Genomic DNA, 70,951 nt, shown 5'->3' on the forward strand with positions numbered 1-70,951 from the left:
GGTTTTTGTGCCGTTTGAGGGCTGTTGCAGGGTCCGTCACCCCCCCCCCCACACCCCATCCAGCTCTCCTGCGGACCCAGGTGCTGGTTTTCTTCTTCGGTTTGGGAGCTTTGCAACGTCTTCCCCCCTTGCGCCTTCCTCCTCTTCCTCTTCCTCGTCCTGGGTCCCCGAGGGCTGGCCTTGGTGGGGCTGCGGAGAAGAGAGGCGAGGGACAGGAGACCCTCGCCGTCGAGGAGGGCTCCTCGAAGTTTCCAGCCAGGGAAAGCCTCCTGGGGAACTTTCTCCCCGCTCCCAGGCTCCATGGACGGAGGGATGGAGGGATGGAGGGATGGATGGCTCTCCCCACGGCGGCCTCAGCCACCTGGAAAGGCTGAAGGGGGCAGAGGAGGAGGAAGAGGAGGAGGAGGAGGAGGAGGCGGCGAGGGCGCGCCTGTCTGGGCAAACTTTGCAGCGGCCCTTTTGGCCCTCTCCCAGCGCGATCCACAAAGCGGTTCGGTCGAAATCCTATCCCTTTGTCCCGCCGACTGCCGGTGTGACGTGAAACCCGATTCCTTCTCCCTCATCCTTTAGGAAGGGAGACCTAAGTTAGTCCTTTTCCAAATAAAAGGGACGTGGGGCTCTTTCCCTCCTAAAACTGCGCCCCTTTCTCGGCCCCACAAGAAAGCCCCAGGACCGCCTAGAGAACCACCCGGTCCATGTCCGGCATTTGGGCTTCAACACCCCCCTGACAGTTTGCGACTGGCATCTTCTTCCTTTATGAACGGCAGAAAACAGCCTCGGCGTCTTAGAACTCAAAGTAGAGGAGGCGGGATTTGAACTCGAGGCTGCCCCAATCCTCGGTTGCCGTCCGGTGTGGCGCCTCCGAAAGTTTCTGGCCTTTGGTAGGCGTTTCAAGGAGCTCAACATTTAGGTTTGGGAGCAGGGCGGGGGGCGGTATTTTCCGTTTCTTGTCTCAAAGGTAACTAGAAGGTAGCAGGGGAAATAGGGGAAATGGTGCGGAGAAAATCCAGTGGAAACCAGTAGTTTCCTACTCTGTTGGGTTTTTGGATTTTGTTTTGTTTGTTTTGCTTTGTGGCGGAGGAGAAAGGCAACGAGCAGGAAAAGAAGGAGAAATGGCCGAAAGCGCATCTGGCTGGAAACTGAACTCTATGCCTCTGTTTTAAGGCTGGTTCCCCAAAAGAGCTTCTTTTCCAAGCAATGGCTCTTCCTCCTGGGAGTAAACACAGAAAGGAGCCCAGGCTGGGCAGGTAGGAGGCCTTTCAAAGTTGCCGGACCTCAGTTGCGTTTTCAATCTTGTGCTTTTACTACTCAGAGTAAACCCAAACTGGATTGACCTCTTACATTTCAACTGCAACTCAAGGCAGGCGATTTGTGCTTGAGGATCTAGATATGTATTTTCAAAGAATTGGGTTGAAAAGAATTGCTGCCCAAGGCAGGTACCTTGTGCTTCAGAATCCCGATTTATTTTCCCCCTCTCTTAAAATGTACTTAATTAGGCGGGGAAAGGATTAGTAGGATAATGGCTTTTCTTCCCCCACCACCCCCTTCTTCCATTCACTCTTTGGGATCAAGCGGTAAGACTTTGCCCTGCCCAGCCCCACAAGCCCTGCTCCAAATCCCTTAAGGTGCTTTGGCACCAAAAAAAGAAAAAAGAAGAAAAATGTAAAGGAGGGGAAAAGTCCACTTTAATCTCCACCGGCAAATGGACATTCTGGGGGGAGTAATAAATCAAACCCGCAGCCTCTCCGGCCCTCCTCCCTCATTAGAGATGTTTATTGGAGATTGTGTTTATCCAGCTGTCACGACGCGAAAAAGCTGTGACATAATTACCTCTGACCACATAGTCTTTTATAGGCAGATCTCGCTGACATCTACCACCATCGGGTCGCATTAAAGATGACATGATCAAAATGTTGATTTATATTTATCTTTTTCCCGGCAGACGGGAGAATATTTTTCTCCACCTTTACCTTAATTGAAAGGCAACCCGCGGAGAGGGCCAGACTGAAGCTGGGGTGGGTGGGGAACGTGAACTATTGGAAAGAAAACCTCACCCCACCAAACTTTTTGTTTGCATGGTTGCTTGTTTGTTAGGGGAAATTTCATATTATATATATTTGGTATATTTTTTTAAAATACCATATATATATAGAGAGAGAGAGAGAGTCACAGCTTTTTCGCGTCGTGTATAATATATATATATATTATCCATAAAATACCAAATGCATTTGGAGGAAGTAAACTGAAGTCTAGGAAAGCTCATGCTGCCAACTTCTTTCTTTCAGTTAGACTCAATGGTGCTAAAAGAGCTCTCTACATATATATATGTTTGTATATGTATATGTATTTATAGATGGTGGAGCAGAATCAATACGCAGTGGCCTATGATCTTCATAGAAAGATTTTCATTTCCAAATGGAAACTGAGAACAAGAGAGAGGGATAAAAATACGAAGGATATTAACGGGATGGTTCTTGGTTTTTCTGGCTGTTGATTTGCTTTTCAAAAATTCCAAAGGGTGATACACAAAAGGAGGGGAATAACATTTCAGCGGTGGGGTGATTTTTAATTTAATTTAATTTAATTGTTTAAAAATAATGTCCACAGGCAAGTCGCTGTTTTGGGGCGGCAGGGTTGTCGTGGGTGTGCCTTCTTGCTCGGCTTTTCCTCGGGGCTGTTCTGGCAACCTTTGGGAAACCATCTGCGTCTTCTGTTAGGCGGCGATGATAAGCTCCGAATTGCTCTGTAATTGAAAAAATATTTTTGGGGGGGAGGCTGGCTTGACAAATATCAAGGGGGCGAGTCTTTTGATCCTTTCTGCCGCTGTGTTCTCCAGCCGCTAATAAAACTCGCATTGAGCTCCTTAGCGCCGTTGATTAACAGGCAGATTAAGTGTTTCTGGGGGGCTGGAACAGCTTGTCTCCATCAATAGCGTTTAAAAAACCCTCAGGATGTGCTGGGCTGGCCATTGCCCCTCACTTTTAGGAAGGATCCTCTCCGGCAAAGGCCATCAGGAAAGCTTCCTCCACCTGAATATAAAAAAATATCAAAGGGGAAGGGGCTGGGAAAACAAAACATCCCCCTCTCTTTCCAAAGAGTCTTCCCTTTCAAGCCCTTCCTCATGTTGCCAACTTCTTTCTTTCAGTTGGTCTCAAAGGTGCTCCAAGATCTCTCTAACATTTACTTCCTCCCCTTCTGTTGTTTTTCCTTTCTCTTCTTTTCCTTAAAAATATTTTTAAAAATAATAATCCAAAGGTTGTGCCTTCTTGCAAAAGGGAGAAAGGGAGAGGAGGAGTTGGGGGAGAGAAAGAAAAAGAAAGGAGGAGGTTAAATCGATTCCAAACTTTTTGCAGCTTCTTTCTCAACTCGCCCCAGCTCTCCGTTTAACTCAATGTCCGGCGCATTAAGAGGTTTCAAGCCAGATCCAAATCGGCAGTCCCTGTCCGCCAGGCAAAAGCATTTTCGTCTGACACGTCAGGGCTGGTGCATCTCTTCCGACGGAGAATGGAGTGGACAAGGGGACTTTAAGCATTTTTCTGGGTATTTAAAAAGAAAAAAAGGGAAGAAAAGGTGGCCGGCGAGGCAAAGAGATGGATGGATACAGCGAGACGATCCGGGAGCCCCTCTCTCAGCCATTTTTCATTCCTGGAGAAGGAATAGGTTTAGGGTCTCCCCCTCTCCCTACCTCTGTGGGAAATGAGATCAAATGACAGCCTCGAAACAAGGGGCAGGATTTAGATACATTCCTTTATTACCGTTAAAAAAACCCCACATCTTGCTGGTAGGTAACTAGAGAGGCTCTTGCTGATCTAGGCTGGTTTTGAAGAAGGGGGCCAGGGGAGAGTTTGGAAAGCTACAGGCCAGTCTCGTTTTGCAAGAGTAATTTTCTCTCAGAGCAATCTTCTCTTTATCGGGGTGTTTGTGTGTGTGTGTGAGAGAGAGAGAGAGAGAGAGAAGTTAAACGGCCTGAAAGCCAGAAACTGGACCTGTGTTTCCTGGACACACAAACACACACTCTCCCAAGGCAGAGGAAAGCTGATACCCAAGGGGAAGGGATTAACGCACCTGCCACTAACCCTGCCTTCCTCTGCAAGGCCAAGGAGGGTTTCTCTTTCCATCCCTTTCAAAAAGTATTTTCAAACACACACACACACACACACACACACACACACACACACACACACACACACACACACCTTTTCTGATCGCTCACCTTTCAAACCATCAGGAGCCCCAGACAAATCACCCTGAGCCGCGGCAATAAAGACAACCAAGAGTCTATCCATACTGCGGGAATAATCCTGTTTGAGAGCTCTTTAACTGCCATGGCTCAAGGCTATGGCATTCTGGGAATGGTAGCTCCACCCTGGTGCCACAACAAACTACCATTCCCAGAATGCCATAGCCCTGAGCCATGGCAGTTAAAGAGCTCTCAAACAGGATTATTCCCGCAGTGTGGATGCAACCCAAGTGGCACCTTTGAAAGCCGAAAAGATTTATGGTGGCGGGCAGAAACTTCCTCTCCAAAGACATGAGCCATGTCAAGGTTCGGGTTTGTTTGTTTATTTGTTTGTTTTGGAAAGGGGAAGGCCTCAGCCCCACTGACTTCCTGTGAGATAACCTTTCGAGGGAAGGGAGGCAAAAAATGCTAAAAATCGTCTGGATAGAAATACTTCACCTTTTCTTAAGGTCTCTTGAGGCTCCTCCCAGATGCTAAAGGCCGGATGAAAAGCCCAAAGTCTTGGAGTGGAGGGGCTTTACCTAGGATCAGCGTGACCCTGAGCAAGTCACACTCTCTCAGCCTCAGGGAATGCCCCTGGCAAACCCCTTCTGCAGAAACTTGACAAGAAAACCCCAAGACAGGGTCGCCATGGGTCGGAAACGACTCGAAGGCATGCAACCTCCAGCAGACCCGCGTGATTCAGCATTAAGATCCCCCCCCCCTTCCTTGGTCAAGAGAGATCTCCCCAGGCTGACCAGACCTCCTCCTTTTCCAGGGCAGGTCCTACATTTCAACCTCTTGTCCAGGAGGAATTTCCAAATGTCCTCCATTTTGCAAGCATGAGTTTATATTTATGGGAGTGTCATTAGCTTTTGTTTTGGTCATGTCCTCCCTTTTTCTGGTGAGGACACATCGGTTCGCCCTGGGTCTCCAGTGTCTCTCTCTCTCTTCCAGTCCACTCTCCATGCCCCCTGCTTCCTTCGCCTTAGACAAAACGAATGGTCCTAATGCATCACCCATGGGTTGCATCCACGCTGCAGAAATAATACGGTTTGACACCGCTTTAATTGCTTTGCCTCAATGCTATGGAATTCTGGAAACTGTAGTTTGTTGTGGCTCCAGAGCTCCGCTCCCTTCTGATGCCACAACTAACTACAGTTCTCAAAATTCCATAGCATTGAGCCAAGGCAATGAAAGCGGTGTCAAACCACATTATTGCTGCAGTGTGGACGCAGCCATAGACTGATGCTTGGTTTTGGGTTTCAGTCCGTCCTCTTCAAGGAACAGCCCAGTGGAGAAGCCTCTAAGAAAGGCCGCCGGGGCAGATGTGGGGCGGAAACTTTGGCCAAGTTCTGCTCAAGTTCAAAGCTTTTGGCGAGTGGCGAGGCAGGCGGCGAGACTGGCGAGCTCCCTTCCTTCCACGGCCGCGCCTCTCTCGGCAAACCTGGAGACACTCCTCTACATCCATAGTATGTATGTGTAAACACACATCTGCGCATTACACACACACACACACAGAGGCACCCTTTTTTTCTTTTTGGTCAATGTTGCCCAGGCAGCCTTAAAATGGCGTCCTGGGCGCCGGGGCTCCGTCTTTTCTCTCTCCTTCTCGAGAGCAGGGCATCTTTCAAAGGCTTCCCCGGGGCTGGCCCTGGCAGCGCTTGGCCCAGGAGCCCCGTCGGAGGAACCAGGGGGAGGAAGAAGAGGAGGAGGAAAAAGAAGAAGAGGAATAAGAAGAGGAGGAGGAGGAGGAGGAAGAAGGAAGAAGAACAGGAAAAAGAAGAAGAGGAGGATGAGGAAGAAGAAGAGGAATAAGAAGAGGAGGAGGAGGAGGAGAGGAGGAAGAGGAAGAAGAATAAAAGATGAAGAGGAGGAGGAAGAAGAAGAAACCAAGAGGAAGAAGAAGAAAAGGAGGATGGGAAGAAGCCCCCAACTTAAGGGGGACAGTCCTGGGCGAGGCCCCCCTCCCCCTTTCCCAGCTGCCCCCTCGTCGGTGTGAGGGGTCCCGGCCTCCTACCCCCAGGCTGTAGATGTGCAGAGACACACACACAGCCCTAGACCCCCTTTTGCCTCCTCCCCCTCTCCCCTCCCCCTTTGCAACTGGATCCTAAGCCTGACTCCTCCGTCCCCCTGGGTCCCTGGGGCCTCCTTCATACCCAAAGAGTTCCCTGGACGGCCCCCTGGTCCTCCTCCCCCTTCCTCCTCCTCCTGGGCAGGTGAGCAGCCAAGGCTTGCCGGCCCCCAGCTCACCTTTGCCTTGGCTCCTCCTGCTCCTCCTCCTCGGGGACCAAGTTCTCTCCCTGCCCTCCTCTTCCTCGCCCTTCCCCCAGCGGCCCCCTGCCATCTCCCCACCATTTTGAGCCACACAAACAGAGAGGGCTCTCCCTCCTCCTCTCCCCCTCCCCGCCACTGTTTTTTATTTAATTTTCACACAAATGCCCTTTCCCTTCCTCACCCCCCCCCCCCTTTTCACACATCCACATTTCAATGCAGGGCCTGAGCTCTCAGGTCTCCAGCTTTCCTTCTCTCTTCTCCTTCCCTCCAGCGCCCCTTCCTTTCCTTTCAACTTTGGCTTTCTGGGGTTTTGAGGTTCCTTTGCCTTCTCTGACTCCCGGTTTCCCCCCTTCCTTCCCCCCAAATCCCCATAAATCCGAGGCATCCGAAGCACCCGTCTTCTTCTCTATCTTTTGTTGAATCTGACTTCTTTTTCCTTTTTTCTTTTAGTCTCTTCCTCTCTTTCCTCCCAGACTTTCTTCCTCTCTCCTTCCATTCCCATCTTTGAAATGACGTCAGATTTTCCCTCCTCTTACTATTATTATTATTTCTCTCTCTCTCTCTCTCTCTCTCTCTCTCTCTCTCTCTCCCTTTCTCCTTTAAAAAAAACCCAGAGCCTTTCTGGGGAGGCCTCCTTGTGCCCTCGGGGAAAATAGCAACAAGATTATGGCTTCTCTGTTCTAGAGAAGTCTAAGAAGGTGCTAATCCAAAGGAAGGCTAATTGAATGGTTGTTAAAAATGATATTTGCCTGAAGATCTGAACCAGAAAGAAAGAAAAAAAAGGGGGGGGGACGAAAGAAAAGAGTCAGTGACATCTCTCTCTCTCTCTCTTCTTTCATTTCTGTTTTTGTTTGCTTGTTTTACTTTTTCGCTTCTCAAATTTTTTTTTAAAAATGGTTCTTTTAAGGGAGAAAATGTTTGTGTGAGAAGGAAAATAGGGGGGGGGGGAGGAAAACATCAATTCGTCTGATTTCCAGGAGACCATAATGAAGTGATATAAACAAAAACACCAACAAGGAAGAAGATTTCGTAGCATATATATATATATATATATATATATTAAAAATCGCGTTGTGTTTGTGGGGGTTTTGTTTGCTTGTTTGTTTAGTATGAGTTGTTCCCTTCCCCAGCCTTTAAAGATTTTTTTTTTCTTTTCAAAAAAGTGCTTTTTAAAAACGAGCTGGAGGGAGCGGGTCTTTTCAAGGACCTTTGCGAACCTCTCCCGCAGCGGCCACTCTTTGGGGGGAAACCCGCCCGCCATTGGCTTGGTAATCTATGTTTTCTTTCCCATTTTGATCTCTCCGCAAAGATCTCCTCCGGAGCACTTTGAACCCCTCGCCCGCCTATTGAACAACAACGCCGCCAAGTTTCCCATGGAGCTGAATGGGAGCAGGGCTTTAGCCGGGGATGGCTGGCTGGGCTGGGCTTTTTTCTTGCTTTTCCTTTCTGCAAAAATCAGACCTCTTCCCACTCAATCGAGAGCCCTGGAGGAGTCGGAGGCAGGGCAAAAAGTAGGTCCGACCTTTGGAAAAGAAGTCAGAAAAAATGCTTACACACACACACACACACACACACACACACACACACACACACCTCCAACTAGGTCCTTCCCTACCTTTAAAGAAGTCCTGTCAGGATAGGTGCAGCTTGCTCCTGTTTTCTTCCACTTTCTCAGAACTAAATTCTGCTCTGATTACGAAATGTGTATATATTTAAATACATATACTGTATATAAATACTTCCAGCTAAGTGTGGGAAACGCCGGTTGCCTTTAGGCCTCAACTATTGTAGCCGGAGATAATGGCTCCTCTCGCCTGCATCGGAACTCTCTTTTCTTTTCTTCAGCAAACAGGAGCGGCCTGTGATATCCAAGAAGGGGATGCAGTGATGTAGATGGGGCACCCCTAAAATAAAATAAAATAAAATGGGGAGAGAAAAAGAGGGAGGAGAGAGGGGGGGGGGACCAAAGCCATCTTCCTAAGTTGTAGTGGAAAAAATATATAAAACGGGGGGAAGGAGAGAATTGTCCGGCTTTGTGCAACATATTCCCCTAACTGCTCTTTAGTTGCACAAAGCCGGACAATCCTCTCCTTCCCCCGCTTTGCTGGAAAAAAAGCCAAGGCACCCAAAAAGTTTCAAGTCGGTTGTCTAAAATAAAAGGAGGGAGGGAGAGAGAGAGAGAGAGAGAGAGAGAGAGAGAGAGAGAGAGAGAGACTGGAAGTCTAGGAGGAAGTCCTGATTTTAAATTCCAATCTGGCTTTGCCTCCTCCTCCTCCTCCTCCTCCTCTTCTCCTCCACCTCTTTCTCTTGGATGCACATACAAAACACAACACACACACTCACATATATAGAGAGAGAAAGAGGGATATTTTCTTTTTTAAAAGAAAAGGAAAAAGCAAGACCCAGAAAAACCCGACATTAGTGGCAATCAGCATCAAGGCAAATTGGCACCCGAGAGAGGGAAGGCAGGAGGCTTGGAAGGAAGGGTGGGGTGGTTTGTTGTTGTGGGGGGAGAAAGAGAGGGACTGCGATCCCGGGGCGGACTGGGCCGGCAGTCTCTTAAGAGCCCATTTGGTGCCATTAGGGGCCGGAGTGGGTTTTTTCCCTCCCTCCCCCTCCCCTCTCTCTCTCCCTCTCTCTCTTTCGGCGGGGCTGGGAGATGACAGGGCATGACGGCCTGGCAGCCCATTATCCCGGCTCCCATTGAGGCGTCCTTTCACTCCCAGGCCCACTCCTTGGCAGAGTCGTTTGTCTCCGCATTGTACTTTGGGGAAGAATGCGAGGGTTGTCAGGGCCCTCATTCAATCGCCGGCGACTTTATTGATGAGCTCTGACTTTTAGCACTTTTCACATGTCAAGAGAAGTCAAGTGTATGCGGGACTACGGCTTCATTTTATGCTTGGCGCGTTCGTGTGTGTGTGTGTGTGGGTCTCCCCCCTTTGACACACCCTGCTTCACTATCACCCCCCCTGGAATTCAAGGGGAGGGGGCATCCCACCCCTTCCCCTTCCCCCTCTCTCTTTGGGCTGGAAGGAGTTCATCTCCCCTCTCCTGCCCCCCCCCCTTGAAGCCCCCTCGCCATAAGCGACCGGGACACCCTGAGCTCCAACTGGTGCTGCCAGTGTCACCTTAAATGCAGGCGCCGAGGGGGGGCTTTAGAGTGTACTGAGGTGTGCCTTAATACACCGCCATTCAACAAATGAACTTGTGGTGGTGGTGTGTGGTCAGAGCAGCAAAGTCATTTGCTTCCCTTCGGCCTCTGAGAGAGGGAAAGAGAGAAAGAAAGAAAGAAAGAAAGAAAGAAAGAGCAAAAGGGACCCCTGAGCTAAAGCTGGGGGTGGAAAAAGGCAGGCATCTCTCTCCATCTCTTTGAAAGGCACACACCCTGGAAAGTTGAGAAAGTATTTTTCTTTTTTTACGCAAGTCGTGAAAGTATTTAAAAACAAAAACACTCCCCTCCTTTCCATCTCTCTCTCTCTCTCTCTCTCTTTCTCTCTCTTCCTTTCCTTCCTTGTGGTGTCTGCAAAGAAAGGGGGAAAGGAGGGGAGAGAGAAGGAGTGAGAGCCAGGGCTCTCCGTCAACAAACGGCACGTGGAAGAAATTGGGAAGTGTTTAGGAAGGACTCTTCAGGCCCTTTTCAGGAGGGCTCTCAGTACACAAAGTAAATGGTGTATTTGCTCTGCACTTTCCAGGCCCTGGAGAAGGAGGGAGGGAGGGAAAGAAAGGGGGAGAGCCAGCAAAACCTGCGCTTCCTTTCTCTATTGCAATGGAAGGGAAAGTGGGGGAGGAGGAGGGAAAGAGAGAGAGAAAGAGAGAGAGAGAGGAGGGAAAAATACCCCGACACCCTTCTCTGGCCTGGGCCCCCTCCAGGCGATGTCCTCCTTGACTAAGCGCCTGTCTCCCAAATATTTATGTCGTTACCATTTGAATGTTATTTCCCCCGTTATCTCCATTGTCTGGAGGGAGGCTCCCCGTTTCAATGCAAAGAGTTCCTCTCTCTCTCTCTCTCTCTCTCTCTCTCTCTCTGCCCCCTTCCTCTGCCCCCTCCCTCGTCCTCACACACAGCCCCCCCAAGACCCTCCACCCGCACAAACCGAGGCAAGGAGAGGGCACCCTCGTCCCCCCCCCCCCAAAATGTCACAGTTCCTTCCGCCATTGCTGCCCCTTTAGCACACATACAAGACTCCGTTACTTATTGACTGATTTACTCCAGGGATGGGGGGGGGGGGCTGGGAGAAAAGTTGTGAGGGGAGTTTCAGGCCAAACGGCACTCTGGGGCTGAGGCACGAAGAAAGAGAAGAGAGAGTGAAAGCAGAAGAAAGAGAGAGAGGAAGGAAAGGAGGAAGGAAGGAAGGAAGGAAGGAAGGAAGGAAGGAAGGAGAGAGAGAGAGAGAGAGAAAAGGAAGGAAGGAAGGAAGGAGAGAGAGAGAGAGAAAGATAGAAGGAAGGAAGGAAGGAAGGAAGGAAGGAAGGAAGGAGAAGGGGGAGGGAGAAGGAAGGAAGGAAGGAAGGAAGGAAGGAAGGAAGGAAGGAGAGAGAGAGAGAGAAAAGGAAGGAAGGAAGGAAGGAGAGAGAGAGAGAGAGAGAAAGATAGAAGGAAGGAAGGAAGGAAGGAAGGAAGGAAGGAAGGAAGGAAGGAAGGAGAAGGGGGAGGGAGAAGGAAGGAAGGAAGGAAGGAAGGAAGGAAAGTTCACTGTGGCTCAATTTGGGAAGAGTTTTCTCTCCCTGCCCCCTTTCCAGGCCATCCTTGTCCCAGAGACCAAACGGTGTAGGGGAAGGTGCTTGGCCGGGCTAATTCCCGCGCCGGAGAGAGTGGGGAGGGGAGTCTGGGGGGGGGGGACCCAGAGAGAGGGGGAGGGGAGGGGCGGCATCCAAGCCCAGAGGAGCATCCTCAGCAGCAGCAGCAGCAGCAGCATCCGCCTCCCTGGCGAGGTTGTGGGTCGGAGGGGGATATGTGTGGGGGTGGGATGGGCGTAGGGGTCCCCCACCCTCCCCTCCCCTGCCCTCCCTCTCTCGCCTTTCCTTCCAAGCGAGGGGCCAATGGAGCCAGGAGTGGGAGCGGGCGTCCAATGGGCGGCCTGGCTTTACAGCCAGCAACCCTGGTGTGTGAGAGTGTGAGTGTGGGAGTGTGTGTGTGGGAAGGGGCTGGGTTTGGGGAGCGTGGCCTTGGCCTGCCTGGAGTGGAGTGGAGTGAGGAGCGGCTTGAAAAGGGAGCCCGGCCTGGCTCTGCTTTCCCGCTCGGCTCTGGCGGCCCGGAGGAAGGCTTGGGCCGGGAGGAGGAGGAGGAGGAGGAGGAGGAGGAGGAGGAGGAGGAGGAGGAGGAGAGAGGTCAGGCCGCGCTAATGGGCCAAGGAGGCCGAGGGCCAGGCAGGCAGACCCTTGAACCCTCCCCAAGCAGCAGAGGTGGGCTCCCCCTCCCCTCTCCCCTCCCCTCCACTTCTCCCTCCCTCCCTCCTCCGTCCCTCCCTCCCTTCCTCCCTTCCTCCCTCTCCAGTCAGTGACAGCCCATTTTATTGTCAATCTCTGTCTCCTTCCCAGGAACTCAAGATCACACACACACAACCGGCAGAAGAGGAGGAGGAGGAAGAGGAGGAGGAAGAGGAAGAGGAGGAGGCACTCTTTGGGGGACTGGCAACCCTTCTTCCGAAAGGCACCATCCTTTCCAATCAGGGCCGCTTGGAAACACCGTTATTGACAGGAGCTTTGACAAGGAGACGCGATGCCGCCGAAAGGTGAGTCCGATCGCTTCCCCGCTTCATTCTCACAGCCAGGCAGCTCTCTCTCTCTCATTCTCTCTCTCACTCTAAACTCACCCACCGCCCCTCGCTTTCTTTCACACACACACACACACACACACACACACACACTTCTTCTTTGTGGAGCCCCACTTTCTTACATTCCGGGAGAGATTCCCAAGAGGAGATGCCAGTCCCCAAACTCCCAAACTCTTTCCTTTCCCACTTCATCTCTCTCTCTCTCTCTCTCTCTCTCTCTCTCACACACACACACACACACACACACACACACACAGAGTTTATCACACACACCCAATTTCTTCCTCCTCCACCACCATCTTCCTCTTCCTCCTCATTTGGCAAAACATCTCGGCTCCAATGGCACCGACCACACCGCCGCCTTTTGGCTGGACCCATTGGGGGCATCGGGGAGACTTGCACACAGCCCCACAGCCCCATGCTCCAGAGGGGGAGAGGAGGCTGGGGCTGCCGAGGAGGGGTTGGTCGGAAACTCCTCGGGCGAGCGCCATGGAATCACCTCCTGGCTTCCCATTGAGAAGAATGGCTGGCTTTTCTGTTTTTCCTCCAGCCTTTCCTCCCTTCCGGAGGGCTTGATGTAAGTGATCTCTTGGGGTTTTTTTTTGGGGGGGGGAGAGTTGGAGCCATCTCAGCACCCTCCCTACTTTTCCTCTTTTTGTGTGTGTTTTGTATCCCCCCAAAGCTGGGTGTTTTTGTTTTGGCGCGCCTGTGTGGATGGAGGAGGCGATTTCCTGAAGGAACTCCGTTCTCTTTCTCTGGTTCTCTCTGGACCCTTTAAAGAAAATCCCAAAGGAGGTGGCCTTGAGGAAGCGGGGGGTGGGCAGACCCAGGCCAAGGGTGGGCTGGGCTGGGGGTGCCGGGGAAGAAGGCAGGGTCACCACTTTCTAGGCCAAAGTCGGCTCTCAGGAGCTGCTGAAGGGCTGCCCCTCTCCGTCTCAACCCGCCCCAAAACAAAACACCAAACTTGGCCACAACCGAAACAGAGAATGGGCAAAACTTTCAAACTTGACCGCAACCGGCCTAAAAATATAATTTATTATTATTATTATTATTATTATTATTATTACTGTAATTATCATTATTAAATTATAATTATTGTCCCTGTCATTATTATTATTATTATTATTATTATTATTATTATTATTATTATTTTAAGGAGATATTTTCCCCCAACCGCTTTTCCTCCCTCTTTTGGGAACCTCCTGAGATTTTCTGGCCTTGTTTCGGCCTCCTTGAGTTTTTGCTCTCCAGAGAACCTGCGATCGATAGAGAAAGAGAGGCTTGTCCCCAGCTCGTTGCTTTGAGGGGGGGTGGAAGTCCTTTTTTGGAACGAGGAAGGAAAAACCTTAGCTAATTGCAATACTTCCTCGTTCTCCGTGTGTCTATCATGGGTGTGTTTTCCAAGCCATCTAAAATGTTTTTCTGAAATAACACTCCAGTGCCATGGAGTGACTCCCTAGTAAAGTCCCACAAGTCTGGGCCTGGCTCTGTCAGTTCTTTAGGGCTTTTGGATCCTCTGCTTCCTGGGAATCCATGGATCCTTTTGGAGAGAAATGGCTCTTCTTGTCTCTATGGGAAGAAATTTTATCTCCTCTCCTCTCCTGCAGCCTCTGCAGGAAGAAACTTCAGCCAGTTCCTGGTGCTTTTGACTCCCTCCAGATTTAATGGCCCGGAAGGAGAGATTTTTCTTTATAGCCTCCTAAAAGCAGCCCGAATTTGGCCTTCAGAGACGAGGGAAGAGGCCTCCTCTCTTTTTGGACCAGGCTGGCCAAAGAAGGAAAAGTTTTCCAGGAGGAGGTGCTTCTTGGGAAAAGCCAAGCCATTCGGTTCTTGAAGGAAGAGGCCTGGCGGCTTTATAGGCCTCGAATAATAATTGTGGTCTTTGGCGATGAATGGTGTTTGTTTGTTTATTTATTTATTTATTTATTTATTTTTATGGTTGGTGTGACCTTTTGCAAACGGGATTAGGCTTTCTCTTGGCCTGGTTTGGAGCCGGGATTGGAAACGTTTTGTCATTTTAAGAGCTCTTTAGGTTTGGTGGCCAAAGGAAGGCTCCGATCCGAGATCGCGGGCGGTTTTAGAGCCAGATTTTTTTTTGGGGGGGGGGGGGCTTCTAAAAGAGCCCCCAAATCTCCTTCCTCTGTGAGATCAGGCCTCTCCGGAAACTCTGGGGAGGAATGGGACTGGAGAGCCCCCCTCCAAAAAAAATATATATCGATGCTGTTCTTCTATGCCTACCTGTGTCTCTTTGTCAGAGATCGATGGCTCGATCCCTGGTGAGAAAGTAGCCGAAAAAGGGGCTTTCTGGGTCCGGGAGGATCGCCGCCACCATCGCAATGCTTCCGGGTGGAAGAAGGAAAAGGAAAGGAAAGGGGCCGAAGGGCTGTGTTGGCGTCAGTGGGGCTCAAGGTGGACCCCCACCCCAGTTAAAATGCTTCAAATGCATTGGAGTTTCCTTTCCCCCTTCACTCACCCTTCCGCTAAAAATATGATTACTTCGCCCCCCCATGTGTGTAAAACTATTTAGATTTTTGTTGCAAGCACCCATAAAACCTAATGGTTTCTGCACCCCTAACCCCCCCCCCAAATTAGTAAAGGCTAACAATGCCCCCTTGTCGCTCTACTAAACTGCTTCTCACGGTTAGGAGCCCTTGTGTGTATGTGTGTTGTGTGTGTGTGTGTGTGTATACGATCTCTGATGAAAGTGTGCGGCTGTGCAGACGTGTTTGGGGTGTTAAAGGGAAGCTTTCTGGATAGGGACTTGAGAACTTTGGGGGGATGAAGAGGTTACTGTCTACCATCTTCCAAAAAGTCGATCCGAGGGCCTTTTTCTCGAGTCCTAATTCGTCGCCTCTCGGAAGCGGAGTAAATATTTACCGCTGTCCGCCTCGTTCATGCTGCGAGAAAGTCCTTGTTTCGGATTGATTTTTCTTTCTTTCTTTCTTTCATTCATTCATTCATTCATTCATTCATTCATTCTTTCTTTCACTTTTTATGGGATGTAAATAGCTTTTCGGGGAAGGTGGAGGGGAAGACCACTTACAAATCAAAACGGGTTCATTTTGGATCCGGGCGAGATGCCTCTTTGATCGTTTTGGTTCTACTTTTTTATTTCAAAAAGGACAAAAAAGGGAAAGTGGACAGAATTGTTTTCATTGCAGGCCAAAATCAAAGAAAAGGGAGATTCTTGAGGACTTAAAAAAAGGCTTTAAAAATAATAAGGTGTTGGGGGAGGGAAAGAGAATTGAGGAAGAAAACGAAGGCGGCCACTATTTCATTTATTTCACCCTCCTCTATCTCTGTCTTCTCCCTCCCCCTCCTTTTTCCCCTCCCTCCCCCCCAAAAAGCAAAACCTCTTGAATGGGTTCTTTATTGTAATTGTCTCACCCCAATTGAGCACCCCACTGCGCTGTTGTATCTTTTTACAACCCCTAACAACTCACACCAGTAACATAATTACCTCTAGATATTTATAACGAGAATTTACTTTTCTATTTTCTCTCTGCTAGGCTGGGATTGGGGGTGGGGGGTGGGGGGGAAGAGGGAACCTAAAAAGGAGAAGAGAGGAGAAATGTTTAAAACAAAACGAAACGAAACCCATCTTCTCCTATCAAGCAGAACCCACTGTGCAAAAAATAACCTATATCTGTATCTCTGTATCTCTATATCTATGTCCCTGTACCTATATCAGTATCTATCTATCTATCTATCTATCTATCTATCTATCTATCTACACACACACACACACACACACATCCTGATTCTTCCTGTTGTTCTGATTTTGGGGGCCGCTTGAAATAGCTGTCTCCCCCCCCCCCCAGGCCTGCTGTGGTGCTGGCCAGTCTCTCTGGGTCAAGGTAGGCCCTGCTGAAGGGAGGCAGGCAGGTGGAGGGGGATCTCGCGTTGCTCCTGTGTCCTTTGTAAGTTGGAGGCTGGCTGGGCCCCGGAGTTGGGGAGGAGGAGGCGGCTAGCCGGGCTGTGGGCCGAGGGCTGGGGAAGGGGAGTAAAATGGAAGCCATTGTTCGCCTCGGGTCGCCTTTGTCCCCGCCGTCCTCACCCCCTCCGGGCCTTACTTTTTTAAAGCACTGAGGCGAGGTAGACAAGCGTGTGTCACAGGACAGGGGGAAAGGGGAAGACCTAAAGACCCAAAAAAGAAAGTCAGCAACAATGAGGGGAGCTCTCTCTTCTTGCCTTCCCCCCTTCCCCTCCAACCACCTCTCTCTCTCTCTCTCTCTCTCTCTCTCTCTCTCTCTCTTTCTCCAAAACAAGGGGCTGTGAATGGCCCTGAAAAGAACCCCCTCGCCCTCCCCGTCCAAAGTCAGTCCAAACACAGGTTTCAAAACTACAACAAGAACAAGAAGAACACCATCCACCATAAAAGAGGACGGGTTTGTGGGGGTTTGGCTCCCCTTTCTCTTCAACACAGATAAAAGTGCTCCCAGCAAACTTTGCCTCCTCTTCCTCCTCCATACACACACACACACACTCGGGAGAAAGGGCTTTGCTTTGGGCCCCCAGAGTGCCGTCCTCCTTTAGAAGCCCTGCCGCTCCCTTCAGCACCATCAGATCGCGGGGCTGTGTTTGCAAATAGAGGCGCCAGGAGTGTCACGGAGCACCGCTCTTTGGGGCTGATGGCAATGGAGGGTGTGGGTGGGTGTCTCTGGGTAAATGTGTGTGTGTGTTTTGCAGCCTTTCAACGGCCCAGTTCCTTCTTCCGAGGCAGCGCCTGTGGGGTGGGAGTGGGGCTGGCGGAGGTGGCGGACCTTGCAAAGTACTTGGGAAACTTTTCCTACTTTCTTCCTCTTCTTCCTCCCATCTTAGCGGGAAGACTTTAACCAGCGCTACGCAGATGTGCCATTCCTTCACCTGTAGGAGAGGAGAGTGCATCGCTCACAAACCAGGCAAGTCGGACCCTTCCTTGCCACCCTTTCCTTCTCCAGACCACGGGGAAACCTCCTTCTATTTTCTGGGGTGTGAAGAAAATAAAAGAAAAAGCCCTCATTTTACCACTTCTCACTCCCAATTGCTTGAAAAGAAGCCTAGAGCTCCCCGGAGAAATAGATTTGATCTGGCCCCCTTAGAGGTTTGGGTGGCGGGCGTGTGAACCAGAAAACTCAAATCAAATAAAAATGCCCCCCCCGGGTGCCTTGGGGAGATGGTCCGAATTGGGGCCTTTTGCCTGTGTTTTTCTCCCTCCTGACTGACCCCTGTTTCATCCCTACAGAGCCCCCCAAGCGAGCCCCCTGGGATCCTGCTTCCTACTCCAGCCACCATGCAGAACAGTAAGTCCCTCGTTTTCCCCACTGGAGGCCGGCTTGAGAAAGTAGGGCTGGGAGGACTGGCTGGGGGCTTTGGGTCCTGGTTGGAGGGCGGCTGCTGGGAGGCCGAAGGGGGAGGTAGAGAATCCCACATTTCCCCCGAAAGATCCGCAAAGTGATTTCTCCTGGGAAAGAGAAGAGTTGGACTTTGCAGAGGCGGAGGGAATCCCCATCTATTTAGGTCTTTAGAAATGTTTGCAAATCTTGGGAGCGAGGAGAAGGGCTAGTAAGGAATCCCTCCGAAAATAATAATGATAATGATAATAATGGTGGTGACGATTATGATGCCCCACCACTCGGAGGTTTCTCCCAGGAAAGCCTTTCTTGGGGGGGGGGGGGTGCCATTCATTTCGATGTGACTGACTATCTGGTCGCTGTGATGGTGGAGGATGGAGGCCCTGTTTTGGTGGATGGCGTGGGCCTGGCGTGGGACCTCTACCCCGAGGATCTCCTGTCCTGGGATCGATCTTTTCCTCTAGAAGGTTTGCGGCTGAGAAAAGTTCTCTGGAGGGGAAGAGAAGGGGGACCCAGGGAGCTTTCTTTTCGGCCTCTTTCTGGGCCCACTTCTTCCCATTATTCCCCCCCCCCCCAGATTTCCTGGCGACAGAGCTGTGGTTATGAAGAGAAATGGAGAGATGGTTTCCACTGTGCGGGGATCCACTGGATCGTGGCCGGGGGTGCCAAAGAAGCCAGAACTAGTCTGAAAAGAAATCGTGGGGATGGAGAGAGGGGGAGGGAAAGTCCTTTCAAAGCGTGACCCACTTTCAGATCCCAGTCCATGACAAAAAACAACAACCATAATGGACCTTGGCTATATCTGTCGGGGGAATTCCTTTGCAAATCGCGGGGGTTTAGGAGCCCAGCGTGGGTTGAGGAAGAAGGAAGCCACCCGGCCGGCGGTTCTTCCAAGCTGGCGAAGGGGGAGGATTGGAGAAGTCCCCAGCAGCAGCTGCTGCTGCTGCTGCTGCTGCTGCTGCTGCTGCTGCTGCTGCTGCTGCTGCTGCTGCTGCTTCTTCTTCTTCTTCTTCTTCTTCTTCTTCTTCTTCTTCTTCTTCTTCTCAGTTTGGGCCTGTTGTGACAACCAGAAGGCAGGGCAAGGCAGAGCCACCAGGGCTGGGTTCCAGGGAGCAACGCCGTCTGTTGTTGTTGTTGTTGTCGTCGTCGTTGTTGTTGTCGGGTTTGGGGCTGCCGTTGCCCTGCAGACAATTCCAATCTGCTACGAAAGCGAGGCGATCTAGGCTTGGAAGTACTCCTGCCTGCCTTGAACTGGGAAGGAATATGATCGGGTTTGACGTCGCTTTACCTGGCATGGCTCAATGCTATGGAATTCTGGGAATTGTAGTTGGTTATGGCACCAGAGCGGAGCCACAACCAACTACAATTCCCAGAATTCCATAGCATTGAGCCATGCCAGGTGAAGCAGCGCAAACTCGAAAGAGTCTGAAATCTTCGCTGAAAGGAAGGCAACATGGAGCCACTCTGTGTGTGTGTGTGTGTGTTGCGTGCTTTTGGGTTCACCTTTGCTTTGTGTAAGAGGATCGGGACCTTGCGAGGGTCCTTGAGGTTTCGCCTGACATGGTGAAACTGGGCCCCTCTGTTCCTTTGCTTAGAGGGGTCGTGTCTCTGAGGTTTATGTGGGTCTGGGTTCCAATCGGCCTTCTTTCCGGCAGGCCTCTGCCTGAGAGGGAATCCTCGCACCCAGAACCTCCCAGGAGTGCGAGAGGCAATGAAGGAAAAGCAGACAGCGGCTTAAAGCCCACCTGTGTCCCCACAGGAGCTGATCCCTGCCCTTCCTTCGACCAGCGCCCCCGCCCTGTGGTTGGGAGTGGGTCTGGTGGCCTGCACTGGCCGTCCCTTTCCTTTGGGACGCCTGAGGTCTTTGCCAAGGGAAGCCCGACCTATCAGGCGGAGGTCTTGCTTGCGCTCCCCACCAAGCCCTGGCCAAGCGAGGACGAGGATTTTGGGCAGCGGGCGGGGCCTTGACTCTCCAAAATGAAGCCGGGGCTTAAAATCTCTGGCCCCTCTGTGTGTGTGTTCCTCCCCAAGGATGGCGACCCCATAGGGCTTTCTTAGACAAGGAATACAGTTAGCCCTCCTTCTCCACGGATTCAAGCATCCACCGCTTGAAAATATTCAAAAATACATAACTTCAAATTAGCCAACCTTGCTTTTACCCTGGGAGAATTCAAAGAGATAGCCGCGTTAGTCTGTAGAATGTGGAGAGATCTTGTAGCACCTTTGAGACTCTTTGGCCTGTTACAGACTGCCAAAATAAAGCTGCTTCGGGTCTCTTTAGAGGTATGCTATTTAAATGATGCATGCATCCTAAGAATCCGGAAGCTGCACCAAAAGCTGCACTCTGGTGCTTAGGAATGGAGTGTGGCTTTGGTGCGACCTCCGGACTCTTAGGACCCATGCATCATTTAAATAGCATACCTCCAAAGAGACCCGAAGCAGCTTTATTTTGGCAGTCTGTAACAGGCCTTTGAAAGAAAAATTGGCAGCATGAGCTTTCGTAGACTTCAGTCTACTTCCTGAGGTGCATTTAAATTTGAATTTAAATGCATCTGGGGGAGTAAACTTAAGTCTACCAGAGCCCCTGCCGCCAACCTTTTTTCTTTCAGTTGGTCTTAAAGGTGCTAAAAGATCTCTCTGCTTGCTTTTACCATTTTATATACTGCAAACAAAAATCCATCATGAAGTCAAAGGCTTTCAGGGCTGGCATCCATGGTTTTTTGTGGGCTTTTCGGGTTCTGTGGCCACATTCTAGAAGAGTTTATTTCTGACGTTTTGCCAACATCTTCTCCAAAGATGCCAACCACAGATGCGGGTGAAAGGTGAGGAATAAACTCTTCTAGAACATGGCCACATAGCCTGAAAAACCCACAAAAAACTATTAAAATCCATCAGTGATACCTTTATTGGCCAACCGAAATGCATACTATACTTGTTGTAAGCTTTCGAAGCTCACGGGCTTCTTCTTCAGGCAAGATGTGACAAACCAAATACTGCAGTATTTTTTTCTTCTTCTTTTTTCTCCTGGTTGGTTTGTCGCATCTTGCCTGATTAAGAAGCCCGTGGAGCTTAGAAAGCTTGCAACAAGTATATTGTGCATTTCAGTTGGGCAATAAAGGTATCACTGATGGATTCTTGTTTGCATTTGTTAAATGGCCAACACAGGTACCCTTGAGCATTTTATATAAAACACCATTTTACTCAGCCATTGTATTTAATGGGACTGGAGCATCCACGGGGGTTCTGGGACCAAACCTCAGTGGATACCTAGGGCTCACTGTAGTCAGACATGACTTTGCCACTTCCTTCCTCTGACATACCGCTTACAACACCAGGTACTCGTTGAGGGGGAGGTCTCCCATCCAAATACCAATCAGGGCTGACCCTGCTTAGTCGAGATCTGGTGCCTTTAGGGTAAATTACTGTGTCGAAGACTAGATCCTCCCAGCTCCCTCCGCGATAGTGGCGATAGGAGTTCCTTTCCAACATACTGAGGGCCTTCAAACGTCCACCTCCGAGGCAGGGCCGTTCTAGTTCCCGAACCCCTTCCATTCAAGCAAAAAGCCACCTTTAGTCATCAGTCTTTCTTCTTCCAAGAGAGCTAGGGTGGTATAGTGTAGTGGTTTGAGTATTGGACTATGACTCTGGAGACCAGGGTTCCGATCCATGAAAACCACTGGATGACCTTGGGTGAGTCCCACTCTTTTAGTCTCAGGGGATGGCAATGGCAAACCCGCTCTGAAGAAAATTGCCAAGAAAACCCTATAAACAGTCTTGCCTTAGGGCCGCCATAAGCTGGGAACGACTTGAAGGCACACACCAACAGCAACAACAAGGCCTGGCTCCTGATGGTAGTCCGAACTAGGAGGGACTAGCATTCAGCAGCAAATCCGGTGGGTCCGCCCTGGTCAGGACAAACCCAAGAGGCCCGGGAGGCTTTTGAGGGACACTTACTGGGGCTTGAGTCTCATCCAACGCCCGAGACCTACCTTGCTCCAAGAGTGGGCTCTTCTGGACCGATGATGATGATGATGATGATGATGATGATGATGATGATGATCTTACATCCCGCCTTTCTCCCCTCCCCACTTGTTTCCCCAAAAGCATTCTTGCTCCTCTCAGGGAGGATCTGGCAGGCCTTCTCAACTCCTCGAGTAGCAATTCCCTTGGGAGTCGCACCTTCTCTGGGGTTTCTCTGAAGGGAAGCGAATCCAGAGCAGCCAGGCCTGGTTGGCCCTTGGTGCTTCTCTCCATCCCTCTTTCCTTTCGCCCACAGAATCCGGCCTCTCTTTATAATCTCTTTGGCTTTCTAAAGCGGTCCTTACTGGGGAATAAGCCCCATCGAGAGAGACAGCGCGGCGTAGTGGTTTGAGTGTTGGGCCAGGACTCTGGAGGCCAGGGTTCGAAACCCGGTTCTGCCATGGAAACCCATTCACACCCTCTCAGCCTCAGAGGATACCCATGGCAAAGCTCCTCTGAGCATACCTTGCCAAGAAAAGCCCATGAGAGGGTTGCCATTAAGTCGGAGATGATTTGAAAGCACGCAACAACAAGCTCCCATCGGACTTTCTTGCAGGCAATCTCCCTCAGACATGGGCTCTGCGGTCCTCAGGCGGGTTTAATTCGGGGATCTGCCCCCTGGAAAGCCTGATTTAGAGCCTTTAGGCTCGAGGAGGTGTCCTTTCCCGCCTTGGATCTCCAGGGTTTTCCCTTCCAAAGGGATCGGGGCCGGGGAAAGTAGGGATTTCTTTCTAAACCCAGCTGGGGGGCCTTGTGGGAAGCCAACCTGGCCTCTGGGTTTGAAGGAGGCGACTGGAAAGTTGGTTCTTAGGGTTCCCCCCTCCTTAGTGACAGTTAACCCCCCCCTTTGGAGACCATGGGGCCTTGGGGGCTTTTTTCGCGCTTTCCGATCCCCGATTTGCGACGGTGTCGAGAAGCCAAGCGAGAAGGGGCGCAACGGGGAGGGCAAGGCCTTTGGCTCAGGGGTCCAAGGAGGACAGGGCAGCGCACGAAGGGAGGGCAGGAGGGCATTCCAACATAACCCCCCAAAAGCCCCACCCATATAAATAGGAACTCCAGGCTTCTTAGTCCTACTCTAAAGGGAGGACTTTTTGGAATTCCTCCTGGAGGGTAGGCAGGTCCGGGAAAAGGAGGACTGGGCCTGGATTTGGGGGGACGCTCTGTTTTTTCTCGGGGGCCTGTGGGTCTCCTGCTCGGCTTTCCTCTCGGAGGCGCCTCATGCGGAGGTCAAGGGACAGCCCTCCCCGGGGAAATCCAGGCATCGATGGAGGCTTGCCCTTCCCGGGCGCCTGCATGCTTTCGCAGCCGCCGACTCACAAGGATGGAGAAGGCCCTTGCGAGAGGGAAAGGCCGGCCCAGGCCCTCCTCCTGGGTTTAAACTGGGCAGAGGAGAGGGGTCTTGGCCTAGATCTCTAAGGCTAGGCGGCCGAAGGGGGGGAGGAAGAAGAAGGAGAAGAAGGGAGAGCCCTTCAAAAGATCCACACAAGCCCCTTGCTGTCCCTGGGCCAAGAAGGAGCACCTGCTCCGTTCTCTCTAAGCAAAAGAATTGGGAAAATTGGATGCTTGGGCTGGATCGGGCTCTGGGCTTCAGTCGAGGAGGAGAGGCAGATGCCTCTGCAATCCAGGGCAAAGGGAGGAGGGAGAGGGAGAGAGAGAGAGAGGAGGGGAGGAGAGGCAGGGAGGAAAAGAAAGGCTGAGAAGCAAGACCTAAGGGCTTTGTGTGTGTGACTCTGTGTGTGTGTGTGAGGGGGGAACTGTCAACCAATACCTAGTGGTGTTGCGTGTGTGTGCGAAAGAGAGAGGGGCTACAAATCAACACCTAAGGGTTGGGTGAGTGTGTGTGTGTGTGTGTGTGAGAGAGAGAGAGAGAGAGAGAGAGAGAGAACCAAGACCTAGGGGGTCGTGTGTGAATGTGTGCGTGTGTGTATGTGTGTGAGAGAGGGGAGACTGCGAATTAATACCTATGGGTGGTGTGTATGTGAAAGAGAGAGGCCTGCAAACCAATACCTAGTGTGTGTGTGTGTGTGTGTGTGTGTGTGTGTGTGTGTGTGTGAAAGAGACAGGGGCTGTGAACCAAGACCTAGGGGTTGTGTGAGTATATGTGTGTGTATGTGTGTGTGTTAGAGAGAGAGAGAGAGAGAGAGAGAGCGTCTGCGAACCAATGCCTAGGAGTTGTATGTCTGTGAATATATGTCAAAGAGGGAGACTGTGAATCCATACCTAGAGGTGGCGCGTGTGGGAAAGAGAGAGGGGTTACAAACCAAGACCTATGTGCTGCCTAAGTGGGTATATGTGAGAGAGAGACTGCGAATCATTATCTAGGGTGTGTGTGTATGTGAAAGAGACATGGGCTATAAACCAAGACCTAGGGGTTGTGAGTGTGTGTGTGTGTGTGTGAGAGAGAGAGAGAGAGAGAGAGAGAGACTGCGAAACAATGCCTAGGAGTTGTGTGTGTGTGTGAATATATGTCAAAGAGGGAGGCTGCGAATCACTACCTGAGGGTGGTGTGTGTGTGTGTGTGTGTCTATACGATAGAGAGAAAGAGAGAGGGAGGCCTTTGTCGCTCCTCCTCTCTCCATCGGGGACAAAAATTCTCTTTCCGACGGTGTGCCCTGGAAGACAAGCGAGAGAGAGAGAGAGAGAGAGTAATGGAGCAAGGAGGGCCCTCTCGCCCTCGTGGCTTTCTCCTTTTCTTCCAGAAAACACCTCGGTTTCTGAAGCGGCTTTGACTTGGAGGTCTCCCCCCCTTTCCTCGCCCCCTCCCGCTGCTGCCCCCCTTTCCCAGCCCGATCCGCGGCGTGTCACTTCGGATTTGTCTGGTAGGGCAGGGCGCCCCCTCGGTTGTGTCCGCACTGGCCCCGTGGCTACCTTAAAAAGCCGCTTCCCCTCCGAGGGGAAACGAGTAGAGTTCAATCTCGTCGGAGTGATACCCAAATCCGGACAGAAAGGGTCGTTTTTATCCTGCTCCTATTTGTCGTGACGATGCGATTTTCAAAAGCGGAGCACTGTCATAAAGTGACATGTCTGCCACAAATGCTCCAACTGATCTTTTCAATTAGCCTTCCATGCATGATCCGGGGCGACTTCCGCCTATTTCCAGAAATTAAGCTCAAACTTGACGTGCAGCTAGTTTTATTTTAAAGACAAATGTCAGAGAGACTCATCATATTTTCCCCCTCTTCTATATTTGGAGCTTATTTATTGCTTAGAAGCCGAGGCTCCTGGAGTCAATTTAGCAGGAGGCTCCAAAGAGAGGAGGAGAGCAGAACTGAGAGAAAGAAAGAGACACAGAGAGAGACAGAGAGAAAGAGAAAGAGAGAGTGAGAGAGAAAGAAAGAAAGAAAGAAAGAAAGAAAGAAAGACCTTCTCCAGGGACCCTTTGGCCTCCAAAGCCTAAGGAGCTGCAGGTTGGGGATCCTTTTCCAACCCTCTTTTTGATATGCCTAGATTATAGATCTGGAGATCTGGAGATAGAGATCCGATTTCACTCGCTTTGGTTGGGGCTGGGAGGATGCAAGCAGACGGCTCCAAAGCGCAGCCTAGACCTCGACGATTTCTTAACAACAACAACAACAACAACAATTTGTATTCTTATGCTTATGATGATGATGATGATGATGATGATTGCTCTTTTCCTTCCTCTTATTTTCTGGAGGATACATTGAGGGGGGGAATAGGGGAGTTTCTTGGGGGTGGTTGTGATGGTGGTGGCATTTGGCGGGAGTTGTTTGGAGATGTGGGGAAGAGGCTCTTGGCTTCCTCTTTGAAGGTCTAGGTGCTTGGGGGGCAGGGAGGGAAGGCGAAGAGAGGGAGCAAGTGGATCGTCTCTGGGGCGGAGGGGTCGGGCGATCTGGGATCCGAGGAGCAGGGCTGGAGAAGCTCTCCCCCACCCCACCCCACCCCCCACCCACCCCATGCAAGAGAGGGGCCGGTTCTCTCCCAGCCCAGCCCCATTCCCCATCCCTTCTTCTCCCCAGCCGCCTCTGCCTTTTTTTGTTGCCTGCGCGCTGCCTCTCGAGCTGCCAAGTCTCGCTAGAAGGATGACTCTGAGCGAAAGTGTGTAACCCCAAGGGGGCTCCTCTTCTGGGCTTGGAGGGGCTGGGCTGGGACCCGAAGGGGGGCTCGAGAGGAGATCTCGTCTTTAGCCTAGGATTTGGGGGCGAGGGTGGCAATGGGTGGCAGTGTTTTGGCGAGCAGAGGAGCCCTTGGAGGTGGGTTTCGGAGGGATCTCGGTGCCTCCAGACCCACACTCTGCTCTGCCGGGTTGGGACCCGCCGCCGCTGTAAGATTTGGAGACTCAGGAGAGGAAGGGGGCGAAGGGGGGGATGCTACTTTGGTGTGGCATGGCTTTGCCTATTCCCAGGAATTAAGCTCAAACTTGACGGGCGGCTAGTTTGATCTGAAAGACAAGTGTCAAGGCGACTCATCCTATTTCTTCTATATGGGGATCTGATTTGTGGATTAGAAGCAGAGGCTCCTGGAGACTTTGTGTATGTGTTTGGGGGGGGGGACCAGGACGGGAGCCTTGTCGGAGGGCTCCCCAGTCTTGGGGCTGCTGCTGCTGCTGCTTCCTCTTGGCCCTTCCCTGGCAGTGCCCCCTTGTCACCCTCCCTGCCGAGGGGTCCGTGGGTCCCACTTCTCCCTCTCTTCGTGCCCCCTTTCCAGGTCACAGCGGCGTCAATCAGCTCGGCGGCGTGTTCGTGAACGGTCGGCCGCTGCCCGATTCCACCCGGCAGAAAATCGTGGAGCTCGCCCATAGCGGGGCTCGGCCGTGCGACATCTCCCGAATCCTGCAGGTGAACATGGCCGGGAGCCCTCTGCCTCCTCCGCCTCCTTTTCCTCTTCCTTTTCCTCTTCCTCTTTCGCCCACCTTGGCTTGCAAACCAGGACCGGGAGGAGAGGCAGGGCTTTCCGTGGGACCTTCAGCGGGGCGGGTGGGTGGGTGGGAGGAAGGTGGGCTCAGGTGGGAAACCTTCCTCACCCTCCTCCTCCTCCTCCTCAGTCTGTAGGGAGAGATCTGGTAGCACATTTGAGACTAAAAGAAAGAAGTTGGCAGCAGGAGCTTTCCTACACTACTTCCTCAACTGCATTGGTTTGGTGGAGGGGAAAGCCCAGGGACAGACCTATATATAATGTGTGGGAATGTAACTTCAAATTCAAATTCCTTTGTGTACGGGAATGAAGTAGCAAGTCCCGCTTGGACAACAGTGGTCCATCTGCTTTTCTCTACATCGCGAGGGATCCCCCTCGAGGTGTAGAGAACGAGGGATCACCGGGAAGAATAGATCTGAGGCTTTTTAACAGGCTGCCTTCCCTCTGAAATTCGGTTTCAAATTAGCTGAGGATGAAAGGGAGGGGTGTATGGGTCAGACTCTGAACCTAAACACACCCCAATATGGAAAAAGCCATATGAGTCTTCTTTCCAATCGAGTGTCTGGGTCAGAAGGGTTGAATAGCCTCCCCACTCCTCTAGAACTTCTGCATGCCGGTATTTATCTATGTGTCTGTGTATATATATATATATATATCTCCCTATCAATCGATATTAAGAGACAAGAGCATCTATGGTTTCCTTGGGAAGAGATCCCTGGGCGTTGATGTATCTCTGAGAAAGTGATTTGGCCGGGGATTTGGCTTAGGGATACAGGAGATTTCCTACTTGATCATCCATCCACCCACATCTTCCCGACCTCCCCTCCCAACCAACCCTCAGGAATCTATTTTCAAAACTGGTCTGATGATGTCTCTAGTTACATCCCTACCAAGATTGACATTTTTCTCCAGTTTTTCTCCCACCCCTTTCCCCCTTTCAAGAGGGTTTTTTATTTGAACCAAACCCAAACGAAAAAATAAATAAACAAAATCTCACCTTTGTAGTGTGTAGGGCCACGAATGTAATATTTTTTTGAAAGAGAAAAGAAAAAAAAACCTCTCTTAAGTAAGTTCTCATACCATTTAAGGTATATTTTTGTGTTATAGACCCATGCAGATGCAAAAGTCCAAGTGCTGGACAATCAAAACGTAAGCTTGTCATTGTTTAATGCATACTTAAACAATTTTATTTTTGTCTTGAAATTATTAATAATGTGATTTTCTGTCCGCTTCCCTGATGCAGGTATCGAATGGCTGTGTGAGTAAAATTCTGGGCAGGTATTACGAAACTGGCTCCATCCGACCGCGGGCAATCGGAGGTAGTAAGCCGAGAGTAGCGACTCCAGAAGTTGTAAGCAAAATAGCACAGTATAAACGGGAGTGCCCCTCCATCTTTGCTTGGGAGATCCGAGACAGATTACTATCGGAGGGGGTCTGTACCAACGATAATATACCCAGCGTAAGTGTCTCCAGAAACCCTTTTTCCTCTCTGATCTAGAACCATCTCAGGAGAGTTTTCCCTTTCACTCTGCGACTCCCCTTCCCTGGGTTCTCCCAGCCCAAAGAAAGGCTGAGGAACTCCCTCCCCACGGTTCTCCCTTTGTCCTTCCCCAGAACTTATGGGGTGCCTTGAAAACAGCTACCACCAAGGACCCCTCTTTGGCTTTCGGGCTAAGGAGAGAGCCCCAAACCAAAGCCCCCAAATTGGATCAAAGACATCAACAACCCACCAGAACCTGTGAGAAGCTCCAAGGGAGAAGATCTGTGGGGGAATCCTGCGTGACCCAGGGACGTAGCCAGGATTTTGGGAAGGGGGGGAGTCTACCATTATAATGGGGCTTGGGTGCGGCGGCGTGGCAGCACACACCATTCATTTTATCTAACGGAAGGGGGGTCTGGACCCCAAGAACCCCCCCTTGGCTAAGTCCCTGCGTGACCCCATCTGTGTGGGGAGGGTGGTTGATGCCCTCCACTTCTCCCCCTACAAGGGCAAGGCGGGGAATTCTCCTTTCTGCCCCCTATCTACTATAGGGGCTGGTTGCATTACTCCTGAGGAAGGAATGCCGTTGAGAGATCGTCCCCAATGGCTACCCAGTTCTCAGCCTCTGGGTTTGGGGTCTCTTTCCCTTCCACCCCCCAACCCCAGACCCATCGTAGTTTGTCCTCTCTGGCGGGGAAGATCAAGCCTCTGAGTGCTTCTCCTGAGCCAATCTCTCGTTGGGCTCGTTTGTGGTCGCCCCCTTGACTCCAGAGCTTGGCCTATCGAAGTCGGTGGGGCTCCCACAAAGCCACTGGGGCTGCTGGGAGGAATTTGTGGGCTGGGTGAGCTTCCCTCTCCTGGGAAAGAAAGGGTGGTTTGTTTGTTTTTTGGCTGACTTGGGTTCCAATGTGTCTGCTGACTCTTCTCTGAGGAACATCTACAGATGTTTGTGGGTTTTGGGGGGTGGGGGTGGGGTGATGTTAGAGAGCTGGAGCTTTGGACTAGGACTCTGGGAGACCCGGGTTCGAATCCATGGCTCCGCCGTGCCAACCCACTGGGGTACCTTGGTCAAAGTACCTCAAAGGATGGTCATGGCGAACCCTCTCTGAGAAAAAAACAAAATGCCAAGGAAACCCCATGATAGGTTATTCCCCTTAAGAGATGACCTTAAGTTGGAAACGACTTGGAGGCACACAGCCATGACAACAACTCCCAAAGTGGGTGGGTGGGTAGGGCTGGGGTGGGATGGGATGGGGCTACTCTGTGGTGGAAGTGCTTTCCTTCGGAGGAAGCCCTTCGCCGGCTGTCTGCCCTTGGGCTGAATGTCTCTTCCCTTGCAGGTCTCGTCGATCAACAGAGTCCTCCGCAACCTGGCTAGCGAAAAGCAACAGATGGGGGCCGACGGAATGTATGACAAGCTCAGGATGCTCAATGGGCAAACCGGGACGTGGGGGACCAGGCCCGGGTGGTACCCGGGGACATCCGTGCCAGGGCAGCCGACGCAAGGTAGGACAGCCCTGGAGGGAGAGATGGGGCGGGAGAGAGAGGGGGGGTTGCATCCGCACTGGAGAAATGATCCGGTTTGGTCCGACTTGGTCTGCCATGGCCCCTTGCTATGGAGTTCTGGGCATTGGAGTTGGTTGTGGCTCGGCTCTGGTGCCACAACCAACTCCAGTGCCCAGAATGCCATACCATGGAGCCATGGCAGATCAAGTCGGACCAAACCGGATCATTTCTACAGTGTATATGGGCTAGGTCCCCATAAAGAAATACTGTGTTGTCCTCCCGCCTTCTCTTTGTGGAAAGCTTCCACTTCGCACTGTATGAGAATCCCAATGCACACACACAACACACACACCCTGAAATGCATTGGAATAAACCGCAGTCTGAATGATGAGGCTAAACCTCTGACCCAGTCCCAGAGGAGAAGATCATTGTATCGGATTGCGCTTTAAGAATAATTGACAAATGATGGGACTGCGAGGAGGAAGGATTGACAAGAAGGGACTTAAGGCGGCTCTTGGGTTTCTGCTGGGAACTCGGACAAACTGGTTGCTTTCTCCCTGTTCCTTACAAAATTGGGCCTCTCCTCTTCCTCTCCTTCTTCTTCTCCTCTTGTTTTTGTTTGTTTGTTTCTTTCTTTCCTCTCCTCGCTGATCATTTCAAAAAGACTTTCTGGCATTTGGTGTAAAACGCCTTCTCCTCTAAAGAACTTTATACCTTCTTTCTGACTTCTCAGAAAAAATAAAATAAATAAATCGATCGGAAATGGCATAGGATATAGGTGGTGCAAGGTGAGCAGCCTTTGAAAGGTATCTGGGATACAGTCCAGGCTTGCTTCTTGTCCCACTGTTTCGCAAAATGTCATGTGTGTTTGAAGGAGCCTTTCCTGACCTTGGCAAATTAGTAGTTCGTCAAATAGTTTGAGGTTTTTGAAGGCATGCAGGAAAGAAAATGTGGTCTGTGTGTGTGTGTGTGTGTGAGAGAGAGAGAGAGAGAGAGAGAGAGAGAGAGAGAGAGAGATCAGGTGTTGATTCGGAGTCTCCCCTCTAAAAAACAATCCTGTTTGTGTGTCTCCCTTGAGAAGAAGGGCCCGATCCAGTCCGGCTCCATTCCTTTGCGAATTGCCGGGTGGCGAATGCCTTCTTTCTCCAGCAGCCCGACTTTCTCCGCTTGGCTCATCTGGGCCCCTGTTTATCCTGAAGATTAATCGGTGTTTGCTGTAGGGAGTGACAAGGGGTTAATAGGAAGGATCCCAGGATGGGTGGCTTCGCTTCGCTTTGAGAGAGAGGCGGAATGAATGGCTTCGGGTCTGGATCTGGGGTTTAGTTTTCAATGCGGTGCACTAGCTCTTCTTCTCCTGGTCCTCTTTCAGGAGAGGTGTCTGTCCAACAACCTCCTCCTTCTTCTTCTGCTTCTTCTTTTGCTGCTGCTGCTGCTGCTGTTGTTGTTGTTGTTGTTGTTGCTTTCCTCTCCAAAAGGAGGTTAAGAAGGGAGAACGGAGACTGAAAGCGAGAGAGAGAGAGAGAGAGAGAAAGAAAGAAAATCAGTAACAATATGCGGAATATCTGGTACAAAGGATGTTTCTGTCACACGCAAGAATTTGTTATGGGAACAATTCTGTGGCTATGTAATTGCTCATTAGAGATCGTTTTGTTTCTCATTAAGGCGACATGAATAAGCGTCTAGTTGAAGGAGACAGCTGTAGAAATGGTCCACAGGAGACCCCTGGACACGAGATGGCACCGCTTGCCAATTAGGCCTGTCAGTTTCCAGGGAAGGGAAGGGAGCCCCCCCTGGAGGGGGCACCCCCTTGGAAAGAGAAGAGCCCAGGCCCAGATCGCCCCCTCTTTGCCAGGGACCCCTCTGGCCCCTTCTCCCGACCCCTGGGTTTAAGGACCAAGAGGCCTCCTGGAAACCCAGGCCTTGAGGAAGGAAGTTTTGGAGGGGTCTTGGTGGTGTTGGTAGTAGTAGTGAAACCCCATCAGATGCCCAGGGCACCAAGACCAGCCCCGGGAGGCTTTTCCCAGAGAAGTCTACTTGGCCTCGCCTTGTTAAAAAACAAAAAAAGGCCCTTCAAGGTTTTGAGATGGCCTGGGCTGCTTTTGCAGAAGGGTGGTGTCTCCTCAGTGCCCCAAAGACACCTTGTGTGGAGGCTTTTCCTTGCTCTTCCAATCTCCGGCCAAGAGTCTCTCGAGGCAGCAGGAATGTGGGGACCGCATTGAAGGGCCAGGAATATTCCTTACGACCTTGGAATAAGGGACAAGACCAAAGAGAAGGGGGTGGTTACAGATATTCATTCCGAGAGAAGCCACCATTTGTTTTTGTTTTTGGAAACATATTTTTGGCTTGAAACTGGATATGTGAGAGGAGCTGCAGTGTTGCGGAACCTCAGGCTGGTGGTTTCTTTCAAGCAAGGCTTTCCGTCCTGAAAGATGTGTGTGTGGCTATGTGTGGCAGAGAGAGAGAGAGAGAGAGAGACTGAGTCTGAATGCCCCTCCATTGCCATCTATAGGAGTCATAGGCTGATGGCCTGAGGAAGAGACAGAGAGAGAGAGAGAGAGAGAGAGAGAGATGTTTTATATGCTGGTATGCAGATCGACGGATACAGTGCTATATCTAAACAAGGCGGCAGAATCCAAAGATTTAGATATATTAGCCTGGAAAATCAGATTATAAAGGGATCTTGTTGCACCTTTGAGACTAACTGAACGAAAGAAGCTGGGAGCAGGAACTTTCCTAAACTTGAGTCTCCTTCCTAGGCTAGAACCTAGGAAAGCTCCTGCTGCCTGCTTCTTTCTCTCCGTTAGCCTCAAAAAGTACTGCAAGAGCACATCTAGTTAAGATCAGGTACTCCCAAGTGGAGTGTTGCACAATCCAGGAGAGCCTTTGGAAGGGTTTGCCCATTCAGATCGACCCAGTCAGGCTGTATTCATCTTGCTGAAAGAATAGAGGTCCACGCCGCTTTAAGTGCCACGGCTCAATGCTATGGAATTCTGGGAATTTTAGCGTGCTGTGGCTCACCCACAACAAGCTACAATTCCCAGAATTCCATAGCATTGAGCCGTGGCACTTAAAGCGGCGTCGACCTCTATTCTTTCAGCAAGGTGAATGCTGCCAAGGACCTACTTTTCGGTCGCCCTGCTTCAAATTGCCCCGAAAGCCTCCTGATTTAGGGGACTCTTTTGCTTGAATCTTCCATAGATAGTGATTTAAGGGGAGCCCCTTCTTTTAGGACCCAAGTGCGGTCTTCAGTATTAATGCTGCCACCTTAAGCCTGGCTTCCTTAGGATCTGCAGCTTGCCCCATTGAATAAACCCCATGGAATCGACTGGTCCAGAAGTCCCTAGGAAGGACTGCAATCCAACTTGCCAAGAAAGCAGGTCGAGAAGGCAACCCGGCATTGAAATAAGGCCTCCTGAACTCCATGGGACTCACTCGGCAGCCCTTTCCATCAGGGAGGGTCACATAGGATGGTGGAGCTAATACAGATCTATCTATCTATCTATCTATCTATCTATCTATCTATCTATCTATCTATCTATCTATCCATCTATTTTTCCAAATGAATTTTCTTTCAGTACCTATATATATATGTGTGTGTGTGTGTGCATACACGTACACACACACATATGTATGGGGACTGAAAGGAAATTCATTTAGAAATATTTCTTTCTTTTTTTTCCTTTCTCTTCTTTCATTCCTTCCTTCCTTCCTTTTTCTTTCCAACTGAAATTTCTTTCAGTCCTCGAATTTCTGTCCGATTTCTGTCAAACTGAAATCTTTACCCGACATTTTTAGAGACAGATTTTCGGCATCGGAGGAAAGGGGAAAGTAACCAAGGGAATGCGAAGACAGACAACCGAAGCGGTCTAGGTGTGAACAGTCAGCTTGGTGCAGTGTTAAGCAAGGGCCCTGGGAGACCAAGGTTTGAATCCTTGCTCAGCCATGGAAACCCACTGGGTGCCCTTGGGCAAGTCACACTCTCTCAGCCTCAGGAGAAGACAAGGCCAAACAAACCCCTTCTGAGTAAAGCCTGCCAAGAAAGCCCAAAGGTGGGCAGCCCTAGGTCGGAGTTGACTTGGAGCCACATGAATGCCACAAGAGATGAACTAAATCTCTCTCTCTTTCTCTCTACAACACTAAAAGTCGGGAGACAGAAAAAGAATGTAATGGAAGTGGTTTCTTCTTTGGGCGGCAGTGTCCTCATGTTGGGTCCCTTCTTCCTACCTACACGAAGGCACAGATGGGGCAGCCATGGGTCGCAGCCTCAGGCAAAGGGAAGCTGTGGAAGACCAGAGGAGGAATGTGTGTGTGAGAGGGAGAGAGACAGAGACTGGGAGGTTTCTGACTGTGGCGAATATTAGGGGAAAGAGTTGGGGAAAGTGTGGGACATCGGAGAAATGGCTGAGCAGGGAAGGAAGCATCTCTTTCGGGGTAGAAAGACATTAGGGTCAATATTCCCCCTTCCTTCCTTCCGCCCCACTCCCCCCCCCCTTGTGTGCCTGGGATTTATGGTCACCTCTTGGGATTTGAAGTTTTCCCCGCCCTGCATCTCCCATCTAAATGTAGGATCGTTTCCTTCAGATGCGGGGGCTTTGAACCCTCAACCCCTGAAGCATGTTGCATCTAATTTTTAGAAAATGGGAACTGTTCTTGACAATGAAGGAGAAGCCGGCGTGACACCCATTTTGGGAGGGAAATCCACACACACAGCGTCGGATTCCTCCTGGAAAGGCCATTTGCAACTCCATCATCACCAATTATTTCGTTTTTTAAAAAAACAACTTTGTAGAGATCTTGGGGCTCACATCTCCCCCTTTGAAGTGCAACGGAAAACCCTGGGATCCTTGTGGGGTGAGCCCTGGGGGTCGCCTAGCAGGTCGTTGCGAGGCAGGATTGCAGCCAGACCTGTGTTCTGGCCAAGGTTTCCCGGTTTATTGCCTGAGAGCCTTCTCTTTCTAGAGGCTTTGGATTCGGTGCCGGTGCCTTGCGAGGAAAGGCCACGATCCATCCAGGGGGAGAAGGGCTGGGAAGAAGCCCCATGGCTTTTTCTATAGGAGGCGATCCCACTAAAACCCTCGCTGCAACCGTTCAGTGTGTTTACTCTGGAGTAAATCACCCCCACCCCCGTTTTGTGCCTCCAGAGCCATTTCTTGGGGCCCAGAAAAGTCCTTCTTCGCTTTGGTCGCTGCAGTAGCAGCAGCAACAACACAAGACCAAATCGCAGTCTTTTGAGGGCCAACAAATGCAAAATGATCGTGTGTGTGTGTGTGTGTGTGTGTGTGTGCCTCAGACTTTCAAAGTCACCCCCTCCCTCCTTTAACACCACTTTCCATTTAGTTACAACGAATTTGTTTACCTAAAATTGTGAGGAATCCTACCAGATCCTTGGTTCCTGACTCTCTTTCACAGACACACAAAATATGTGAAAAGAACAGGATTGCGGCGGGGGGGCGGGAGGCGATAATAGAGGTAGAGATACATCCTGAAAACTTCTTCCCCCCTTCTTTTGCGTCTCTAAATTAAAATTAATAAAAAGGGACTGTGCCCTGGACTATTGATGGGCAGCTCTAATGTTCCCCTCCTCCCTCCCTTCCTCCCTTCCTTCCTTCCTTCCTTCCTCCCTCCCTCCCCCTTTCCCTGCGCTCCTTGCAAGGCTGCCTCTGTGTTGCTAGATTTTAAGAGTCCATTACGCCAAAAGCATAAGGCAAGGTTAGGTCTCAGAGGGGGACAAATATGGTCTCAATCTGATAAACGCCATGCAGCAGTGAATAAAATAATGGATACATGAGGGCTGACAGAACAAAAAGAGACATCTCTATCCGGGAGAAAATTCTCCAGTGATTTAGTGGTTTTAGGGATCACTGAGACACTGTTTCTTATCTTCTCTTGCCCCCCCCCCCCCCCGACTCCGGCCCGAAAAGCCTCCTCTCTCCCCTCCTTATAAGACTAAAGCCCTTCTATAGGATTTAGACACTTTCTCTTTCAACAGATGCTGCACTGTTTTGATCCCAGCTCCGCAGCTGAAAGGTGCCGCAATCGGTTTGCTATCTTTCTTTCTTTCTTTCTTTCTTTCTTTCTTTCTTTCTTTCTTTCTTTCCTTTCTCTGCCCCCCTCCTCTGCTAGTTTTCCGCCTCACTGGTTAAGACACTAAGAAACTAAGGAATGATTTTATTTCCCAGCCTCCCTTCTTCTTCTTCTTTCCCTTTTTTCTTTCCTGGAAACAAATCCTATACCCAGCGTCAGATGGTCTAGCTATAGGATAATAGGGGCAGCATATTCACTGGCTTTCTTACGGATTAGGTCTAGAGAAGGTGGAACGGGGCTATTGAATTCATTCCTTTATTATGGCTTTAAAAAAAGAAGAGGGGAGTCTCTTTTTTTGAAAAGAAAGAAAGCTATCTTAATTGTCGGACATTTCTTTATTTTTATTTTATTTAAACATACATATCTGCCTTTAAGCAGCATTTGGGGGGATGGGGTGGCTGTGTGAGAGAGAGGCTGAAGAGGGACTTACAGGAGAATGAATGAGGACCAGAGAAAAGGTGGCCATAAATGCCCCTTCAAGAAAATGAAGAGCCCTTCTCTTGATTTAGGGCCGCAATCTGCAGCCGGTTGAAGTCAATGGAGAATTTCCCCATTGATCTGAAAAGGAGCCCTTTTTGGAGAGCTCTTAAAAAGTGCGGCGTGACCGAGGCTTGGAAGTGTTTGGGTTTCTTTTCTTCGATTTTACATTTCCCAATACCCTGTTAAGATGGAAAAGAAAGAGAAAAGTCCTGCCTTTTGCCCCTTTCCTCCTCACTGCAGGAGGAATTCCCTTCCTAAAGACAGAGACAGGTAGGTAGACAGACAGACAGAAAGTCTCTCTATAGCTTTTTGTGGGGATTTCGGGCTATGTGGCCATGTTCTAGAAGAGTTTATTCCTGAGGATCTGTGGCTGGCATCTTGAATGAAAGTCTCTCTACTTCTTCGAAGAAGCTTTATTCGCTGATCACTTACAAAGTGCACATCCCATCATCCCCACCCTCCCAGTCCCTTAAGGCTGTCTTCTCTGTGGGTGAAAGAGGAGTCGGCAGAGGACACCTTCATGCGTGGGATGTGACTCAGAGACCCCTTGGCCACGAGGTGGGAAGGGAGGGCGGCCCCAGGCACCCACCATTGGAGAAAATCTCCTTCTGGGGGTGGCTGGGAAGGGAGAAGAAAGAAAGGGGAAAAGAAGAAAGGAGACAGTTGCACCCTCCAAAAACCCCGATGGGGTGCTTTGAGTCCCTGCCTGAGGCCCTTTATTAGATAAGAGAGATCTTGGAGCACCTTTGAGACTAATTCAAAGAAAGAAATGGGCAGCATGAGCTTTCCTAGGCTTCAGTTTGCTTCCTCAGATGCATTTTTTGTAACTAAATTCCTTGTAACTAAACGGCATCCGGCATCCGAGGAAGTAGACTGCTGCCAAGGTCTTCCTTTCATTTGTCTCAAAGGTGCTACAAGATCCCTCTAGGTACTGATTCTACAAACCAACACGACTCTCTCTTTTTATTAGAGGCAGGGTGTGTAGGGGCCTTCAAGCCCCCTGTCCACCTCTGGAGACCCCATCCGCCTTGAATCCCAGCTGGATAGACATCCATACATAAATCAAATTAGCAAATGCCTTGCCAAGGGTTTTCCTATTAGGCATGGGATCCTCAGAAATGGCTTTGGTTCACATCCTCTGAAATATAGCTTGGTTTTATCTTGGCGGCCTCTCATCCCAGTACTAACCAGGGCTGGCCATGCTTAGCTTCCATGATCAGATGCCATCGGGTGCCTTTAGCTCCTTTTAGAAGGTGCAGTAGGATATGTTTCAGAGGAAGGGGCTGGCAAAAACCACCTCTGTAGACTCCTTGCCACAGAAAATCCGGCCATAGATCGACAGGAGACTTGAAAGCACAGAGACACAGACGTCGCTAACAGGAGCGGGAAGGGAGAGCATTTCCCATTATCCCTCACCCCTTACCCCCAGATCTCTTCCACAGGCGACTGGAAGGCCCATCATGCACACACATATGACAATAGTTCAAGCCAAAGTTTGGCAGACTTTCCCTTCTGGGTCAGAAACCTGGCTTGTGTATAGAAGACATTTGCACAGTCAGGGCCTGATCCACAAACCAGTTAAGCTGAATCTGGGCTTCTTTCTGTTGAAACTCAGCTGTCTCCACACTGCAGTAATAACCCAGTTTGAGACTGCTTTGATTGCCATGGCTCCATGCTATGGAATCTTGGACATTGCGGTTTGTTGTGGCGCCAGAACTCTCTGTCAGAAAAGGCTCAATGTCTCCCAAAACTACAGTTCCCAGAATTTTATAGCATAGAGCCAGGGCAGTTAAAGCCAGGGCAGTTTCTGCAGTGTGGAGGCAGCCTGTTATGAGGCACTTTGTTTTGGGTCACCATATGCAGGCTGCACCCACACTGGAGAGATAACCAGGTCTGGCACCGCTTTAACTGCCCTTGCTCAAGGCTATGGAATTCTGGGAGTTGGAGCTTGTTCTGGGGTCCAAACCCACATCCTTTCCAAGCTCAAGGTATAGGTCAATTCCATGTATGTATAATCCAGTCCTCTAAACCAGAGTACCAAGTGTGTTGCAAAGATCATTCCAAAGATTTCCCCTACTGTCACCTTGCTTAGAAAGCGTAGAAGCCAAGAGAGGTAAGGAAAGACTGGGCCCAGTTTGCCTGCCTTTCTCAAAAGCAACCCCCTTCAATACAGGAACCCTGGAATGGCCATACTCCGAAAACACTTAAAAAGTCAGTGTCCGGCCTTGGTTAGTAAATAAAAACAGGGCCCTAGTTGTCTAGGACTCTTCTCTGCTAGTTGAAGCTTATCTAATCTTGGCTAAATAGTTTTCTCTCCTCCTTTACCTCCCTCCTCTTCCCTGCTTTTTATTTTTTGTTCCTGGTGTTGAGTAAACAGGCTCAGTGTATGGAGCTGGCCTATTCACCAGTTTAGGGGTGTTCTTTCTTTCTTCCCCTGCTCCTATAGAAAAGACTTTTTTTTTCTTTTTTGGAAAAAAAGAGAGAAGAAGTCCTAAATAGCATTGAGTAGCCCAGCCCAGCCCAGGGGACAGTGATTAATGATAGTAGTGCCTAAGGTTAACATACTTCACTGAAAAGTCTGTTGACTGAGATCCTTGTGATACAATGTGGGCCACTGCGCGCCTCAAGAGAATCCTTTTGTCGGTCCGGGCCGATTGTGTCCTCAAAATTCTGCCCACGAAAGTTTGCCAACCCTCCTCTTTGCCCCAAGAGTTTAATAGTTTCCCTCACTCGGCTGGCATTGTGTCCCCGGTGAAAAGCGTCCCCCTCGCTATTCAAGTGTTGGTGGTCATCTCAATAGATCTCCAAACGCCCATATGGTGACCACTGGAGATGAATCCAACTGTTTAAATGGGGGAGAAAGTTGGGGTTTTTAAAAACATTTCAAAAGTGTTTGAAAAGATCCCCCGACCAGATCCTGACACAATTCTCTCTTGGCTTTGAAGGCTGGACCCTATTGTCAATTGATTATCAGCAATATTACTTTAAAGTATGTTTCCCACAAATACTGTGATATATATATGTGTGTGTGTGTTCCAGAATAGGCTGGAAAAAAAGGAGAGATAAAAGCTACGCTCTTGGTTTTATTTTTCCACCTAACTTTATCTCCTCCTCCTCTTCTTCTTCTTCTTCTTCTGGTGCATTTAAGAGTCAAAAGAAATCCCTTCTTCTAGTTTTCATTTAACCCCACAGAAAACACTCTGAATTAGGCTCTGAAAGAAAAGAGAGAGTTAATTTACTGACAACCTCTCCTCTGCCTCTACAGAAATGTCCATTCCTTTTGTAAAACACACACTCGCACACACACACACCACGCACACACACACCACCTCCCCCCTTTCCCTTCAGTGTCTGCAGACACTTTGAAAGACAGCTAGACCATGAGCACATCTTTACCCCCAGCAGCAATGTGAAAATAATAAAACTTTCTCTTGTTTAATGATAGAAATTACATTAAAAAGTGGTGGAAATGCCCTAATTAAAAATGTGCCGCTTAAATGATATGCCAAGCGCTCAGCTGTGGAAGAGCATATTTAGCTACTTAGCAAACTCGCTACTATTTCTTTTTAAAATTACATGTTAAAATTTTTAAAAGAAATCTTACTTTTCTCTGGTGCAACACATTACAAAGGATGGACAGTCCTTTTATCTAAATATAAAATTCCATTTTCAGCAATTATAGCCTGTTCTTGGTGATGATATAATTACAGCTGTGCTCTGTAATAGGTGTCAAGGCAATGCACACTCATACAATAGTTGAATAAAACTGCAGAACAATGCAGGCACTTCTAAATTCACAACCTTTAAAATGAAATTGACTGTGCAGAATTCAAATCAAAACTAGATAAATATTTTTTAAAAAAGATTACAAGCTTGGTTTGGTTTCCTAATAGCCCTTTCTGCAAACCTATCAACATCTAATTGATTAGATAGGAGTTACTGATTATAGATAATCTGAAATATGGAACATCACTCTTTTTAAATGAAGCAATGGCTACACAAATTTCACGAAAGGAGGAGTTTTACAGGGTAATTTTTTTGTGGAAAAGATACAACCATATGCACTTGAAACATATTTTTGGTTTGTTATATTGAGCAGAGAGTGAAAAGGGGTGTGTTATTAGAATAAATACACTTTTATTCATCCTTAATTCATATTGTAAAATACTGTTATTTAGACATTTCTAAATGGGAATTTTCTTTATCTGAACATGATTTCTGTTCAGATCTTTATATATCAGTTTTTCTTTTGTCTTGGCCCCTCTGTCCTGGCTTCCTCTGTATGTCAGGGAGATCACTTCCCAATTTCTTTCATCACTATCCGACGCACTAATTCCTAATTGATAATGTTTTTATCGTTGCATTTGTTTGCCCCTCTTAACCCTCCAGGGCCTACCAACTACAATTGTTTCCTTATTTCTTACTGCAGATGGGCAGATGATGGCTCATGGACCAGCACCAGTCCATGGAGCGGAGCAGAAATGACTTAAACTAGAGTACCAGGACATGAGAATAGTGCTCCCAATCCTAATACATTTCTTTCAGCTTGAGCTGCACATACGATTGCTATGCATACAAAGTGTTCCCATATTTGCAGATCCCTCCTGTATTTTACCCTACTTTATCCCACTTTGTGCACATCCTTTGGGGAAAACCATTCCATATCTAGTAATAGAAATGGGATTTTAAAAAATGGCAATGGGCAAGTTAGCCACATGCCATTTTAATGAGCCCTACAGACCCTGCAAATGTGTTTTGGACCAGAATGTAAATGGATTTACATCCAAATATTTGGTTTTAGCTGATGTTGGGTTGGAGCTCTAAGAGGCTTAGCATACTGTTTGCAGTGAACTTGAGACTGAGCCATTGGATGAATGTCACTTCACCTTAAACATGGCCTACTGTGTTTGTGATCACATACCAACTCAACCCAGTTTTCCTTAGAGTCGCCTTCTCTTTATGTTGCAGATGGCTGCCCACAACAGGAAGGAGCGGGTGAAAACACCAACTCCATCAGTTCAAACGGTGAAGATTCAGATGAGGCTCAAATGAGACTCCAGCTGAAAAGGAAGCTGCAAAGAAATCGGACTTCCTTTACCCAAGAACAAATCGAAGCGCTTGAGAAAGGTGAGCCAACGGACGCTCTTGCAACCTCCTGCAAGAGTCAGAACAAGGGAATTGCATGACATTTTCCTGACTCTTCTGGAACATTCTGACAAGCTCTGCATTCAGCTGCTGATGTTCAGTGATTCTCAAGCACATACCTTCCTGCAGCATCTCTCAAATGCTGGGAGATGAGGTGACAAGGGATGCGAGAGTGACAGCAATTGAAACTGGCAGTCCAAATGCTACAAAAAAACTTCAGCACACATGTGTGGCCTGAGTCATTTTTACAGAGCTCCCAACTGCAGTCTTATACAGTACTTCTTTCTCTTAAGCTACATGATATGCTTGTGCAGTGTGTTTTACAGCACTGATTCAACATTATTCAGTTCAGTTGCCCCCCAAATGTAGTTGCCTTCCTGCTGCTTTTATGAATCTTTCCTCCTTATTGGCCTGGATTTCAAGCATCTTCCTTAAAATAGGTTTTGAATATAGGAGTTGGATGCTACTTCAGATATCATGGCTCAGTTCAACAGAACACTAGGATTTGTAATTTTGTGAGGTACTTATAATTCTCTTATTGCAAAGCTGTAGTGCACTACAGCACTAGAGCTTTCAAGAACATGATTCTAAGTACCTCACCATACTACAAACCCCAGGATTTCATAAGCTTGATATAACAATTAAAGTAATATCAAGCTGCTATAACTGTGCTGTGCAGAGACACTGTTTGCCATATACTGGCTAACCCAGGCATCAGTTTGAGAAGGGAAAAGGCTGCCCTAGTTTTCCTATGCTGCATCTCCCAAAATACATCAGAAACATGAGTAAGACTTCTTGAATTTTCCTCCACAACCAATAGCTGAGGCTCATCTAAAATCAGATGGTTTGGTACTAAGCACCTGATCCGGCAGAGTGAGAGTACTGCTGTGCATGGGAATACAGAACAATAACACCTGCCTTTTGAAAAACACTTTTCGTATCTTCCTGTTCCAAAGCACTTCTGCAAGACTATTTCTCATCAAAGATTTAAAACTTAAAGTGCACTCAGTCATATACAGAAAGCTGAAAGGAAGATGTGATTTTTCTCCCTGAAAACTATTTTTAACATTAATTCTCTAATGTTTCCTTTTGACCAGAATTTGAGAGAACTCATTATCCTGATGTCTTTGCCAGAGAGAGACTAGCTGCCAAAATAGACTTGCCTGAAGCAAGAATACAGGTACTCAAAGTGACTATGTAGCATTTCGCTCCCTCCTTCCCTCCCTCTTTATAAAAGGGTACATTGATGCCTTCTGGGGAAAATATACAGAGTCCAACTAACCCCTGAAAACCTCAGGGTGCTGCTTTACCATGTATTCAGTGAACAATGTCCTTGGTGGCATTTCATCAAGATCTCACCTAGAGATATTCCAATGAGGATATGCAACAAACGTGCATCTAATTTGCCCCCACTATATATGCAAATGGATTATTGCTGTTGTGTGTCTTCAAGTCATTTTTTACTTATGGCAGCCCTAAGGTGAACATATCACAAGGGTTGCTGGGCACGTTTCTTCAGAAGAGTTGCCATCTTCTGAGGCTGAGAACATGTGACTTGCCCATGTTCACCCAGTGGGTTTTCATGCTTGAACTGGGATGCAAATCCTGATCTCCAGAGTCACACTCCAATGCTCAAACCACTATGCCATGCTGGCTCTCAACATAGGTTAATGGCAGTCTCTTGTTAAATCCTCAGTCATTTGGTAACAAATGAAGAAGTAGACAGAGATTTTTCAGGAAAATCAAGGCTGGGGGGAGAGATTTTGTTGCCTGAGGCAAACGATAAGGTTCCTTCTGCTAACCCCAGCTCTGCTTATGGAAACTAACTGAAATTATCACTGCATCTGACCTCAGCACCAGTGACAGCAAGCTTTGCCCCCTGAGAATAGTAAGCTTGCTGATGTGGCAGAGGACAAACTGGATGGCATACACAGCACTCTCCTCCAGCACCTTTGCAGCTCACAGCACCTTCCATGTGAAGTGCTCTGGTAGAGCTGTCCCAAAGGAAGATCCTGTCTTGGTTTTTGTGAAGGCTTCTCATTAGCACTGCAAACTACAAGTACAGAGCAAGATTTAGAAAAGCACCAGGTTACCCTGTCTGCATGAATGCATGATAGGACACCAGTTGCTTTTCATCCACCTAATGGGAAAGGTCTTGTTTTTGCAGGTATGGTTTTCCAACCGAAGGGCCAAGTGGAGACGGGAAGAGAAGCTAAGGAACCAGAGAAGACAAGCCAGTAACACCCCCAGTCATATTCCCATCAGCAGTAGTTTCAGCACAAGTGTCTACCAACCAATTCCACAACCGACGACACCTGGTAATACGCTCACCCTTCCAGGTCAATATGACAAAACATCCTGTACAGTCATACAGTCATCTGTTTGAAGCATAAACTAATACGTCCATCCTGTCTATCTTCCTATTCTATTATAGTTTCCTCTTTCACATCAGGTTCAATGCTGGGCAGAACAGACACCGCGCTAACAAACACATACAGTGCTTTGCCACCCATGCCTAGCTTCACAATGGCTAACAACCTGCCTATGCAAGTAAGTATAATCCACTAATATGCTCTCTCACTCTTGAGGACAGTGATTACGGGGAGGAAATTTGTGCTTTGAATGTATGGGGCAAATACCAATTCTAGGCCCAAGGGGGAAGTTCTCAAATGTTTATGACAAGGGTGAGGAACATATTTTGGTCCAAGGCCTAAATTCAATTTTAGAGAGTTCCCAGGACCACATTCTAGTGGAGGGTGTGGAATAAAAGGCAAAAGGCTGGAATAAAAATATCATCAATTTTTTTACTTAAAGCTCTTACTACCAGTCACTAAGTCTTAGGAGAGACATTCAGTAATGGGAAGAAACTCGTACAAAAGCTGGGAAGCCACCCAATGGGGAAGTCCTGGTAGAAGAAGTGCAGCCATTGTGGGGAGCTGAGAGGGCCAGATTGGGATTCCAAAGCGACAGATTTGGCCCCAGGATCTGAAGCTGCCTACCCCTAATCCAGGGTAAAGGTGGGAGATCTTCAGCTCTTCCAATGCTGATGAATGACTACTGGCACCATCCCTCAACATTAACTATGCTGACTGGGGATGCTGGGAATTTGACTCCAATAACATCTAAGTGACACAGAAGTAGTCTAGAGGATTTCTATATCACACAATTATCACATTTTCTAATCTGGATGGGATCTCATGCATTATTATCAGACCATTTTTACAAATGGGACACCTGAGCCCTTCATGAAGATTTTACTTTGTGCTCATTAATCAAGAATAACTCCCACTTTCTGTCATTATGGGCCAGTTTATAGACCACAGTGCTGGTCACCACTATCTGAAAACATCTGTTGAAACAGCTTTTTACCATTTTTGTTTAACCATCTTGTACATGGCAGATGGCTAGAGGGTATTGGAGTTAACAATATTTGATCTGTGTTGTGCAATCTTTATCAGGGCGGGAGGAGGTTTCTACTGGGGGATCTCTGGGCAATTTCCAGTAAATCAGTAAGGCAAAGCAAAGGGATTTTATAGCACGTTTGAGATTAACTGGGGGGAAAAAGAAGCTGGTAGCATGAGCTTTCATAGACATGAGCCTGCTTTCCCAGATTCATAGGGTGGCAGTAGGCTTAAGTCTATGAAAGCTCCTGCTCCCAGCTTCTTTCTTTCAGTTTGTCTCAAAGGTACTAAAAGAGCCCTTTGCCTACTGATTTTCCAGACTAGCACGGCTATGTCTTCAAATTCTACCATCAGTAAGGCTAGATTTCTGACTTCGAACTGCTAACAATGGTAACAGGATTACTTCCATCCTCTGAACCTTGTTGTTGCTGTGTGCCTTCAAGTCATTTCCAAATTATGGGCACTCGAGGATGAACCCATCATGGAGTTTCTTGGTAGAATTTGCCTTCTTTCAAGGCTAATGTGAATTACCCAAAGTTGCGTAGTGGGTTTCCATGGCTGAGTGGGGATTTGAACCCTGGACTACTGAGTCATAGTCCAATGCTCAATCCACTACATCATGATGGCTCTCACACTGACCTCTGAACTTAGGCAGCCAGAATGAAGAAAATCCAGAGAACTTGGTTGTGGTGTTAGAACAAAAATATTTTACTTTAAGTCACCTTGAGTCTTGGCTTTGGGTAAAAGACAGGAAATAATATGAAGATGATATCCTCCTCCCCCTCATCTCATCACCACCAAATTACCAGTCTGGTCCAGTCTGCTATGATAGTTACAGTATTAGTTCTGCTCATGGTTAGCTTTTCTGATAAGTAGGGACAGGCATTGCTTCCAATTCCTAGCAGAAGGGTTTAAGGACAGATTCTTCACCTTTGGCTGCAGTTTAAGCATCTTTTAAAATTTACAGTTAGAATGCCTCCGTGCTCATTTTGGGCAGCAGCATGATTCTAAAAGATATCTATAATGTTTAGTAGAGAAAAATGTGTCTCTAATAAATCTGGATCCTTTTGATCCAACATACATTAAGTTTGAAATTTAATTAAAAGAGTTCTTAAGAGCTCAATTTCACAGAATATCAGGCATTTGAAAAACAAATTTGTCACTATCCTTGGGTGCTTCATAGTTGCTGAATGAGCAGTTGCATGTGATCTGAAAGAGGCAAACATATTTGAAAAACTGGAAAACTAGAGGCTAAGGATGCATTTTGTCAATAAGCAGGGAATCTATGGGAGTACATAACTGGAATCCTGATTCTGTGCATTTTTATCCTGGACATCTATAAATATGCTTTATTTTATATTGAACTGAGGCCATTGGTTCTGCCCAGAAAACGTTATCCAGGCTTAAATCCTACTGAATTCATGTCAGTTGTAATTGTTTAGTCCTCTTGATTTCAATAGATATGGTTGTGTTTTACATGATGCCAATGCAATATATAGAAATTTGGGCTCTCTTTGGGACTACATGAAATACTAAAAGAAAGTTTCATGTTATACAACGATTGGCAACCATTTTTTTTAAAGTGAAAACAATTTATTTAGTCTCAAGAGATAGGCCTGATTCCATCCCCCACCCCAAGAATTACAAGTGTTTTGGGACTGACATACACACACACACACACACACACACACACACACAGAGAGAGAGAGAGAGAGAGAGAGAGAGAGAGAGATACACATGCACACATAAACGCACATACACACACACCATGCTTCTTTAAAAATCCAAGCATTATTGATTTCAAAATGGCAGAAGGAGCCAAAACGAAGGGCCAATTGCAATGGAAATCTATGGAATATGGCTGCAGAAAACAGGAAAGAATTAAGGAGAGATTTTCTAATTTGCACTAAATGGTGTGAAAATGAGAACTAAAGTATGTGATAAACTTATCAGCTGCCACTGAGGTCAGCAAACTTATATGTGGAGAAGGTTAATTGGGGTTCAGAAATATAAATTCAAAAGTAAAAAGTTTACTTGGTCGGTTAAAAGGAAAATATCTAAGAAAACTATATATAACCGGAGAAACTCATTAGTGTAGCACTGATGAGGAGAACGAGCTTATTAAAATGCTAGCAGAATTACACCTTAGTTGGTAAGAAAATGTGGCTATTGGCACCCTAGGAAAGCCCAAGGGGGAGAGGAGTATGTGAACAGCACCTGCAGTTCTAATAGCTGTGTTAAAATGGATAGAGCTGCCAACCCACCTGCTCAGAAAAAAAGAAAGCAACGCAACTACAAGGCCTTCACAATTATTGTGCTCTTACAATGGAGGTGGTAGGAAGATAATGAACTTATGGCTTTGCTTAAAGAATTTTTTAGCAGAAAACTTCAATTAATTGTAAAAATGGAAAAACAAAACAGTATTTTCCAAAGAACTCCAGAGACGTTAGAAACTATAATGTACAAGCCTTAGTAACTATTACAAAAAATTAGAAATGAAATCCCCTTAAATTGTTTGGCAATTTTAGGACCAAATACTAATCAGTTAGCATTTTTTTTCTTTTTATAATTTAAAGATAAATTAAACGCCTATCTAGGAATAAAATGTACCAAACTCCACTGGACTTACACCTGAATAAATGTGCCCTGCAAGATGAGATACTGGGATTCAAGCTGCTTCTTTCCCCCATAGAACCATTTTACATACTTGCATTTACCTGATCCAAATATTACACTGAGATATAAAGACAGAAGAGACCTACTATCAAACATTAAGAATGAATGCTGGTCTTATGAATAGTAGTCCTCTTCAGTGATATGACTGTCACCCCCATTTGAATTATTCATACTCTCCATCACTGATTCCCAAAGATTTGGTGAACTGTGGGACATACGTAGAATAAACTGTAAGAGGAAATAGATTCATGCAATGTAAATTAGATTTTCCATTTCTCCTCTGTCTGTATCCTCCTGAATGTGCTCTGGAGGGCCCCACAACCTGAATTTGATGGTGGGGAGGGGGCTGGGGAGGGAGATGAATCATGCCTCTCCTTCTTTCACTGGGATGTAAGGCTTGTCAACAAGAAAATTAAATTGATGGATGGCCATCTGTCTGGGATGCTTTGATTGAGATTTCCTGCATGGCAGGGGGTTGGACTGGATGGCCCTTGTGGTCTCTTCCAAGTCTATAATTCTATGATTCTATGATGGAATGCTTTCTGCCTGCTACAACCATAGGATGAAAGAGTTCAACTGCCATTGAGATCAGCATCTGTAACCAGTGCCTGTTAGTTGGATGTCTGAAATACACATTTACATGTAAAATGAAGTGCATTCCAAATTAGTGAATGCCTGTGATCATGGATACTCCACTGTTAGTTCTTCACCCTTGGGAATACTCTGAAAGCATCCAGTGCTGTCACATTGTTGAAGCTAAGGGAGTGAAGAGTTATCAGTGCTCAAGGCAAGCAAGTTCTGAGGAAGTAATCAGTTAGGTGAAAGTACCTGCTCTTTGCCTGCCATGTAATCTAGATAGACCTCTGTTGCCTCTTTGGGATGAGGGGTGGGCATGAGAGCCCCATCGGCCAAAGCACGGCTTATGAATGTCAAGTGGCTTTGTGAGTAGGGCACTTGTGCTGCTTGTGCAAAGGTGTGTAACAGATATGAGACATGGCTGAATATTTTTTTCCTGCTTTCCTCCCACAGCCCCCAGTACCCAGCCAGACTTCCTCCTACTCTTGCATGCTGCCCACAAGTCCGTCAGTAAATGGGAGGAGCTATGATACATACACCCCTCCTCACATGCAGACACATATGAACAGCCAGCCGATGGGCACTTCTGGCACCACTTCAACAGGTAAGCAATCCTCTGTTTCTTCTCTAAGGATAATTCATCAATTCCTTTCCTAGTTTAAATGGTCTGATTCCTTTATTCAGAGAGGGATTACCATTTTTTCTGTCAAAAGGTGATAGATACCGATGATACCTTTCTTAAATGGAGAGGTTTAGATTTTCAAATAAAAAATGGTCTAAGTTTTCATTACTTTTTGGAGGGGCTGTACTTTTCTCTCAGGAGAAAGTTGGGGTATAAAATAGATAGACAGATACAAACAGATAGTGCAGCAATATAATTAATGCATTCACTTGTTTGCTCCATCTTACATCTACCTTCCATATGCTTACATCTGGTTAAAGTAGAATAATTTCCTAATATTAGGAAATGCTCAAACAATGTCCCTGACACATTCAAGAGAACCTTAAAAAACACAGTTTAAAGGGAGCACATCTAAAGGTTTGAAAGATAATCTTTATAGTGTTTATATAATTTGTGTCTTATATAAACACTATAAGGTTTATTTTTGAAAGAAACCCATATTTTGTCTGAGATCCTAAAAATGATGCACACTGTTATACATTTATTTATCTGTGATCCAGTGATTCCTTGTCCACGTAGGAATTCTGATGTGCACAATAAAAATACTCATCTGTGTATCCCCCACTCCCTCATTTCAATGGCAGGATTATAGCTCAATGCTCTTGAAGGAACTTTGAATAGAGTGGGTAGTAGGTGGGATGCAGAGTAGGTAGGGCTGTGTGAATGAACTACAGAAAGTATAATGTAACATACTCAGCCTTTTTGAGTTATAGCTCCCAGATTCCTTCAACTAATATTTTTTGGTTCTGGGACTTGTTACTACAAGCAAGCAAGCAAGAAAACAAAGAAACCAAAAAGTATGGTTCCTTGTTGTGTTACTGTGTATGTATGTATTTTATGGTAAGTTTTAACTTACCTTCCAGAACAATTATATTACTAAGGCAAAGTGCTCTGATCTTTCCAGTGCCCTGCTAGGCTTTTGCCAGCAAAAGGAGAAAGGGAGGACTTCTTTGCTGTTCTTTTCCTGCTCTCTCTATCCATCTCTGTCTGTCTGCCTCTGTACCATTTCCTTCCCATTCTATACAAAGAAAACATTCAGAGTTACATGTACCTCAGTGTGGTGGAAGGGTTTTAGATACTGTAGATGCAGAACTGCCACCACTTCCACCAGCCTGATCCACCCATTTCACACTCCTAATTTACTCACCTTTACCTTTCCCAGCATTAGAATTATGTGCTTGGTGAGATAAGAGGTGTAGACCTTTCCTCTCCTACAAGTACAGAAGCATCCAAGACGAGATATCCTCCTTTGATGCTGGGGTCCCTCTGGCTTACATCCCATTGCTAGTCCTAACTAGAGTAGACCAATGAATCAAGTGCTAATTGATGTAGATTCTACTGATCCAGAGGGTCTGTTTTAGTTGGGACCAGCAACTGGATGTAAGACTGTGCCTCCATTCTCACAGGGGGAGATCTAATCTATTCTATGGCCATCCCAGAGCCATAGGCCTGCACTATTAGTCTTTCAGAGGGGGCAGGACAGGAATCCAAGGAGGTAATCCAGCCATGATTTAGCACTTTAAGGTCAATTCCATCAATTTTAATGGAAGACCTGTGTGCTTAATGCTTTCCTTTTCAGACCACTTGAGCCTACAAGTGCGCCCTCCTTTGGGATGGTGTGCCCCCCAAATTGTGAGCTTTGGTCATCCTTTTACTTCTTATCTCAAGTCACTCTCTTGTTTTCCTCATGAAATTATATCTGAGGTCATGGTCACTTATGTTTCTAGAATTCTGTGAACATTGTGCATTCCTGCGGATAAACAAGGGAAGGAAATTGCAGTGATGTTGCTCTGGAACTCCCAGCAGTCTAGCCAGCATTGCCTATAGTGAAGAATGCTGGGAGCTGCAATCCAACAGTGTCTAGAGAACCAGTCAATTGCCATCCTTGGGATAAATGAATCTATGCTATATTTGTCATTAGAGATAGACAAAAGAAGGTCAGAAAAGCTTAGAAATGAAATTAGGTGCAGTAACCTTTGAAAGTATTCCACCAAAGGCCATTTCAGGAAATGCCTATTAAAAAGTACATGTGTCTGTGTAAAGATATGTAATCATTTTCTTTTTCTCTTCCCCACAACCCAGGTCTAATTTCTCCTGGAGTGTCAGTTCCTGTTCAAGTTCCCGGCAGTGAACCTGATATGTCTCAGTATTGGCCAAGATTACAGTAAACCATGTGTTGATTTTGTAAATTGCTATATGGACAACAGTTGGAGGTTCAGCAGTCTTTTCTAAAAGAAGAATGGCTTTCAAAGTACTTCAGCCCTGTGACTGTGCCCTAGACGTAACACATGGAGAAAGACTTTAACATGGACCTTTGCATACTGAAGGCATTATATCAGTTGGAACAAATCTTCATTTTGGTACCCAAACTTTTATTCATTTTGGTGTATTATTTGTAAATGGGCATTTGTATGTTATAATGAGAAAAAAAAAGAACAATGTAGACTGAATGGATGTTTGCTTTTGTGTTGGTCATGAAGTTGTTTTTTTAAAAAAAGGAAGCCATGATCAACAAGCTTTGCCACGATTTAAGAGTTTTATCAAGCTATATCGAATACTTCTACCAATCTGTTCATAGATTTCAGACTGATGCTCCAAGTTTGTATCATTCCATTGCATATAATTCAACCTGGAACAATACGCACTAGATTTCTGTAAGAAAAATATCTGTTGGGATTTCCAAAGGTTATTAACAGATGACACTTACGTGCAAACAAGGGTTAAGAGAGAACTTCAAAGAAGAAAAGTTTGATAGGGAAAGGGTAGATTGTGTCTTCGATATAATCCAATTTGTTTTATGTCAAAATGTAAGTATTTGTCTTCCCTAGAAATCTCCCAGAATGATTTCTATAATAAAGTTAATTTCATTTATATTTGACAAGAATACTCTATAGATGTTTTATACACATTTTCATGCATCAAACGTTTCTTTTTTGGTCGGCAAAAGTTAATTGTTCTTAGCTATAGTTGTATTACTGTTCACAGTCCAATCATTTTTGTGCATCTAGAATTCATTCCTAATCAATTAAAAGTGCTTGCAAGAGTTTTAAACTTAAGTGTTTTGAAGTTGTTCACAACGACATATCGAAATTAACCATTGTTGATTGTAAAAAAAAATCAAAACATGCCAAAGCCTTTGTATTTCCTTTATTATACTATTTTCTTTTTAACCTTATAGTGTGGTGTGGAAAATTTTGTTCCTTGTTAGGTTTTAACATTATTTAAATATACAGACAAATCTTATGTTGGCATTATTTTTGGTTTTAAAGTGTTGGAAGGCTGCAAGAAATACTTCATGTAGATGGTTATACTTATGATATTGTTTGGTTTAGAACCTTATCTGGAATGTTAATAGCCTGCTAGGTCATCAGAGCTATGTATGAACATCTGTGTAAAAAGGGAGCATTTTCCTGTTGCACAGAAGCATATATAAAGAAAGAATAATTTAACAGAGAAAATCACGTTTAAGGCAAGCCCAAGTTTTGCATTTTGCTGGATAAATGTGGATTTATAGACATGATTCGCACTTTCTACTTACTTCACTGAGGCTGCAATCCTGAAATCAGTTATCTTAAAATAAATCCAGTTTAAATTCAAATGGGATTAAGCTAGAATATTTGGTTGCAAGACTGCAGTCCCAGACTTTTTTCTTTGCTAATTGTTAAACCGGTAGGTTCACAACAAGAACAAAGCTCTCTAAGGATATGACCTCCCTATGTGCTTTCACAAAGCACATTCTTAGTGAAGTTTTCCAGTGAACTTATAACCTGGTGAATATTTGAATGTACTTTGCACAAGCGTGGGCAAGGGTGGAGAGGTGCGTGTCAAGAAATAATGAAAGAAGAAAAATAAACAGGCAACAACAATGCAAATTGTGACTGGCTGGAGCTGAAGAACTGTAGTCACTGACAGCAAATATAAACATTCCCACTTCTATGAAGGAGAATCGTTGTGGCCCAGCTGTTACTCGTAATGTTGTAAGGAAGAACAGGCTTGATAATGTGTAAAAGGCAACACACAGGGAGTTTGGAATCAAAGGGAAGGCATAGTATGCTGTCATTGGAGAAAACAGAGGAGAGCTCTTTTCTAACACTTATTATGCTATATAAACAAACATCTCGTTTTCCTTACCTTGGAGCAGTTTGGTTGCTTTGAGACAGACACTGTTCTGCTAACTCCACGAAAGCATGCAGATATATAAACTGATCCCATGACAGAGCACAGCATAATGTGCAAGATGTAACATGGCTTAATTCGCACGCAGACGCACACACAGACACACACACACACACATGCAGAAACAATACAAGCAGAAATAAGGTTAGAGAATTTGGTGAAGTGTAGATGTTTCCATAATGTGGAAGAAGTGATCTCGATGGCAACAACAAGGATGTTTAAACAAATTGCTTTGGCATTTATTAATTTCTGCCAATCTTTTTTATTGTTCTTTCTAAGAGGCAGGATATATGTGACGCATAAGATAAAACTGCATCCCTGTGACATGGGAGCCTCAGCTGTGTACAGGCAGCATTATAAAGAGAAAAGGAAATGTTAAATGTTCATTCAGTTGCAAGAGGTTAAGGGAGAATTATGGTTTACTGATGTAATTCTAGACCCACTTACTTGAGAATAAATGCCACTGAAGGTAGCACGGCTTACTTTTGAGTAGAGAGGTATAAGATTGCACTGCTAATTTCTCATATCTTAATGTAATATAATTTCATCTCCGTTGAGGACTAATTCTTTTTAAGGATATTTCTTGGATATGAATGAGATTTTTCAAATTCAAAGATAAATCTCATTTTCTGCTAGGCATGAATTGCATCCCTGATCATATTTATCCTAACTGGAGTGCCCATACCTTTTTCAGTCTGGACACACACCATGAACCTGTTTATTTCTCCCCCAACTTGTACTCAGCACTACTAAAAAAAGGTTATCATCATCAGCCTGCTGGATCTGGACAGGCAATGAAAGTGTGAAGGTGGGGGGAGGAACACTGTATGTTTTTAACCATATGTTAAATCTTAACTGATGAGGGGTAAAATGTGCTAAGTGATCTTAAGAATTTGCCAGCAGAGGCTTGTTTTGTTTTGTTTTGGTAGAAAAGACATGGGGGCTCAGGTTACGGACAGGTCAAATGGGGCAATACCGTTTGCCTGAAGTTACAAACCCCTTCCTAGTCCTTTCACCCAAAGAAGGTGGTAAAAAGAACCAAAGAGAAGGGCAACCCTCCACCGCCATCACCACCCTGTAATTCAAATGCTTCATTCTTTAGAAAGGCAACCACAGGGGGCCCTGTACAGTAAAAAGGCTTATCTGCATGGTTTAATTTATAGTTTATTGACACTTTGTTCTTTGTCCAGTGGCATCATTTGGAGAATGATCTAAAGCTATCATGCACAAGAGTGGCAGGACATTCCCTGAGTTTATTAAAGGCCAGTGAAGCATTTTTATAGCTCACTGGCTGGCTGGTGATCCAAGGAGGCAACTGGCAGCCTTCATGGCTCGCTATTCATTAGGCTGAAGCTGAGTTGCTTGGGGCTAGTGCGAGGGAGAGGGCCCAACCAGCCTGGAAAAGTGGCCAGTTCATGGGCTGCCGTGAAGGAGGCTTGTCTAGAGTTCTGCCAAGGGCTGCATCTGCACTGCAGAAATAATGCAGTTTGATACCACTTTCACCACTGGCTTCTGGGATTTGTAGTTTGATGGAGGCACCAGAACTCTCTAACAGAGAAGGCTAAGCAGCTTGTAAAACTACAACTCCCAGAATTACACAGCATTGAGCCATGGCTGTTAAAGTGGTGTCAAACTGCGTTATTTCTGCAGTACAGATGCAGCCAAGGGCTACTGCCAGGAGGAGGAGAAGGGAAGCAGTGAGAGCAAGACCTCTCAAAATGTGGGTGGTGGTGGTGGGGGGGGGGCAGCCAAGAGAAAGAGAATGCAGGCATGCCTATGACTTGGTACTTAGAAGCCAAATGTTGTGGTTTGTAAAACAAAACAAACAGAAAAAACCTGGAATGTCTGCGTTCCAAAAGCTGTTAATCTGAACACCGTTTCTATAAACATTTGCAAATAATCAAGGTGTTTTTGAGGAGGGTGAGTGAGGTTGTATTTTTGTATTTATTTTTGACACTGAGCCCATTTCTGGGTAGGAGAGTGGGGTTTTTTTGCCTTTGATTCCCTACTCCATGAAATTTGTCATTTTTTAATTTTAATTTTTTTTATACTAGATTCAACAATGTGCATCTCTTCATTGTGTTTTCCATTTGAGATGTGCTCTTGCTCTAAAAAACCTCAAGGCATATTACATTCTAGGCAGGCACACAGGCATGAATCAATGTGCAAGCTTGTCTTCTTCCATACTGTAATTTTCCCTTCAAATGTTCAGTTCTAGGCACTATTCTGTGAGGGATAATAAAATAATGGGCTATTTATTTATTTTTTTATGAGCTGGGTACTGATGTTGTTCACAGACTTACAGAGGAAATCCTACTATTCATGCCTCAGGTTAACCAGTTTCCAGGACCATTCAATCCTATAAAGATCCTGGGAATGAAAGCATGAATTGATTAATTAATTGGTGGAATTAATCTATGAATTTTTAATTGATTTTATTTTTTTACATGAGGGGTTTAAACTGGATTGTAAATGGAACTGTCCTCTGAGGATGAATGCTCAGCGCAGATGTTGCTGTGTACTATTTGTGCACATTCTTGGTCAAGATAATTTAACTGAAATTTTCCAAATCATGGGTTATTTCAGGCAAATTTAAGGCAGGTGATCACACTATGCAAAGGGATTGGGTGTGATTCAGAATCTGCTGCAGAGGGAAGGGTGCTATCTGTTTGCAAGAGGCTTCTGACTTAGCAAGGGAATCCCTCTGAAAAAACAGAAAGCTACAGGTCAGGATGGTTGGAGAGCTTCTAGACTGGTGAAGGAGGTGGCTCAGGAGAACAGAGATAGGGGAATTGGGGAATATTTCCAGCTGCCTTTCCACCAATGGGAATATTCTGAGCAAATCCCAGCTTGGTGAATATTGTCAGGGGTGGGGAAGAAGATTAGGAAAGGATGCCCAAAGATGCATTATTCAATAGGCAATGCTTTAAATAACTTTTGCACAGGATACGTTTCCAGTGGAGCGTGTTTGGTTTGTTTGTTTGTTTGTTTGTTTGAGAGGAGATGTTAATCTTTACATTTCAGAATGGAGATTTTAACATTTTTATGTTAATGAGTGAATTAATTTTTTTTCCTTTATGGAAAAGGTCAGTTGAAAAAGTTAATACAAAGAATTTTTTTTAAAAAAAAATCCAAGCTTCCAGGTATCCAGAAATTTGGGATTTTCTCCAGATGGTTTGTGTGAATTAGTTTGCACAATATAAGCAGGAATAAAGCTCATTGCATGTAGTGTAGAAGGTTATCTGCACTGAAGAACTATTTCCCAAATAGGACTGGAAATACTGGAGAAGTGATTTCAGTGCCATTAACCTTTTAAATTGTAATTTACTAACTTGTAGACTTGAGATGAACAAAAGCAGTCCTAACTTGTAAGTTTAAAATCATATCTTAAAAATTACTTGGCATGTTGTTAATTGGTTTATTATAAAATGGGGTCCAAGTATAGTTTTCTAACGGTTGTTCCAAATGTAAAACAATTATTTTTTACAGTGTATGGACTCACTTTTGTGCAGAAAAGCAACCTATTTCCAGACTACCCTTCACCAATGTTTTTTCAAACCTGTATGAAGTTTAATTGCTCACCAATAACACAATATGATTGAAAGTGGACAGATCAATCAGAATAGAACAGCCAGGCATCTCAGGGTATCAATGATGGACACCTACTTACATGACCTAGTGCCTGTTCTGTTTTGATCGATTTGCCCTTTTCCAATCACATGGTGCAATTTAATTTTCTACAAGCAACACCTGCAGGCCTTAGTGTTAATTTGGGGGTCAGCTCTTTTTACAGTTTGATGCCATGACAGACACTTTCAACACAATCTTCCTTTTTTTCCTTCTTGGCTTTTGTGTGGAACCCTTATAGGGCTCAAACAGTGGTGGAGCTTCCATGAAAGAATACATGTCAACTCCACGTGCTTATTTCAGTTTGAGAGCAGAAAGTTTTCTTTCTCATCTTTTCCTAAAAGTAAAATATTTGATTTTCTGCATTTTACCAGCATGGAGATGCAAAGAGAAAAAGAAATTTCCAAGTAGAACCGGAAAGGATGTGAAAAAATAGCACTGTAAGAAGGAGGATGTGGTTATAGTTTGAAAAAAGGGGAGGGGAACAATAGTTAGTATGACAAATTAAAATGGAGAGTATTCATTTGTTGAAATGCTTGCACCTGGAGTTCACATCATCCAACTATTTTATCTGACTTTGGACCTCAGGGATAATTCCACTTCAGGTTTTTATTGTCCTATTGCCCAGCAACTGGAAGGATGGGTTCTCACAAGGCCTTTAGCATGCCATTGCCTTGCCTCATTCAGTTTTACAATGGTGCCATATGGCAAAGTCCTCCCCTGGGAGGGGGGCAAAATAAGGACGTTGCCCCTCCAAATGAGAATTCTGTCTCTCCCTCACAATTCCACCGATTCACACTTTCATTCCCAGGATCTTTATAGGATTTCATGGACCTGATGATGTTGGAGATGGTGGCAGTGGAAGAACTGACTAACCTGAGCTTTGAATAGTATGGCTTCCTCTGTGAGTCTGTGAACAACATCAGCATCCAGCCTATAAACAAACAAACAGCCCCATCAGTCCCCAAATTTCTAGCACTGCAGTGACACTGAAAATCATCCACAATTAAAACTCTTTATATTTGCTCTGTTTGCCTTCCCCTAGTCACTTTGCCCACCTCTTTTTTTTTTCCTGGGATGCCTATACTGTATTCCTAGAAGCTCCACTGAAATTTTAAGTTACTGCAATGATAGAAATTTGGAGACTAAAAGGAAAATTCATTTGGAATGTTTTTTTTTTTTTTTTTGGTGACAAGACCAGAACTTGATTTTGCCTCCTGTAGCTACATCCTGTCTCCTTGTAATGCTCCAGTGTTTTTTAAACCATGGACAATCAGCTAAGGAGGCAAAGATGAACTTGCTGCACACTGCCTGCCAATTTCAGATGTTCATCTAGAAACATTCATAGAATGACTATGACTCTCATTTCTGCTATTCCTTGCCTTGCTTCCCTTTTCCACACACCCACACATCCATATCTGTATCCCATTATGTGTATCTCCACAGAGAGGATATAATCTTATTGGTTAGTCATAACTAGACCTATGTGTTGAATCATATAGTCATGATGGCCAGGGGCTTCTGGGAGCTGCAGTTCTCAAAAGCAACATTTCCAAGCTCTACCCATTCCTTCATATATAATAGAAATTCCATTATGTTTTGGAGATCTGTTTTTAGACTATGATACCACAAGCTGTCTCTTTGCCTGTTATCCTACAAGACTTCCAATGTAGCAAGGTCTGAATTATGAGTGGACTCAGACCCAATTCCATACCAAAGACTGTTATAGCGGTACAACATTCTCTGCCTGCTGTACTCTATTTTACACAATGGAGGTTGGCTTCGCTCCAGCAGGTTTCTCAGTCTGTGAAAGGTGAAGAGCTCAGTCAAAACTTTTTTGTTGCACAGTGAGAAGTCACTATAGCTCATCTATACAGACAGAAGGAGGAACAAAGCTGTGGCATTGTTTTTTTGCTCCTGAGAATTTATGTGTGTCATGCAAAATCAGTGATTCTTCAGTTCATCCCCATATTTAAAATTACTGGATCCAATACAGCATTTTGGAGAAAATCCAAATCTGACAAAATGTTTATATTTGGGAGTAAAAAATGCCAAGTCTCTAAAACTGATAAAAACAAAAAGGGGAGGAGAAGCCAAACTTTAAAAAATCTGCCTTATACTCCATGTAGCTTCGTATTATCAGCTTTGACTAGCAATGGCCTTTCAGGGTTTTAGACAGGATTCTTTCCTCATCCTATCTAAGGAACCCTAGAATTACCTGTGGGGTGGTAGTTTCCCAGCCATGCACTAGCCAAGTGTTCAGGGATATATGCAAGAACTGATAAATCTGCAAAGAAATGATATTAAGTGTTAACCTGATAAACATCAGACACACACTGTAATGCCCATGACAGTTGTCTTAGGATTGGAGAACAGATGGGAAGCACACTCCTTCTGCAATCAGGGCTATAGGGAAGTGGCACCTCTTACTGGAGGAACATTAAAACAAGGGGCAGACCAACCCATCCATTGCCCAGAAAAGGACCAGCCACAGCGGGCATTTCTCTCTTTCCCTCCTAGAAAGAATATTCAGCTCCAACAGCCTGTAGCCCTTGGACTGATGACAAAAGGAGAAAGAGGGCTTTGGGTTCATTGACTGAAACAAGGAAGAAGAGCCATGATTTGGTGTTCAAACAAGACACTTTGATGCTCTCCGATCATTACATTGTTTCCCCTTTTAAAATAAAACAAGGGAAAGATCAGCCTGGCCCCCTGAACTGCATTGATCTGCCCTTTTAAAGCATTCCAATGATCTCTGAAGAAGATGTGACTGCTCTCCTCTTCTTCTTCAAGACATTCCTCTTCTGCATGTCATTTTAGTTTGTAACTGTTTAACCAAATGAATTGAAGGGAGCCTCTGAGGTAAGGGCATTAAAACCTATTTGCTGTTCATTATGGAGAAGGAAAGGTTTGTTGCATTCGGGTAGGGACAAGTGTTCCTTCCATGTTGGGGGCAATGAATCTATCCAAGGTTTTAGACTGAACTTTAAAAGGCATGCTCAAGGTGTCAAATCCTATATTAAAGAATTGTGGTTGTTGTACCTTCAAGTCATTTCTGACTTATGGGGACCATAAGGCAAACCTACCATAGGGTTTTCTTGGCAAGGTTTGTTCAGAGGGGTTTTTCCTCTTCCTCTGAGGCTGAAAGAGTGTGACTTGCCCAAGGTCATCCAGTGAGTTTCCATGGGTGAGTGGGATTCAAACCCTGGTCGCCAGAGTCCTAGTCCACTGCTCAAATCACTACACCATGCTGGAAAAAGGAATGTTGTTTATTGTTAACTGTGCTCAAGTTGACCTTGAATCATGGTGACCTTGTGAGCAAGACATCTCCAAGGCCCTTTGTCCTCTACTTCTCTGTCAGAGCAGTTAGTGGACTAGCAGCGCTATAAAGGTGTAGTGCAGAAACCTACACTGTCTTCTTGGCCATCCATGGTATTTTCAGTACTTTTCTCCAGCACCACATCTCAAATGAGTTGATTTTCTTCCTATAGACATTTTTCCGTAGGTCCTTTAAAATTTGGACTGAAAGCTGGAGTACCTTCACTGCTCACTGATATGGGACTCACCAGCTGCCACTTCTTTTTGAGCACTGGCCAGTTCGACAATTAGGAAATGTATTCTGCTGCAGTCTGTTGCAATTTGTACTCAAGCTAGTTTTAAGCATTAGTTCATGAGGATCTCAGGAGGAAAAACTGTATTCTACACACATACACGCACACACTACTGTTACTTTCTACTACTTTCTCCTACTGTTTCTCCCCTTTGCCCTGCTTCTACTTACACTGTTTGGGTAGGCTGAAGGAAAAGTGGGCAAAACACTGTCCCCCTCAGCTGCCTTTGGAACCACTGATTCACCCATTATCTCCCACCATTATGCAGAATGAAGTGGTGCTGCATGGCAGGGAGTTGGACTGGATGGCCTCTGTGGTCTCTTCCAACTCTATGATTGTATGCCATTGCCAAGTCCTCTCTGACAAAATCCAGAGGAAAAAGGCATTTTGTCTTTCCATTCCAGAATGAAAGGAAGTCCTTTCTCTTGCTTCTTTGTAGGGCCCTTTGATGGACATGCACACACACAAATCTGTGTTTTTGGATTGGCAGGTGGGTCAGCACTGGCAAACAGGTTGTTACTAATTCTGTCTACTTGCAGGTACTTGGGGGGGGGGGAGACTAATTACTTTCTCCACCCATTCTCAAGGAAACATCCTTAAAAATGCAAGTACTTACAGAAACAGTGTATATTTAGAATTGCCCTCCATGTGCCCAGTGGAGTCTGCATAGGACAGATTGCAGGCAATGTTTATTATTCCAGGGAGGACTCAACAACGTTATTTCTTAGTGCTTGGTCCTTTGGTACATTTCTTACTGATAATGCCTGAAAGGACTTGAGTCCCTGAACCCTCCCCATTCCAGGGGCCTTGATTTTACAGAAAGGTGATCCGGCACCACAAAAAGCTTTTGCACAACAAACAGCTGCTTGGTGGCAGTCACTCAATCTGGGTGGTTAACACTGAATTTGGGGTGCAGCATCAGTGCGGTTTCTCATTATGGGGATGCAGTGCACCATCACCACTGGAAAGTTGCCTGCCTCTAGTCTAGAGAAAAATTAAACATGGCTGTATCCCGTCAGGGATATGTCGCTTTAAATACAATGCGATAATCTCCTAAAACAAGAGGCAAATTGTGTGTGACTCCTCCCTCACCTCGGTATTACCTCATGCATCTTCCAGAAATGCCAGACCTTCTGAATATATTCAGAAATAGAGCTGTGTTAGTCAGGATCAGTCCGCAAAGCAGTTGTAGCAGATCCATTCCTTGATCCAGGCCAAGATGTAGAAAGTTCACTCCAAGTTTTGTTTTACTTGCCTGGGAAGGCTGGAATATTTGGCCTGTGGCTTTGACAGGAAAGGCAGCACAGAACAATAAAGGCTGCATCCTTTAAGCATTGATGAGTCGGCATTACTGCTTCATCCAGCTCTGGAACTTTAAGCTCAACAAGTATCTTGTTTCTCATTGATAGACAGCTACTTAAACTTCATTCATTCTAGAGGAAATATTTAACAGGTATCTGCATTTCCTTCCACTCTAAATGGACAATAAAGATACCTTCAATGAGACAGATTATTAAAATATATAAGGGCATGTAAGATCTGTGTATTCATTGGTTCAGTTAATCTTAACACAGTTTGTAAGGCTGAATTACAAATATGAGCTGAAATCCTATTATCACTGTCTACATTGTGTAACTTTATGTAGACTTAGCTACATAACAGAGACACTAAGGGCCAAAACAGACAGTGCAGAAATAATCTAGGTTGAGACCACTTTAACTGCCCTGCCTCAGTGCTAGGGAATTTTGGGAATTGTAGTTTGTTGTGGTACCAGTTATGTCAGGATTCTACAGGATTTCAAAGTAAGGGAAAAGAGGAGTGCATGGTGTGTAGAAAGTAGGTAAATATATGCATGCATGCCTTTCATCTTACATTAGAACCCAGGGCCACCCACTGAGGCTGAATGGTAGATCATGGTAGAAAAAATGAAACACTTCTGCATATTGCCAAGTTAAATTATGAAATCATTAAAACAGTGCAAGGATGCACCAGTGCCCAGCATGTTGGATGTCTTTAAAGGAGGATGTAAGACGTTCATGGAGAAGAAGGCAATGTACTTCCTCCAGGATCAGAGGGAGCAGCACCATACCTCTGAAAATAACTCACTGGGAGGAGTCAGCTATTGGCCTTGGCAAGTATCCTGTTCATTAATTACAGTATTGTAAGTCAGACTTGCGCAATTTGATGGTCATTGCCCAACTCAAGAGTCTCGTCCTCAACCAAAGGTCCCCCTAAAACTTTTTACTACTATAAGATGCAAATTGCTAATAAAAACATATTTTAAAGAAATAAAAGAAAACTGCCCTTTTCATCTGTGCAGCGCCCCTCTCTCCAACATAGCCATTTCTGGGTTGCCAAAGCTGAGTGAGGATGTGTCCAGCTCTTTTCCTGTAGCTGGATGTGCTGCAACAGAACAGGCTACCTGTCGTCGCATGTCCAGCTACAAGAAAACAGCTGGATAACTGCTGCTCATCCCACCTGCTGTCTAGCAACACAGAAATGGCTAAAATGATTTTAATGGGAGAGGATGCACTGCTTAAAAAAAAAAAAAGGGGGGGGGGTAGCATTGGAAGAAGTGACTACATTTCCATATCTATATTTCTAAATCTCCCAATGCAGGATCTTGCCCCTCTTGTTCCATTTTCAAATTGGAATGAACATCAGGTTGTTCACAGGAGTGGTCAAAGCAGTCCTTTGGTCCGTTGTTTGAGGAGGGTTGCCTTATGTTTTCAGCTCATATTCCTTATATCCAGGACATATCCTGGACTTTCTGATCCTACAGAAAGAAATGGGAAAAGGAATTCTTTCCCATCTCTGGCTTCCCTGAAACAAATCAAGTGCCCAGGTTCAGGGCCTGTAGCCAGCCCAGAATTCATGGACTCCAGGGCTGTATAGCACAGCAGGGGGATGTTTTAAGAAGATGTGAAAGGAAATACAAAGCTGTCTTTTCTTTCTCTCAGGACTGCCTGCCCCTCCTCCTAAAGTGCTAAACAGCAATGAAAAGCTCCTATTTTAAGTTGGTTGCAGCAGGCCTAAACATGACACTCCTTGTAGGGGGTCAGGCTAGGGATACATCTGCAATATTTTGTTGTTGGTCCCCACTACAAACACAATAGAGTTTAGAGGAGTTTCAGATCGCATTTAATTGTGTGGCTGTATCCTAGGGAATCCTGGAGTTTGCAGTCTGGTGAGGCATTGAGAAATCTTTGCTAGGGAGCTGAGGGAAATGAACTATAGTACTCTGAGATCCCTAATTGGGAACACATCACCAAACTACAGTTCCCACCAAAGTACACAACCCAGGATTCTATTGGAAGAAGCCTTAATTCTAAGAAAGAGCAGTTAAAGTGGTATCAAATTGGTAGTGTAGATACATTCTATGTGAAACAAAAGCAAAAAGGTCCCTCTCCTGTGCACATGTTTGTCAGCAACCAGAATGCTGGAAATTATTTATAACTAGCGTGTGATACTTTGCACCCATATGTCTCAATTCTTTAATTCCATGTCCCACCCTAAAAATCATGAATGATAATGGGAGCAAATGCTAATATATTAATTAAATAATAATAATCTCACAGCTGGGAGTAACCTAGAAAGACAGCTTGTTTTGGATATAAAGCAGGGATGGGCACTTTCCAAATGTTTGTTGCCTCTACAGACCTCTTCCACCACCTGAGGAATTACTTATCTGCATACCATCTGGGACTCCCAATATTTGTTTCTAGAGGTCCTTGTGCTCCTGGCTGGTTGGTGATGGTGACCTTCTGCTCTCCCAGCCTGTTTTAGGACGGGGGCAGTAGAAACTAGTGATGCTCATGTAAATGGAGTGGTGAATCTACTTAGGGTTTCAGCCTGAACTTAAGGTCACTAGCAAAGGTGCCAAGTTTTATCCTCCAAATAGGCTCAGCATTATAATAATAAATAATAAAATAAAAACTTTATTTATATACCGCCTTTCCTGTAGATCAAAGCAGTTTACAATACAACAGTTATGTGACACATGTCACAGTACAAAACAATAAATATTACGTTAATTACAAATCACAATTTCATACAGATTGCATAAAAACCTGAGCCATATACATACCATTATGGATAGCTTCTGTAAATTTGGAGCAGTTCATTGCTTCACTGATAGTCTTCACTTTGTAGGTGTTTTTTTAAAGGCCTAAACCAGATCAAGGGAGGGGGGAAATGGCAAAATTGTCTCCCCCCCTCACTGCCCTAGGAGGCACAAGGAGCCTTTTAAAGTCAAACATAAATTGAATGGTGTCAGGGGGCATGGGGAGATCTTGGGGGCCACATGAGGAACAAGGGGCCCCCATGTGAAAGGCAGAGAAAGTTAAGGGAAATGGATATATCTTTCACAGCAAAACTGGAGAAAGTGACAATAATGCATTTCCTTGCGAAGAGAAACACTCCACTGAAAACAGAGATAAATACTGTGGGGAAACCCCAACCCCCATAGTATTCTGATCCGTCCACCTCTTAATGGTCCCAAATTTACAAATAACACTGAGCCCGACAACCAACAGATGGGTTGGAAACAGACTGCAGGCAGAAATGCCAGCGACAGCCTGGGGGTGGACTGGCTAAAAGCCAGAAGTCTGGTACAGGACAGGAGAACTGGTCAATTTCCTTAGTAGTTACATTGCCCAGTCTGTAAAAATCATATGGCCCGAGAGCCTTTACATTGGTTTGTGCTACCAGGTCCAGTCCCACCTGGCTTGGTAAAGCATGAGGTCAATGCAATGTTATTTGAATTTTCCCAGTGGAATAGTTTGCAAGCTTCTCCCCCTGGCCATCAGTGCTGTACAGATACGGCAAGAAACCAGCCCATCCTCAGCAGGACTCTTGATCAGAGCACCACAGGACCCGACTGTAAGCTAAACAAATCTCTGCTTCCTAAATTACGCTGGCGGAGACGTTCTGGTACATGTGTTTAAAAAGCACATGTTTTTCCAGAGTCCCCCATGTGGCCATGGGGTCCCAGGCAGTTCTGGCAGCTGTAGTTCAAAACATAATTTTACCAGTTTAGGCACAAATGTATGGATCTTAATCTTCAGCTCAGCAGCTACATGCAGAATGGTTCAGCACTATGAGTATTGACTAGCAGGAAAAATCAAGTCAGATGGTTTTGAGGCATCTTTTTCTCTTTCTTTCTGTCTATAATTTGCATATTCCTTGTGATGCTTTTATTCTTTTCTGTTTCCCCATTAAAACACAACAACAAAACAAAGTCTCTTTTTAGCATTAAACTGGTGTAGGTTTTTTTGTGCTCGGCCATTTTCATTAAAAAAATTGTATAGAGTTGTGGTTCTCAAACTTGTTACCCCGCAGCCCCTGTTACACCAATATACAGACATTGTGCATTGAATTGTGCAATATTTTGTTTATTTTGTGTGAGTATTTTTGTTTACACGTTTATGTATATTCATATTTTAACAATTTATAATTACACACTGTGGATGTTCTTCACCGTTAATGATAGTTTTGGTGAAATCCAGAGACAAGTAATTTTCCTCATACTTCCTTTTTTTTTGCACCATAGAAGGTGGGAAAATCATTTGTCTTGTTTTTTGCACTGATTAAAAATCATTTCATTTTAAAAACAAATACTTTTGGTTTTATAATGAAACTTCTATATTGACCGAAGAGGAACAAACAATGCAAAGAGGAGATGCCCATGTATTTCTCTTTCCTGCCCCGGCACTGCAACAGCTTCACCTCACTCCCAGGCCACTTCTTCCATACCTCCGTTGTCTCTGCCACTGGTCTACAAGCCTTTCCGCCTGCACCTCCTAGGATGGTATAGCCATTCTGGGTTCTGCTCTGAACTTTAAAGGAGCTATGCAGAATTGTAAACCTGTTTGGGGGAGTGTATCACTAGCCTCTGATGTCTTTATACTCAGTATAACAACAATTTCTATTTGTTATTTAGTCTTTCCCCCGTCCATCCCTCAGCAATTTCACTTTGACTGATTATTATTATTATTATTATTATTATTATTATTATTATCCTTTATTTATAAAGCGCTGTAAATTTACACAGCGCTGTACATACAATCTTTTTAATTGGACGGATCCCTGCCCTCAGGCTTACCAAGGTCTTTATTTAAGAACACCATTAATATGTGGGTTTTCTTCATCTGAAGTGAACCAGAGTTCTTCTCTTTGTACCTGTTTTTCCCTTATATGGCCACCTTTGGTCTTTAAAGAACCTTGCTTCCACTTTGCAGAACTGTCTTAAGATTTCACCTACTTCTTTTCATGGCATTTTTTTTTACAATATACTGTATACAGTATAAGCCTTATCCAGTATTATCAACATTATTTCTCTTTGAAAACTAATTTGCAAGAGAAATGGTTTTGCTATCTATTTTAGGAACATTCAGGAGGTGCACCTCCACCCCCACATTGTTTCACAGATCTTTATTCCAGTTCAGTTCAAGGTTTCCTCTTCTTTCTCACTGCCTTAGCTTTGCATTTCTATTTCAGGAAAGGGGAATCCTGAGAACACAGAATTCATACATTGTTCCTCCTGTAACTGAGAGTACTTGGCTAATGTTCTTATTCATTTAACTCTGGGCTAAAACATACTGCAGAAATAATCCATCTTGAGACCATTTTAACTGCGTGGCTCAATGCTAGCATATTCTGGGAATGGCAGTTTTGTGACACATTTAGCCTTCGCTGTCAGAGCACTCTGGTGCTACAACAAACTACAGTTCCCAGAATTCCCTAGCACTGAGCCAGGGCAGTTAAAGCTGTCTCAAACTGGATTATTTCTGCAGTGTGTTTTGGCCCTCAGTTTACTTTGCATGATTCTACGTGTCCCTGTTCAGAAGTAAGAGTTTGAGGGGAGTCACTTTTAGGTTAGTGGGTCGAGGTTGCAGCCTAATGGAGCAATCCAGTGGCCGCAAAGGAGGAAAAATCCATGGTAGTCAAAAGTGTCACTTTCTACATCCTGTTGGGTTTAAGCCAGGAGTGTGGAAAGTAAGAAGGAAGTAAGGAAAAAGCAACATGGGACATACAGTAATTGAAATAAAACATGTATGTGAGAGTCAGAGTGACTCAGCAGAAGCAAATCAAGAGCCACACAGGTGTACATGGTAATACAATTAACAAGTCCTGAATGCCAAGGACAGAAATGTAAAGTGGATAATTGAAAACACCTGAGAATTGTTAAGTGGTCAAGGCTGAGATGATGAAATCATCAATTCTGGATAGAAACAAGAGAGCCAATGAGAATGGAGTACACGCCCACTGGGTGGAAACTGACAAGAGTGGGTGGTATGATCCAAGGACTATAATAATGACTATGAATCCCAATGTGTTGTGTGGGTAGTATTGGAGTAGTGAGGAGTATTGTTGTGTTGGATAGTTTGGAGCTGTATATAGTAGAATAAAGTAGATCTTTTATATAAGACTACTGAGTTGTCTGGTGTCTTGAGTCAAGATACAAGAGCCAGCTGGATCCTGAAGAAGTGGGAAGACTTCTGTGGAAGCAAGAGTGAGAAGGCTTGGAGAGTTTGTCAGGGTCTTCAGCCTATTCTCTGTAACTCTGCTGCTTTAGAGCAAAGCTTTATCCACTGGCCAAAACTGGCCAGCGTTGGTGCGCAACAAGGTGGTGAGTTCGAGCCAGAGGTGAAGAGCTACAACTCCCATCATCCCTGACAGATGGGTGTATTTTTCCTAGGTCTGGTGTACTTGCCCTGTCTGCCAGAACATAGCAGAAGTGATCTGGAAAGATTGGAGGGCTTTGAATCAACAAATTCATTCCCTCATGCCAACCATGAACAAGGCTTCCCTGTCAAACTCCCAACAGGGATCCATGGCTGCCTTCTTTGTCCATGAAATTTCCCTCTATTGGTAGAGACAGAGATCCTTCATCTTCTATGGGCCATGTCTCCTGAGAGCAGCCAGGAACTACTGGACTCTAATGCTAGTTCCTCCCCCCCCCCTCTTTTTTGGTCCCCATAGGCATTGCTCATGAGATTTCCCCCTCACCTCTCATAGATATTAAGGCAAGTCCAAAATCTGAAATTTTGTGTGTGGGAGCATGCTTTGACATCAGGGACTGACAGCAAGGGAGGAAAAAGAAGAAGCAATAAAGCTTTCATGAAGTCCCGGTAATTTCTTTATTAACCTTTCCCTATAGTTTCATAAAGTCTTTAGATTTACCATGTTTTGTGCTACATTTATATTCTTTTTTTGTTGTTTGATTTTTTTTGTGTGTGAATCCTTATTATTTTATTTTATTTTTATCCTACCTTTCTCCCAACTTGGGAGGAAGGCAGGATAAAAATAAAATAAACAAATGTAAAAAAATGTATGTTGTAATGTTTTAAAACTTTAAAACATACATTAAAACTTTAAAAGTATTGTTTTAATGTGTGTGTGTGTGTGTGTGTGTGTATACACACACATACATTAAAACAACACTTTAAAAACAATTAAAATAGTCCAATTAAAACAGTAAAAAGTTTAAAAAACTACAACATACAAAATTTAAAACATACGAGGCTAAAAATAATCTAAACCAATCCCCTACCCTCCAATAAAACCAGTCCTGCATGATTTTAAAAGGACTAGCAACTATCTTACATTATCCCACAATGTTATCCCCCCCCCCCCCCCCGGTCTCTGGAGTTGGTCTGTGGCTCCATCTGTAACCCTCCTCACTACCCCACAATGCAAGTCAATGACAGTTGCAAAGAGTTAGCTAGATTATTTTCCCCCAGACCAACTGTCACTTTCAGTTGTCTTTTCCTGTGCCTGCTTTCCCTCTCAGTTTCTCTTCACCTCCTCTTGACATTCATTTTTTCTTGAATTTCTGCTCATTATATGAATGGCAAGCTTCCCCTTGACTCACAAAATTTTGCTGCGTAACTGCTGTCATCTACTCTTCTGGTCTGTTTTGGCACCCAGCCCAATCACACAGGATACGGCTAGATTTGTTCAGAGGTGATTTGCCATTGCCTTCCTCTGAGGCTGAGAGAGCAACTGGCCCAAAGCCACCATGGGTTTCCATGGCTGAGCAGGGATTTGAACTCTTCCCTGTGTCCTAGTCCAGCACAAACCACTACACCAAACTGACAAGACTGATAATCTGAGATCAGTTACATTGTCTCTTTTTGAAAGCAACTCTTCCACAAATGAAACCAACGTTTAAATAAAACCTGCAGACCTTGGCTGGGACCCAAACTTCACTTCCATTACCAGGAGTGTCCCCTGAATGGATTTCAACTCAACATATCACCCCATACACTTAATACACTATGATCCCACTTTAACTGCCCTAACTGCATCCTATGGAATCATGGGGTTTATAGTTTTGGGAGGCACTAGAACTCTTTGGGTAAGAATTCTAAATGCCCCTCATAAACAGTAAATCCCACGATTCCATAGGATGTTGGTAGGTCAGGTAATCATAGAACTATAACTGAGTAGTGTAAATGGATCTGGTGGAGGTGACTTTTTTCAATCCCATCCGATTCTGTGTATTTTTTATAGTTTCCAAAAATCTACTCCAGAAGTTTGGGAATGTGAGATGATACAGGGAGCCAAAGAGAGAATTTACCAAAGTTAGAATGCTCTCATCTGCTGGGCTGCGAGATTCCTCCACTTATCAGTAACCTTCTATGGACTTTTCTTTGTAGAGGATAAAGTCTAGATCCAAGCCTAGGGCTGTAGTAGCTTCTGTAGTACAACAGAGTATGATCTGGCGTATAAATACAGAATTAAGGACTGTGAGTATTGGGCTGTGCAGTTAGAAACCTGAGATCCTGAATCGCATCATGTAGCTTTGAGACTGGATGGTTGCCTGCTGGCCCCCCAGCTCTCCACTGACCAAGAAATGGCTGGTTCCAGTGGGCTGCTGCTACTGAGCAAAGGTGGATTGGGGGAATTTTGGCTGTTGTATGGTTGCTAGTGATTTCCAGCTTCTGCAACAACTAAAAAAGTGAGTTGTAATGGCATAAATTCAATGTGTGTGCGTGCTGTATGTCTTCAGGTCATTTCTGATTTATGTCAACCCTAAGGTGAACCTATCATGGGTTTTTCTTGGCAAGATTTGTTCAGAGAGGGGTTGCCATTGTCTTCCTCTGCCAAGGACACCCAGTGGGATTTCAGGGCTGAATGGGGATTCGAACCTTGGTCTACAGAGTCATAGTCCAGCACTCAATTCACTACACCACACTGGCTCTCAAGCTCAATGTACACCATCATAATTCATCAAAAGGATGCCAGACATTTCATTCATTTATTTAAAATGTATTATCTTACTTATTAGCTGCAAAGGCTCCCAGAGTAGCTTAAAAGATCAGCAACACAACTGTCTGTTATCAGGCTTGCAGTCTAAAGGCACCAGTACAAAATGTATCACATGTAAACTGATGGACTCAAAACTAGCAATGAAAGGATTCAGTGTTCAGTAGTTATGAAAAAAAATCAACTTTTGTTCTAGACGTTATTAGGAGAGGGATCAGAATCTAATCACCAATGCTGTAATGGTTGTGTACAAATCTAGGCATGGCCATGCTTTAAAACACTGTGTATAGCTTTGCTGTGTATAGTTTTGGTCCTTCCATCTCATAATCAGTGTTCTAGACTTGTCTGTTCATAGAAATAGGGAGCAAGGGAAGGCATGTATTTATAAAATTAAGCTTAGTGTGGAGTAATTGGCTAAAAAGATACATTTCTCACTTACATAATACCAAAGGTCAGGGTAGCAGATAATGAAATTGACATGAGATTGAAGACAGACCTATGAAAGAATTTCCTCAGTAATGATGCCTATGATGATATCATAGGCATCAATATCAATATGATCATATTGTTGATATTCTCCTCCTTCTGTTTCATTTATGTGTGTGTGTATTTCCACTTTTCTCCAAATGATGGTAAAGCTGTCACAGAACTTCAGGCCACAGGTTTAACATTTTAGATTGCAGATAGGAGATAGTATTTTTAAATATTTCCTCACATTAAAAAAAAAAGGAAAAAGGAAA

General features: G+C 45.8%; 1 protein-coding gene across 14 annotated transcripts; it reads left to right on the top strand.

Annotated features, from left to right (window-relative positions):
• The first annotated feature begins 17,137 nt into the window (after positions 1-17,137).
• On the top strand, positions 17,138-51,581 carry PAX6 (paired box 6). Of its 14 annotated transcripts, none has more exons than XM_089521287.1 (12): positions 17,138-17,171; positions 17,495-17,552; positions 26,289-26,419; positions 27,603-27,644; positions 27,739-27,954; positions 29,316-29,481; positions 41,014-41,172; positions 42,288-42,370; positions 43,358-43,508; positions 43,643-43,740; positions 48,297-48,447; positions 50,608-51,581. In XM_089521287.1, the coding sequence occupies exons 2-12, from the start codon at positions 17,543-17,545 to the stop codon at positions 50,691-50,693; spliced, it is 1,293 nt and encodes a 430-aa protein (XP_089377413.1). In that variant the 5' UTR covers positions 17,138-17,171; positions 17,495-17,542; the 3' UTR covers positions 50,694-51,581. The 14 variants fall into 14 exon arrangements, with proteins under 14 accessions (XP_089377413.1, XP_089377419.1, XP_089377412.1 ...); XM_089521293.1 differs by having other exon boundaries at positions 27,739-27,753; positions 50,608-51,580; XM_089521286.1 differs by having other exon boundaries at positions 43,625-43,740; positions 50,608-51,579.
• Positions 51,582-70,951: the final 19,370 nt, after the last annotated feature.

This window comes from Sceloporus occidentalis, unplaced genomic scaffold (genome assembly GCF_023333645.1).
Source record: "Sceloporus occidentalis isolate IW3139 unplaced genomic scaffold, rSceOcc1.0.p SCAF_4, whole genome shotgun sequence".
Taxonomy (NCBI): Eukaryota; Metazoa; Chordata; class Lepidosauria; order Squamata; family Phrynosomatidae; genus Sceloporus; species Sceloporus occidentalis.

What these genes read in the sequence shown, in the direction of transcription:
- PAX6 (XM_089521297.1), top strand. Translation starts at nt 24,771, where the DNA reads ATGTCAGAGAGACTCATCATATTTTCCCCCTCTTCTATATTTGGAGCT. An exon ending in AATCGAAGCGCTTGAGAAAG is followed by an intron (nt 41,173 to 42,287) that starts GTGAGCCAACGG and finishes CCTTTTGACCAG; the next exon opens with AATTTGAGAGAACTCATTAT. An exon ending in TGCCTGAAGCAAGAATACAG is followed by an intron (nt 42,371 to 43,357) that starts GTACTCAAAGTG and finishes TTGTTTTTGCAG; the next exon opens with GTATGGTTTTCCAACCGAAG.